General features: G+C 46.4%; 1 protein-coding gene across 1 annotated transcript; it reads right to left on the bottom strand.

Moving 5' to 3' along the window:
* Positions 1 to 6,692: 6,692 nt before the first annotated feature.
* On the bottom strand, positions 6,693 to 32,691 carry MEX3A (mex-3 RNA binding family member A). Its single transcript, XM_061606004.1, has 3 exons — positions 32,283 to 32,691; positions 32,102 to 32,213; positions 6,693 to 7,849 (listed from the first exon to the last, which is right to left on the bottom strand). Exons 1-3 carry the CDS (start codon positions 32,670 to 32,672, stop codon positions 6,744 to 6,746), a joined length of 1,608 nt encoding a protein of 535 aa, XP_061461988.1. The 5' UTR covers positions 32,673 to 32,691; the 3' UTR covers positions 6,693 to 6,743.
* Between the last annotated feature and the right edge of the window lie 21,843 nt (positions 32,692 to 54,534).

Below are 54,534 nucleotides of genomic sequence, written 5' to 3'. Positions count from 1 at the left end.
TATTTCTCTCCACCCTTTTACACAAACACACCAATACCTCAAACAATGGCTTCCAATCTCACCCGACTGGCATTTGTCTCCTCTGCCAGCCAATGCGGATGTTAACGATTAACCCCATTCAGGGAGAACTGAAAGGAACGATCTGCCGTGTCTCACACTGCCTAGAGTTGGCATTCCAATTTGAAACTCCAGAAAAATGGCTAAAGATTCAAATCCAAAAGGCAAAGAACAAAATTTCATGTCAAAACTAGCAAATCTTGATATCAAAGTTCAAACTACTTGTCAGCAATTTAAGGCTGCATCCTTTAGTTGATTAATTGGTTAAATCAATATCAACTAAATAGGTGCCCAAAATTAATTGTCTGTTTAGTTAAAATATTTTAAAATTAGTTGTAACACAAGTACTTATGAAAACTTGCAAGCACCATCTTCCGCTGTTATAGCTCAGTGGGAGAGATCTGCTTTGGTCATGTGCAAAATGTCACAGGTTCAATCCCTGGCATCGCCACACTGTGCTGGAAAATACTGCCTGTCTGAAACCCTGGAGAGACACTGCCAAGATTGAGCTAGATGGACCAATGTCCTGATAAAAGTATGACAGCTTTCTATTTTAACCAGCCCTTTATTCAAAACCATGTGGACTAGAACCTCACTTTATTTTGAGAGGAAGGACTATAGCTCAGTGGTGGAGCACTTGCTTTGCATGCAAAGGCTGCAAGTTCAATTCCCAGCCTGGAAGACTCCGTTTGAAATCTTGTTTGAGAGCCACTGAGCTAGGTAGAGCAAGGGTCTTAGTATGGGGCAGATTCTTATGTTCGTAAGAGGTACTACCTCCTGTATAGGGTTGCCAGGCTCAGGGCCTGAGACTGATCCTGTATCTTTAGGAGAAGAGAAAGTCAGCCAAGTGCAGGTGTTCTTGCAACATTATAATGAGAAAAACCACAAGGTGGAATTCTCCCTTCCCCCTGCACAACTTTTAAAGATACAAAAGACCTTTTGGTTTCCAGGCCTGGCCTCCAAGAGGTCTTCTGTATCTTTAAAAGTTGTGCAGGGGGAAGGGAGAATTCCACCTTGTGGTTTTTCCCATTACAGTGTTGCAAAAACACCTGCACTTGGCTGACTTTCTCTTCTCCTAAAGATGCAGGATCAGTCTCAGGCCCTGAGCCTGGCAACCCTACACCTGATGCAGTTTTTATTGGGTCCAAATGGCATGCTGTTGGTCAAAGTGTGGGGCTGTGGCTGGCCAGGAGCAAATTTTGGCTATGTGGCAGCATGGTTGGAGACATATGACAGTTGCTGGGTGCCTCTTGCAACAAGGAACACTTTTAAATGGTCTGCCTGCCCTATTCTGATCCAGCTCCACATTCTCAAGGTAGATCAAGGCCAACAACCTATATTGGGTTTATATCACAGCTCCCCAAAGAATCCTGGGAAGTCTAGCAGAAGTGCTGCTGTTCAAGCCTGACTCCAGTTCCATGACCCTGCAGGCACAAGTGTCTTAATTCCCAAATGCCCATTTTTTGTTCTCTAGGAGACAGGCGGAAAAAAAAGCAAGTGAAAGCAAACCTGATCCTGCTCCATTTACCCATTTGGTAAGAACAAAGTGGGATCCCTATCAATTGAGCAGCCAACCTGTGCCTGTTGGGAGTTTTCAAGACACACATTCTCTCTGCTACACGGCACTGGTGATATGAGAGTGGTGGAGCTTAGCAAAAAACTGAGCTGCTGCTCAGGGCAGCCCCATCTTATACTGGGATGCCTTCTACTGAGTCAGATCATTGGTCCACCTAGCCCAGTATTGTCAACTCTGACTGGCAGCTCTCCAGGGGCTCAGGCTGAGGGCTCCCCCCCCCAAGATCTGCTACAGAAGAACCTTTAATTGGAGATAGTGGGGACTGAACAAGAAGGACAAAAACACATACCATTGAGCTATGGCCCCACTCAACTTTACTTTGGGGGTGGGTTCCTGACAACATCAGCTGGGGGATTGGCAGTTTGGAATTTAAAAGCTCCCAAATGACCAACAGTTCATCTGATCGTATTGGAAGAGTTGCCTTTAAAGCAAGCAAACGCACCTATCATCAATTTTTGTTCCTTTTACTGCTGGTGAATCAGACCAACAACCATCCTTACATACCTATCAAGGAAGAGACATGTCAGAGCAAAAAATTAAGGTCGTGGGCATTTTTTCTTTTTTTCCTTTCGTTTAAGATTTATATATATACATATATTAAAAAAAAAAGTAATCACACAAATGTATACCCACCCACTTCCTGTAAGGGACCCTGGGGATTTCCATGTGTGTGGGCCTTACACGCCCCCCCTCCCCTCTCCCCCATCAACAGTATGCAACCCCCCCCTCAGACCAGAGGCAGCCGTGGGTTTGCAACTGAGGTGCTGCAATTGGGGCTCTTTTCTCTCTTTTTCCTTGCTACATTAAAAATAACAGGAAGGGCAAGTGGGCGGAAATATATATATATATATATTTATATATATTTTTTAAAAGATGGGAGTTAAAATACTGCTATTAAACTAGAGTTGCTACATCAGGCTTTCTTTTAATATATATGTATATGTATATATAGATTAGATAGATAGATAAAAGATTATTGGAACTAAAAAAAAAGATTTTTTTTTTCTCTTTAAAAAAATTAACTAAGAGTACCTGCCTGGATCATGAACAATATTTGTTCTAAGACAGGATACATACCCCTTCAATTTCTAATTAGCAAGTGTAGATAACTGGTTTGGGTTTTATAATCTTTTTTTTTTAAGGGGGAAATATTTTATGTTTTTCACCATGCGTGCATGTGTGTTTAGGGGCGGGGGAGAGTGTTTCAAATGTTCATCTTAATAATGAGAAGTCAATGGGGGAAAGGAGGGAAGGCGTTGATCCATGCGTCACCATCCCACCCTGGGTCACCATTCTTCTTCCCTACTCACCCCATAGGGCCAGAGCTAAAATGTGCCCCACACATTTCCTCCTGCTCCATTATCCTTTCTCCATTACCTGGCATAAAAGAATAAAAAACATTGACCAAAAACTTTCTCACATTAACTACGAAACAGACTTCACTCCGCCAAGAACAACGAAATCCAAAGAATATATCCAGCCCCCCGGGGGGCACAATGTTGTCAGAGGGAGCCCCGTCACACAGAGTGCCCTCACTCTTATCCCACCTTTCTTCCTTTACCACAAAGTTTGGGACACCCTCTTGCTCCTCCTCCCCCACCCCATTTTATCTACAATAGTGGGAGAAGGCCAGGCAGCCCCCTCCCACACCAGGAACAAATGGAATCAAGTCGGAATCCGTTCGTTTCCTTTCCTTGCTTGCTTTTCTTTCTTTCTCCTCCAAAAAAGAAAAACATGATTCTCTCTCCTGCCCTTGCTTCCTACTGGAAGTCGTACAGTCCTATTTGACAAAACTTTTCCGTATTTTTTTTTTAAGAAAAGGGGAGACTGTCAGAATTCATGATGTCAGTGAGGGGTTTGTTTTTTGAGAAGTGGGGGGGGGAGCTGATGAGACCAGTTATCAAGTTTTTAAAAGTCTTTGCAGGCTTTCAAAAGGAATGCATAGAAAGTTGTTTTGCTGGCATGCCAAGGGATGTGCCAAGGGCAGAAGAGGGCAATCCACATTATTTCCATGTGGTGTGGAAATCAAGCTGCTTTTCGGGCAACTCCAGATGAATTTTGATAGCAAAGACTTTGCCAACGTGGCACCCCCCCCCCAAGATGCTTTGGACAACAACTCCCATTAGGCCCAGCTATGCTGGCTGGGGTTGACAGGAGCTGTAGTCCAACACATCTGGAGGGCACTGTACTGGTGAAGGCTGACAATGATACTTTGCCAGCTCTGGGAACTGAGAGACTGAAGGCCACCCGAACCAGCCCCATATGGTCTCCTTGCAACCGTCCACATTTGCTCTCATGGAGAAAATTCATCTGGGTTTTCATGAGCAGATTTGGTGTGCTCAGATTGCCACTTCCCATGGTGGTTGGCCCAATCCAGTTCAAGATGTGGGACTGCCATCAACCCAACACCATTAACAGACAGCTGCATGTTGGAAATTGAAAGGAGAGTGGGCAATTTGTGTTGCCAAGCTCACTTGAATGTAAACAAATATACCAATCATTTTGATTAGGGGATTTTTTAAAAAACACCCAGACGCCAGCAAAAAACTGCAGTGCAGACTGAAGCAACTGCAGCTTCTAGGGAGGGTGGGAAGGCCCCAAGTTAAGCTGACAGTGTCCCCTTTAACAGCAGATTGTCTTTTGAATGTATCATTCAGAACCTAGGAGGAGATCATCTATCTCAACCCCTTGTTCTTTCAGTTCCTGGATAATACATATATTTTGTCATCATTTAAAGCAACATCCCCAGCTCTTTCCCATTGAACATGGATTGTAATCAGTGGTTACATTAAGCAGAATGCCGTTTGTGGTTTTGCCAAAACAGTAACAATAATCATGGCAGAGCTGGCAGGGCTGTGTGCACTCCGAAGGTTTCTGTGATCATATTGGAATCAAGTAACAGGATGGAATTTGGCATCATGAGAAATCAGGATGCAAACAGGCTTGACAATGAGGTCATATGGGAGGGAGTGTAGGTAGTAACAGCCCAACTTCCCCAGGCCAAGGGATGACGCTTTGGTGTCGCATATAGCTCACTGCTTCTTCCCAAGGCTAACAGCTATGTCAAATACTTTTTACAAGCTTGCAAAATCTGGGGCAGAATTTAAGAGATTGTATTTAGCACAAGAGCACACTCAGCTCTGTCAGCAGATGACTTGAGGGCCATCAAGGGCAAATCAACAGGATGATATTTGGGGTGGAGAAAAAGAGATTACTTCCATCAGGAAACGTTATGTGATGATGAAACTAATGTCTCCTGTAACGCATCATACAAGGATAAAAAAATCGGAAGCTCTTGTCTTCTAGAACCATCTCTAAGAAGCTGCAAAGTTCTTGCTTCCAAAGTTTCCTTCTAAATAAGGGTCCAAGAAGTGTAAGCAAATGTAAAAACGAGAATGGGATGGACAGCATATATATATTTGTGTGTGTGTGCATGTGTGTGTATATATACACACATACATACAACTAATATATATAGAACTTGGTAGTTTTAATCCACCTCTCTGAATCTTGGCAATTTGGCATCCAGCTAGCAAGTTGAACAAACCTGACTACATTATGTTGCTGGGGCGTGAATTGGCAGGGAGGTGAGCTTGAGGACTCATCTCTCCAATTCCCAACAGTTTGATAAAATATCCTGTGTAACAAAAGCTGGAGTCAAATGTCTTGAAATGATTAAGGATGTTCAACAAGGCAATTCAATATTATTTTTCTTTTTTTTTTTTGAGCATGTCTGTTTGCTTCGTTGTGAAAAAAATAGAATATATAAAACTAGGGCAACCTCAGGAAGATCCAGATGAGGACAGCGAAAAGAGGTTTTGGTCCATAAGGATATACTCTTTTTTTTCTCTCTTTACTTGATTTTGTGTAACAAAAGTTTTGGTCCATTTTAAAAAGACAACAAAATTATATATAAACATGTTAATTCGTATATATATATATTTTGCTTTCTGTTGGGTTGTGGGTTGGTTTTAAGTGGGCTTTGTTGCCAGTATTGCATGATCATCTTTCTTAGGTTTTGGTGTGAAACTGTCATTGTTGTTAAAATCAAAAGAGGGAAACAAAGGAAGGAAAAACAATGCCTGTCCAATGTGTGCATGTACATTTCAAATTGCATCGCTTGGCAAGTGTGAGGAGCGAAATGCAGAAACCTGGATGTCAACCCTCACCGATCCCCTTGAATGGGGAATTGGACGTGTTGATTTGTGTATGGGGTTTTGTTTTTGGAAATACCCTGTTAGTGACTCCTATTATTAGATGAATCCCTGCTCGAATAGGAAAAGAAAAATCAAAGTTCGAAAAACCTTTGTGGTGGCTCAGATGATTCAAAATGGAAAAAAAGAAAGTGGCCAGGAAGATTTTCCTCAGGGCTCTTCCAACACCCCGTTTCTCATTTCACTGGCTCTAAAATTATTTTTCATTTTAACTTTTTTTTTCCTAGGAAAAAAATAAGAGGAAAAAGAATATAGAGATCTTTAGCTGCTTCATTTTCTTTTTAAATGTTTTGAGGTAATACAGTTGTGCCCTCGTTTGATCAGGTTCCCAGAGGTTGATGGTTTCTCTCTCTTTATTCTTTCCTGTTTCCCTCCCTGATATGCTTCCTTTCTGAGCATTTTTGTCTGCCAGGCAAGTCGAAGGGCCCAGCGGCTTCAGACCAAGACCAAGGCTGGGCTTGCGGGATGAGAAGACGACCCCCTGACCTGTCCAGTAATGACTTCTCTCCGTTGCCAGCAGAAATTGTAGGCCCTGCCCAAATGCCACCACGTTGCACCTCTTGTGTTGCTTGAGAATCGTTTGCGTGCGTTAAAAAGTTTTCCGTTCAAAAACGACATATAGACTATCACGTAACAATTACCTGCCCAAATATTCCTGGCTTCTCCATTTTAATTTGATCACCATCACCATCATTTTCTTTAAAAATAACATACATTGCTGCTAAAATAATTTTTCTTCTCCTTTAAATTAATTTTGTTTTTTTCCTTCTAATTCATTCGTTCATTCTTCAAATTATTCTGTATCTGTGTTTTCTCTCTCTCTGCCATCCCCTTCCTCCCGTCCTAACACCCAATCCAGAGCCCTCAATGTTTATTCTCTCTCTCTCTTTCTGTTTTTAAGAAAATATTCTAATGGCCTGAGTGGCTGCTGCATGGCACACGGGGCATTCCGGGTCAGTCCGCTCACAGATCCGCACGGCACACTCCATGCAGAAGAGGTTGTGGCCACAGGGGACCAGAGCCGCTGTCACCTCACTTTCAAAGCACACCATGCACTCCCGGCTGCTGGAGATGGATGTCCGGGTGGCAGCGGAAGCACCCAGTTTGGAAAACCCTTGCAAAGGCTCCCCCTGAGACCTTCTAGGAAGCCCAGAGAGGGTAGGCTCTTGTATAGATGAGGATGGGGAGCGGTGTGAGTTGGGATGAATAGCGCCAGTATTGCTAGATCGTTGCTGCTTGGAGAAAAGGACTGAGACAGGGTTGGTGTTTTCCTGCCCGGCCCACAAAGGAGCACCAGATTCTGGCACCCCGTAATACAGATCTTGTTTGTTGACACCATAGTTAGGGAAGAGGTAACTGTAATTGAAATCATTTTGGTCGTTCAGCCGGGGTGTTTCATAGGCAGGGTCCACAGAGCAGTCGCCAATGCACCCAAGGCTGTTTTGACGGAAGGTAGAGAGAGGCTTGCAGCCAGGGGCGGGAGTATGAACACGCCAGGCCTCTGAGTAACGGTTCTCCATGCCAGAGTCGGGACTGCTGGACAGGAAGTCGTTCTCATTGTTGTATTCTAGGATCTTGCCTGTCCGGACGGCTATATGGGTTTCAATTTCCTCTCGGGCTCGTTCCACGTTGCCTGGGGCCCCTGTGATCTCAAAGACGGGGTCCCGGTCCCGGCTGGGTGTGATGATGTAGGTGTTGGTCTGCTGCTGGATCCGCTTGATGGTGGCTCCTTTGGGTCCCACCACTAAGCCCACCACGCGGTATGGGACCCGAACCCGGATGGTGACTTGTCCCGGCAAGGTGGGGGCACTGCCAAAGGCGGTGCCAGCCTTGTTACGAGAGGCCCGGATCATGGAGAAGTGCTCAGCGGCAGAAATTATTTCCCTCCTCGCCATGGCAACATCCTCCCTCCGCCCAGTCACCATGAAGACAGGCTCTTCACCACGTACTGGAGTCTTGATGTAAGTGTTGGTCTTTGCCCTCAGAGCTTTGATTTTGCAACCTTTAAAGAGAGGGAAGAAACAAAGGAGAAGGATTAGTGACCAGGCCCTATTCTGAAAGGCACTGAGTATGTGTGCAGCATACAGTTTGGAAAAGTTACTTTTTTGAACTACAACTCCCATCAGCCCCAGCCAGCATGGCGCTGGCTGGGGCTGATGGGAGTTGTAGTTCAAAAAAGTAACTTTTCCAAGCTCTGGAAAATCCTCAAAAAGGATATTGCAGAAAGTACAGAAAAGAGTAACCAATAAGATCACGGGAGTGGAGCAACTCCCTTAGAAGTAGTTACATACAATGTTTAGGGCTTTTTAGTTGAGCAAAAAAAGACAACTAATGGGGGACATGACAGAGGTTTATGAAATGATACTGTGTGGGGGGGAAATGGGAATGAGAGAAACATTTATTCTCCTCTCATAACACTAGAATGCAGCGTTGCCCCAAAGAAAATACTTCTTCAGACTGGCAAAAAGTGTGCTAATGACCACTAGTCTGGGTGGCCTTAAACTGAGATATAAGAAGGGCCTATATTGGGTCAGACCAAAGGTCTGTCTATTCCAGCCCATGGGAAGGAGGGCATGAAGGCATCAACCTCTCCCCAGCAAGTAGTATTCAGTGATAGACGGCTTCTGACTTTGGAGGTTCTACAGAGCTCTCATGGGGATGAGGCAAGTTTATGGAAGACAGATCTATCAGTCACCATTCACCATAATAGCTAAATCAGGGGAATGTTTGGCTCTCCAGATATTGCTGAAATGTATACTCCCATCATCCTTGGCCATTGGCTGTGCTGGCTGGGGCACACGTGAATTGTAGTTCAACAACATCTGGAGGGGCAAAGGTTCCACACCTGAGCTAAATCAAACCTCCATGTTCAGCGGCAGTTTGTCTCCAAACAGCAGTTGCTGGGGGAAAAACAGTGGCCTATCTGGTTGTTGTGGGGAACAGGATGCTGGACTAGATGGCCTTTTGGTCCGATCTAGCCAGGCAGTCCTTGGGACAGTGTGGGGTATGTTGGCTCTTTTTTTCTTTAGGTTGCATTTATATCTCCTTTTCTGTGCTAATATTCCATGATTTGTTCCCCCCCCCAATAAAAACCACACACACACTCCTAACAAGAATGATTCCCCCATTAAGTGTGGCCTGGTCGGCTGTCAAGTGCCACAGGGCTCAAAACCAAAAGCCCTGTGGATCAGTGCTAAGGGTGCTTCCACACGTCAGTTTATTGTGGACTCAGCACTGCTCGCAGATCCAAATTTTGTGACAGCATTCACATGAACACAGCGTCCTCATCCAAGTGCAACCCCATATTATTTCCCCATTAAATCCGGATTTACTGTTTCTGTGGAAAATCTGAGATGGAAAAAAAAAGGCAGAAAAAGACTCTGCAGAAACGGTAAATCTTGTTTAACTGGGGGGGAGGGGATACGGGATGGCATTTTGACGACGGTGATGTCATGTGAGTGCAAGCATAAGCAGCGCTTAATCCTCAACAAACTATTGCGCAGAAAGCATTCAAGAGGCAGCTGGACAGGCACCTGTTGGGGATGTGTTAAGTTGGATTCCTGCATTGAGCCGGGAGTTGGACTCAGTGGCCTTATAGGCCCCTCCCAACTCCACGATTCTATGATTCTAAGTCCCTATTTTTAACAAATGCATGGAGGATAACAATGGCTACTAGGGATGAGAGCTAAATAGCTATCCAGTATTGGAGGCAGCGTGTCTCTGCATAACAGTTGCTTGGAATCGCAAGTGGGGAGGGGGCTGCAATGCTAATCTCCTACTTGTGGGCTTCCCAGAAGAGGCATCCGGTTGGATGCTGTGAGAACAGGGTGCTCAGTTAGGTGGGCTTTTGGTCTGATCCAGCGGCCAGGCTCTTTTCCTGTTCTTACACACTTCCAGGAGCTGCTGGCTACAAAGGCAGGCACGGCAGGACCAAATTCCTCCTGAGCCTGCGATGCAGGTGAACCACACCATGGCCTGCTTCACAGATCAAAGGCCAGTGGCTGCCCACCCACAATCTGGGTAACTCGATTTCTGGGGAGCTACTCAGCTGCCTCTTGGGGGGGGGTGTCTCCAGCCTATACTACTGAAGACTGCTTTCTGCTCTTGCCTCCTGGCTGGCTTTTGTGTCCTCTCCGGCTTGTTGTCCCTGGACAGGTCACTCAATCTATGCTGAGCTTCCTGTTTGGGCTACAGCCTTTATCCCTTCCCACCTTTGGCCTCCAGCAGCCTGGCCAGATACTGAAAAGAGCCTTCCCAGAACAGGGGACTGAGTGGTTGCAAATGAGCAGCCCAGCTGTGTTTTTTATTGCATTTTATGATCGTTGTTTTATATCATTTTAATACTGTGTAAGCCACTCTGGGAACCCTATGGGACTGGAGAACAAATCTTTAGAAGCAAACAATTTCTTTGCTTTTGTATTTCACATGGGGCTCTCAGGACCACCCCACAATGGCTAGATTTCTGCTGAGGCATGCTTGGACTGACGGACGGGCCTCAGAGGTCTTTGGGTCAACTCTGTTACTAATGCAAGGTTGAGGAGACACCTCCATCTTGCTGAAGGAGCAGGGGTCCTTGACGGCAGAAAGAAGGCAGAATGATGAACAGAGAGGGATGTCCTGATGAAGAGGCAGCAAGCAGTGGATCCCCACCCTCATCCCCGAGCAAGGCAGGGGCAGCTGGAAATGTATGTGGCTGAAGAACCCCACATAATTGCCAGAGGACACCAGAGACCAGGGAAGATGGAGCTTTGTGGCTCTCCTTGATCAGAGAAAACCAACCCTATTTCCCAGTGGCTGAGGCCAAAAGGGGACTGAGGGCTGTGGCATCTCCTTCTTCATGCCAGGTAATTATTTTATTTCTGCCTCTCTAATCCAAACACTGGAGTCTGTGGCTCTCCAGATGTTGGTGGAATACCACTCCCATTATTCCAGACCATTAGCCGTGCTTGCTGGTGCTGATGGGAGATGGAAGGCCATGGGTTTCCCATCTCTGATGTAATTCCTGCCACAAAGCTCAGTGGGTGTTCCCGGGCTGGTCAGTGTTTCTCAACCTAACCTACCTCACAGGTTGTGAGGAGAATAGATGGGGGTATGAGGTTCTTGTAGAAGGCTGTGATAAAAATACATGTCACCATCATTGAGCCACAGCTCAGGGCAACTAATGAAAAGTTAATCAGTTTTGTAAATAAGTCTGTGAAAGTTTACTAGCCTCTCTGCCTATGCACACAGCATAGCTAAATGGATCTGCCTTCTTAACATTTTCTCTTTCTGGTGACCTGGGTGCAATTCTTAATTTGCCCCAAGTAAATGGCTGCTTCAAGCATGACTATATTTTATAAGAGGTCTGACGAATACTGGTGGAGCAAGTAAAACAAAACAAAGGAACATTATCCATTGGAAATTCAGCGTGACCCCAGAGCAAGAACAAGGAGCCTGCGGCCTTCCAGGCTACCACTTCCATCATGACCATTGGCCAAGCAAGCTGGGCGGATGGGAGATGGGAGTCCAGCAGCAGGATGGAGGGTCACAGCTTCCCCATTCCTGCCCTAGAGATTGAACGTCATCAGAGAAACGAACAAAAATGGGATGTTCCAAGATGAAACACCTTCTTTCTTTCCTCATCTAATTTCAGGGAACCTGCGATAAATCATGCATCCTAAGAAAGACATGAGGTGTGTTTTTAGAAATTCCAGACTAGATGGCAATTACTGGCAAAAAGCCAGTGAGCCCAACTTGCGGCCAGTTTGCACCTTCGATACAAACGCAGTACAGTATAGTTGGGGGGGAGGGGCGAATGCGGCCCCTAACAGACCGATCTCTCTCTCTCTCTCTCACCCACACACTCACTGCACCGAAAGGATCGATTTCATTGGGGCGGGAATCTGCATTGTGAAAACCTGCCGCCCGTCCAGGGCCCATTTAGGAGACAAAACAATGCTGTGACTCCCTGCACTTGCCTTCCTCCCAGATGTGTCCAGCTAAGACAGATAAGGAGGCCTCCCTGATTTAATGGATAGTAGTGGTGGAAGCAGCAGACGAACTAGAGGGAGGAGACGGAGCCTCATGTAAGAGGAAAGGTGAAACAAAGGGGCGATGGAGATGAAGAGACAAAGAAAGGGGGAAGCCCATGCTGGGCACAGATGGAAAGGAAACCGAGGCAAGTCAGAGGCTTTAATTGGGGACAAATGTTGCTGTAAGAGCCTCTCTGGGGAGGGAGCGATGGGGGAGAAAGGGATCTAGGCAGGGTAAAAAGGGGGTGGGGACGCTACAGACCGAAAGGCAAAAGGGACAAGGAGAGCGCAGAGGAGGAAAGGGGGAGGGGACCCAAGGAGCAGACAAAAGGAGTCAGGCAACGGTGAGGGAGCTCTGCGACTGGCCCAGAAACAGGACAAAGGGTGTTGCGGAGGCAAGCAGATGGAGGGAACCCTTGCCTTAAAGTGAGTGGGTGGGAATGCACTCTCACAGGCAGGAAAGAAGTGGCCATCACTGCAGAATCCATTTCGTTCTCCCACCCCCAGCAGGCACAATCTTGAGCAGAAACTGAAGATGAATTCATGTTAGACTCGTTGCACATGGAGAAGTCTAGACAAAGTTTTAACTTTTGCACTAGGGCTTTTTTTTTTTTTAAGCTGGTGGGGCTGGTCTTCTGAATGTCTGCCACCCTGTCATTCATGTGATTTTTGCCATGTCCCAGGAAATTATCTCAAAGTGGAATGAGCAAGGTGGGAAGCAGTCGATTCGACTTGATAGCATGCTTGCCAGAACAAGTTTGCTGTACTAAAAGCTCCCCCCCAGATTGAAAAATTAATCCTTTCCAAAGAATTGCACACTTGCAATGTGGCACATGGTACTAATATAACTGGATTTTTTGTAATGTAAGCATTTCAGAGCTTGTTTTACCCTGCTATGAATTTGGACTGAATTGATGGGATAGGTTTTGCCACCCATTATATCCATTACACACTCAGAATATATCTGCAGTACAGACTTGAACTGATGTAACAGTCATTTTCATGCTCTGAAGTTGAGAGCTTGGGATCTGTGACTTCTCACCAAACTACAATTCCCATAGTTCTTTGGGGTGGGAGGAAGCATGACAGTTGAACTGGTATAAAGCAAATATACGTAGGTGGTGTAGATGTTGTCTCAAGCTCAAGTGGAGCCCAGGGATCTTTCCCCATTTCTAAACAAGAACCTGTTAATTAAAGGCCTCTTCTCAACTCCAGGTACGCTTGAGAAAAACCACCCGTACAGCAAGGATCTCTGATTTCCAGGGTTGCAAAAAGAAAAAACAATTCCAGAGTCATGGAGCATAAAGTGAGAGAAAGTGTGTGTACATGTATGCTATTTGGCCTCCTGACATCTCAAACCACTGTTAAGACTTGGATGATTAGGCCTGGTTCTTGGGGCCAATGGTAAGAGTGCCATGTTAAACACTGGACTGCCGCTATTATGTATTGTGTGTGTGTGATTTTAAAAGCAAAGGGAGGTGAAGGGTGCCACACTTTCTTCCTTGTGTCCTTGCAGACCCTCTTCCCAGGCACTTTTCTGCCAGGGAGCCTAGAGAGAACACTTGTGAAAGGGCTACAGGGGGGGCACACCATAAGAGGGGGGGGTTAATCCTTCTTACATGTGTTCCCCCCTCAAATTTAGATCAGATTCCCTGCTTTCATGTGCTTCGGATAGTGCCAGGTTAGGACCTATGGAACAGCTGCCATCACGTCAAGTTTAGTCCTCACTGAGGTGGTCCAACCTGTGTCTGAGGCTGTACCACTTCAGGCTGCAGTCCATCTAACTTAATGCTCCTCTGGAAAAAAACAAACCTTCCTGCACATTGAAAACTAGCATGTCAGAGAGAAATTGAGGCTAAGTCCCTTCTACTTGAGATAATAGTATTTTTTTTTCTTAAATGCGCAGATGTTTCTTTATTGGCCTTTGGCCTGATTCATCCCGGTCCTTTCTGTATTCTTATCTACAATGTACTTAAGTACTGGGTGCTCCTTTTACACTCAGTCTGACATCAGATCCTCCACCTTTGAGAAGGGGCAGCATCCTGATGAAAGCTATATTCTACAGCAGGCAGGGGCCCTTCAGATGTTGCTGAACTACAACTCCCATCAGCCCCAACAAGCATGGCCAATGGCCAGGGGTGATGGAAACGGTAGTTCAGCAACATCTGGAGGGGCAAATGTTCCCCACAACTGTCTTACAGTATCAGAGGCAATATGATTTTGAATAATAGTTGCTAGGGAACTCAAGTGAGGAGAGTGCTGGTAGGCTTCCCAGAAGAGGCATCCATGATGCTGAACTTTGTTGATTCAGCAGCCAGGCTCTTATGTTCTTATGATCACAAGTCTGTGGATTTCTGGGTGGGCCTGTGGCTCTATGCCACAAGTAAGCCAAGCTTTGTAAATTCATGGGTAGCTTTGCCATAGGAAATATCTTTTAAAATAATCTCATAAGCTCCACACTGTCTCTATCCTGCCCTTTTTTTCATTTTAACTTTTTAATTTTCAAATAGAACAGAATTACAAATGATAAATCACATTAAGAAGATAATGTTGCATCAGTAGTTGCCTATATGACCTTAATCTTTACAGTATAACTCAAATATGAAAATCTGTCCTGCCTTTTAAGGAAGATGGTGGGTCTCTAGAAGTCAAGACTCTCTGTAGATGCATCTTAAGAAGTGCACATAAATGCACTGGTAAATGCACGCACATGAATACAAGCAGACAGTTAGTTATTTTATAACCAGATCAACTGTGAGATTACAAATTCTGATGAACATTCTCAAGTCTTTAAAAATAAAGCCATATGATCAATTTAACGTTCAGCAGGTAGAAATGTGAAATGGGGAGTGGGGCTCTAGTAGTTAGATAGCAAGGAGTGTTATAATTATGCAAGTATTTCCCTGTTTTAACGGGACATGTAGTCTAGACAAGATACAGTATTAAACATCATTGAAACACAGACACACACCAGCCAAAATCAAGATTACAAACTCAGCATCAATAGTAATTAGGGTTGCCAGGTTCATGGCCTGAGACTGATCCTGTATCTTTAGGAGAAGCGAAAGTCAGCCAAGTGCAGGTGTTCTTGCAACACTGTAATGAGAAAAGCCACAAGGTGGAATTCTCCTCCCTCTTCCACAACCTTTAAAGATACAGAGACCTCTTGGTTGCCCGGCCCGGCCTCCAAGAGGTCTTCTGTGTCTTTAAAAGCTGGGCAGGGGGAATTCTACCTTGTGTTTTTTCTCATTACAGTGTTGCAAGAACACCTGCACTTGGCTGACTTTCTCTTCTCCTAAAGATACAGGATCAGGATCAGGCCATGAACCTGGCAACCCTAATAGTAATAGCCAGGAAAGTTTTTTCACAAGATTGATGGAAGAACAAAGGAGATAGCCTACTGGATTTCCCCACGCCATAATGGGCAAGGCCCAGCTGCACACGCCAACCTTCTTTGCTTCTGAAAAGAAAGGAACACAGAACAAGTTCTGCCTGTCAGATCGGGGGGGGAATGGGGGGATACTGTGTGAGATGGAGGTACAAAGATGGAAAGAGGAGAACAAAATCAAACAGAGAGGAGAGAAACAGGGGGACTGCCAGCTTGACAGAGCAATACCTCAAGGTATTCTGCTTTGCGTGCAGAAGTTCTCAGTTCAACTCCCTGGCATCTTCCATTAAACAAATCTTAGGTAATTTGGAAGAGAAATATCTTCTCCTGTGATCTTGGACAGCCACTGCCTATTAGAGGAGTCAGCACTGGACTGGATGGTTCAGTGATCTGATTCCGCAATAGCATTCATATGTTCATAGAAATAAACAGTTTTTGTGTGTGTGGGAATTAGCAGTGGGATCCCACGTTGCAGGTTCGAGTTACAGACGTGTTTCATGACTAGAAAGGCTGAAGATGACTTCTAAAGATTTGATCATCAGTAGGTTCAAAGCAGTTTCTTTAAAATTACTAGCCAATACTGTTTTGTCAAGATGACTTCAATAAATCTCAGGGATATATCCAATCTATAAAATGTAATCAAGATCCTTTTCCTTGGCCAGACAGAAGTGGGTGTCTTGAAAATCTTAACCCTGGCCCGCAACACAGGCTGAATAAAAGTTAGAAAAATTGCTTTCTGAAATAAACAGATATCTAGGCAAGGGGTGGTGGTGGAATCCTATTGTAAAAAATAAAATTGCCAATGACTATGATGAGCTTTCATATATGAGCAGAGGAAGTTATATATACCTACTGTGCTGTTAATACAGTTTTTAAAAAAACAGCAAACTAAACAAAACCTGGAGATTTAAAAAAAGCAGAGAAAAGCATACACTACAGATCACCGGCCAACCACTGGGATATCTCTGACTCACTGCATTGGCAATGTAAACTGTTGTTACATTAAAAACGGCACTGCCAGCAGCAGCAGCAGCAGTGAAGCGCGGATCTTGAACAGATCACAATACGGGAGAAAGTGGGTGTGTCGCTCCCAGGATGGTTGTCTTGGACACGTTTCTGTGTGCTATCAGGAAGAGGAGGGAGAGACAACGGAAGGAGGCTCGGGCAGGTGCAAAAGATAAGGGGAGGGGTCCTGAGCCAAAACCATCCGGTTGTTGAGGGGGGCGGGCAGGGTGAAATTGAATTAACTTCATGACACAATTTCCTACTGCCCTAGATTTCCAGCCAGCTGATTGGCAGAAGCAAGATTTGTTTCAATTTCCTGGAAATTTTCCATGCTAATTTAATGGCTTCTCTTCCTCCCAGCCCCTCTACCCCACCCAGCCCCTTTCTCCATTCTTGCTTGCTGTGTGGTTTTGCTCACATTGCTAAGAGCCACTCAGGTTAGAAATCTATTTTGGCTCTGCTGAAAAACATCCAATGAGTTTGGGCACCTCAGCAGGGATTCCTTTATTTGGCTAACCTCAGTGAAAGTTCTGGAGCAAAGGATCTGATTACCTGGTGAACGTATTGGGGCTGTCTGGACACTGAGATTCTCTACAAGGGCAGCATAGAGTATTAGCTGCAGAATTCACCTTGCTAAGAATTTAAGCAATCTCCCTCTTTCTCTACATTTCTGACCCATTGGGTTATGAGTATTTGCTTCATAGAAAAACACAGAAGGCTGACAAATTGTTGATTAAGATTTTCAGCAGTCAGAGGTTAGGAGCCTTCAGTGTCCTCTATAGCTGCTTCCCATGAGAAGTAGAAGAAAAATGGTCAACAGTAAAACGGTGAAATAAATCATGCAAAATGAATCAAGCTCGTCACTCAGATTTGCATAATTTAGTCAGGATGCAGAATGCAGTTTTTCTTGGTACAGACCTGCAGTTACAGTGGTGCAGAATACATTAAGAAATCTCTCCTTGTGGAATAATCTCAGTGACTCCAAGAAGACTCACTGTTTGTACAACACTGACCAATTCACACGCTGAGCAGGAAAAAACAAAACCCAGGTCTGCCACTGAGTGTTATGTTCATCTGAGAAGTGCGGCAGATCCAGATCTCTGTTGGCTATATCTGTATGATAGCGGTGTTTTCAAACACTGCTTTGTTCCATTCATACTGTAACCCAGGATTGTCAATTTCAAATGTGTTGGGAGGTGAATTCAATCACTGAGCTCAGGTCTTCACACACACCCCCAAATTATCAGTCCCACCTCCCTTTGACCAGTTGCTGTAGTCCAGTTGACAGAAAAGCGACTAATGAGGCTGTTTCCCCCCACAATTTTTTTCTAAAGCTGTAAGGTGAATAGACACCTTTTGTTTTTATTTCTATCCTGCAAAAGAACTCATTTTGTGCTATACTCCACATCTTGTTGGCCTCTGCGCTATAGTGCCTGGACCTGTTCTGGGCTGTGCCCCAGCTTGATTTCAAGAGTTAATCATTCTAAGTTCATAAAACTCTGTAAAGTGAGTCGGGGAGGCAGACCCACGGCCAATTCTGGCATGTTATCTGGGTCCTTAATAGTTTATAGCATCAGTCTTCACCTGGTGGGTTGGGAGGACCCTCAAGTGGGTCACATCCCAGCCTCACATCCCACACCATTACACCACCATGGTTTTCTTTACACTTATTTACTTATTGGTATAAAGATGTTTTGTTTTTTAAGAGGAGGAAGACAATGTGCAAAGGAAAGAGAAGGGGAAAAAACCGCATGTGCACTCACACACAATTATAGACACATAGGGTAGGCACATTATGGCTACTTTTAGTACATCCCATTGAATGCAGTGGCACTCTACTTATTTATTTATTATTTGATTTATAGCCCGCCCTTCCTCCCAGCAGGAGCCCAGGGCAGCAAACAAAAGCACTAAAAACACTTTAAAACATCATAAAAACAGACCTTAAAATACATTTAAACTTGGTTACTTCCAAGTAACCATGCTCTGCCTAGAGTTGCACAGATAGGTCCGATGTGCTGACTCTGTTTTGTTTTCGGTAGGGCAGGCCCAAGAAATCCTGCTGTGTGAGATGAAGAACAAGATGGTGCCCCTTCCCATTCCATGTACAGAAGTAAGCTGGATTGGCAGTTGAATCTTACTTCTTACTGGTGATAGGATATTTATTTTTTTATTTATTGTACTTGTATATGGCCCCATAGCCGAAGCTGTCTGGGCGGTTTACAGCAACTAAAAACATCAAAAACAAATATACAAATTTAAAATATATCTTTTAAAAACAATTTAAAACACAATTTAAAAAATTCAAAACACTTTAAAACACATGCTAAAATGCCTGGGAGGAAAGTCTTGACCTGGCGCCAAAAAGATAACAGTGTTGGCGCCAGGCGCACATTGTCAGGGAGATCATTCCATAATTTGGGGGCCACCACTGAGAAGGCCCTCTCCCTTCTTGCCACCCTCCGAGCTTCCCTCGGAGTAGGCACCCGGAGGAGGGCCTTACATGTTGAGCGTAGTGTGTGGGCGGGTTAGTAACGGGAGAGGCGTTCCATCAGGTATTGTGGTCCCAAGCCATGTAAGCCTTTATGGGAGAGTGCCTTACACGATGCCCGAGGTAGCAGGGCAGATTAAAGGGCCCAGGACAGGCTGTGTGGCAACTGAGAAGTCAAGAAAAACAGCAATGGGCTGCTACTACCCAGCAGAATCTGTCACCTGAGGCAGTTGCCTCACTCTGCCTTATGGTGGGGCTGGTCCTGTTTTTGGCCTACGTTTAAAATATTGTATGCTGTTCACCTGTTAATGTTATGAACAACATGTGTTAAACATAGGCCAAAAACCAGAACCATTAATATAACTGACTGGTAATATTGATTTGACACGTCGTTGTTTTGTGCCTTCAAGTCGATTACAACTTATGGCGGCCTCCAAGAGCATCTGTCATGAACCACCCTGTTCAGATCCTGTGGCTTCCTTTATGGAATCAATCCATCTCTTGTTTGGTCTTCCTCTTTTTCTACTCCCTTCTGTTTTTCCCAGCATTATTGTCTTTTCTAGTGAATCAGGTCTTCTCGTTACGTGTCCAAAGTATAATAACCTCAGTTTCGTCATTTTAACTTCTAATAATAGTTCCGGTTTAATCTGTTCTAACACCCAATTATTAGTCTTTTTCATGGTATGTGCAAAGTTCTCCTCCAATACCAAATTTCAAATTAGTTGATTCTCACCCACTTTTTTCGCTGTCCAGCTTTCACATCCATACATAGAGACTGGGAGTAACATGGCCTGAATGACCCTGACTTTAGTGTTCAGTGATACATCTCTGCATTTGAGGATCTTTTCTAGTTCTCTCAGAGCTGCCCTCCCCAGTGGATATTGTACGGCATTCCTGTACTTTAGTTTTACATTGTTTTATTATGTTTTATTATTTTTGCTTTGGCTATTCTGTTTTATATGTGTGTTTTCAATACATTAATACATTAAACAAAACATTCCAGTTGTGAGTTGAAGGAGGCACCCAGGTCTGAAAAGATGAAAGGCTACTGCCTGTACCAGCCTCAGGAGCTGGCAACGTCTGACAGAGGCCAAGGTGACCCTGCCACCTTTAGTGACTTAGTGGCAGCAGTGGTGAAGAGCCACTGCAGTTGCCCTTGTTCACCTGCTCCAGGTCACTGCGTGGCACAGTGAGGACTGGAACTGCCAGTCTCAAATTTGGCCGCCAAGAAAGAAGGCAGAAAAACTGAACCTGGTTGACTCTGTCTATGCTGCCACCTGGAAGGAGAGACTGGGTGAGCAAACAGCTAACTGAACAGGTCTTACTTCCTCACTGCCGTCTTCGTGGCAAGTGAATCATCAGCTGCAACAAGACCCCAGTACCACCACTAATGGTGTTCTATTGGGCCCCTTCAAGAACCTGGAGCTAGCCTGACCTATTCATTTATAGCATTCTGCTTTCCCATAGTTTCCAGGCCGGAGGCTTGCCGCTCCTAAGCGCGATATGATTTTCTCTTGTCCTTTTTATGAACTTTAAAAAAAAAGGTGGGGCACGAGATGGTAAAGCAGAAAAATACGGGGGGCATGGAAAAAGGTAAAGAGAAGGTGTGAAAATGTAGAAGAGGGCTGCTTTAGAGCGCATGGTGGGGGGGAGGAGCAGGGAGACAAGAGACGCTGATGCTGGGGCATGCAGTTGCAATTGCTGGCCACTCTGCCTCTTTGCATCAGTTTCTTAGTGGGTTCAGTCATTTGAGTAGCATCTGGTAGCGCATGGATCCTAGTTTGGAGACCCTATGTCTGATACCTCTTCTATAACCCGGGGGAAGAGGAGAGCCCTTTTCATACGGCCAAAGTGTACCATTTTTGTGGGGCCTCTGCACTTATACCCAAGTGTACATAGGTTCCTGAATATGTGATCTGGAACCCTCCACTTTCCAGAGAACACGTGTAAAGGAGGCTACATGTGTTTGGGTCAGGGTTGCCAGGTTCATGGCCTGAGACTGATCCTGTATCTTTAGAAGAGAAAGTCAGCCAATCTTTAAAAGGTGTGTAGGGGGAAGGGAGAATTCCACCTTGTGGTTTTTCTCATTACAGTGTTGCAAGAACACTTGCACTTGGCTGACTTTCTCTTCTAAAGATACAGGATCAGTCTCAGGCCATGAACCTGGCAACCCTAGTTTGGGTGCACGTGCATTTTGTTGTTGTTATGTGCCTCCAAGTCGACTACGACTTATGGCGATCCTATGAATCAGCGACCTCCAAGAGCATCTGTCATGAACCACCCTGTTCAGATCTTGTATGTTCAGGTCTGCGGCTTCCTTTATGGAATCAATCCATCTCTTGTTTGGCCTTCCTCTTTTTCTACTCCCTTCTGTTTTCCCCAGCATTATTATCTTTTCTAATGAATCATGTCTTCTCATTATGTGTCCAAAGTATGATAACCTTAGTTTCATCATTTTAGCTTCTAGTGATAGTTCTGGTTTAATTTGTTCTAACACCCAATTATTTGTCTTTTTCACAGTCCATGGTATCTGCAAAGCTCTCCTCCAACACCACCTTTCAAAACACATGGGGAGGTTGGGGTCAGAACCCAAACTAGGGTGATTTCGGTGGCAGCACCTTGGCTATGGAACTCCCTCCCAAGGAAAATAAGGAAATCCTCCCCTTGCTTGCATTCAAGAAACATCTAATACGTCCAGGCTTTTGGCTAATATTATGAGATTTTCACACTAGTTTTAACGACTGTCTGAAGTATGTGCTGTTTTAAATTGTTCTTATGTAATTTTAATATTGTGAGCCGCCCTGGGCTCCCTTTGGGAAGGAAGGGCAGATTATTAATATGAAATATAAGTCCTGACAACCTCCCCCCATGTGTTAATTTGTGAACAAAGGAATGTATGAAAAGGGCCAAGCCCTCAAGGGAAGCTGGTTTGTCTCAACCTTTCTTATACAGACATGCAAGGAAGCCATTAATACCCAGCTCCCAGGAGAGGGTGCTTTGGCCCTTCAGAACTTTCTAGAAGGGACATTTGTGATCCAGCCTCTAATGCTGTGGTGCCTCCACTTGAGGTAAAAATAAAAATATAAGAGGGTCCCAGGACTCTTGTTCTCAAATCCTCTCAGGACACGACTTTATAAAGAACAGGAAGAGTCTTGAATAAAATGCGGGCACGAGGGGGTTGCGGAACTGACTCTGAAAGGGTCAGAGGCATGTATAAATGAAATGGTTTGAGAAAACCAGCTAATGAGGCAAAGGAAATTAAGGGTTGTATTCAATTAAGTTCTGCTCAGAGTAGACATATTGAAATTAATAAACATAAGTTAGTTCTATTAACTTTAATGGGTCTACTCTGAGCAGGATTAGCACTGAATATCACTCATAGTCCCATCCCATGATGGCAGAGACCTAGATGAAGCTGAGGAGGCTCACTAGTTCGCCCTCAGAATTCCCTGTCAGGATCTCCTCTTAGAGTTGATTCACACATTACAATCCTATGAGTTTATTTTTTGGGGTATGCTTTTCTGCCAAGGCAGTTTATACATTTCAACAATTAAAACACACATATGGTGCAAAATGCACAGCAACAGAGTACTCTGGCTGACTGATGGCACAAGCTCCCCGGCCTGGCCGGCATTCCTTATTTCCACCTTCCCTCAGGACACACAGGTCTTCGGTTGCCCCAGGGAAGGTGAAGGAAGGGCTGTCCCAACGGTCCTCTCAGGCCACTGATGGTCCTGTCTGAAGCTGACAGCATCTGCTCCCTAGCCTGGCCTTCTTCGTTTCTCCTGGCCCCACATGCGTTATTCACACGTTGCTTCGGGAGTGGGGCCACACTGTTAAGACCCACCTCCTACATGGACCTTTAGTGTGGCGGCACCTACCCTGTGGAATTCCCTCCCTTTGAATATTAGGCGGGCGCCATCTCTGCTATCTTTTCCGCGCCTTTTGAAGACTTTCCTCTTTCAACAAGCCTTTTAAGTGGAGACCTTATCCCAGTCTGCATCTGTGTCAGAATTGTTTAATATGGGTTTTTTTACCCTTTTTTAAAGTTGTTTTTTTAAAAAATGTTTTTAATGCTGTTTTGTTTTGATGTATTTTAAGATCTGTTTTTATGATGTTTTAAAGTGTTTTCGTGCTTTGCTTGCCGCCCTGGGCTCCTGCTGGGAGGAAAGGCGGGATACAAATAAAATAAAATAAATAAATAAACACACAGCACCTGTTTCTTGCAAGAACCACAGATTGCACTCAGTAAAGCAACCCCAACGGGTGAGCCCAGTCTGCACAACTGGAATGGCCACACAACTCCTAGGTTGTACATTGGGGGTGGGGCTAAAAGTGCAGCCCCCCTCCTGACTCAACATGCCATTGTCCTACATGCAAGTAACATGCGCATAGGGCTGTAGGTGGGTTGGAAGTGGCTCGATGTTATTCACACTTCCACCCCACTTAACACTTGTCTCCTATCAATGATATTTTAAGTCTGGGGTCCCCAATCTGGCGCCTTGTGGCCACGATACCCTCAGACAACCTCTTTGGTGCCCTCTCCCAATTTTATTTAAAAATTTAGTCTCTTTGGCTTCTTTGTTATGTGTGTGTACGGGGGGTTGCCTACTTTTTTGTTGATGTTATTTATTTTGTGGCGGGTGTCCGTCCTTTGGTGTAGGACTTCGGAGCATCCCCAGTTTTTCTTCTGTTAAATTGATATTTTGTGGTGCCCATGAGTTTCCAAATGTGTACCCAGACCCATAAAGGTTGGGCCCCCTATTTTAAATGTATGTACATTTGACAAACGTAAATTGTCCATGTGACAAACCCAGGTTTGCAAACCTAAGTGTCAGATACTTAGGCCTGCTTCACACATTCAGGTATATCACTCATACTTGATTAGTGAAAGCTTGAAGTCTGGCAGCTTAATGTGTAAAATCACAAGTATTCTTTGAAGATGGTGTGATGTGAAATGGAGGTGCTGCCTGTGACGACGCATTCAAACATGCATGCCATCAAGGTCACATGTGAACTGTCCCATATACTCATTCAGTAACTATAACTGGTGGCAGCTCTCTGTTGAATATACTTTCAATGGCAAGTTGGGAGTTGCTGCTTCATAATATGAACAGCCCTCCAGAATTCTCCTCAAGATGTGGAGAATGGGCCTCACAACTGGCTCTCAGGTGCGAATCAGAGAATATGGCAAAAATTTACATGTGAGGAAATCTTGGATGTTCACCTAAAAATAATAATGTCTGAAGTAGTCATAGGGAAACGTTTTGGCTCCAGGGACCACATCTTTGTCTGACCCCATCCTGTGGGCCAACTTTATTTATTTATTACATTTATACCCCACCTTTTTTTTTTCATGAAACTCAAGGTGGCTTTCCCAGGCGGTGGTTTCCAGGCGGTCTCCCATCCAGGCACTGACCAGACCTGACCCTGCTTAGCTTCAGCAGGGAGCTGGCTTTATGTGCCTTCAGACCACAGCCTGGGACCAACTTTGACAAGTGAATGGGGAAACTCACCTGTCAATCACATGTGGCCTTAAGATGCCACTTGATAAAATGCCTTGTATGTGTTTCCCAAGGTTGGGAACCACAGCGCAAAGGCATGTTGACAGCACTATGCTTTGCAAGCCACCCCTACTGATCCTTTCAACCTCCAACACTAGTGTTTGAAAACATCCGTGCAGGAAGGCTTGCAAAGCCCGCCTGAACAGCATGAAGGGAGAAGGAGTTTCATCAAATCGAAATTGCTTCCTCCTCCTTGAGCAAGGCACGTCCTGCTGCCCATCATGGTGGTTGGGAGCACACTTTGGTCCACCAAAGGAGCAACCAGGAGCCCACTTTTAGGTCATGGTTGTTCCTTTGAAGCCCCACCCCTACCTGTCCCATACCTGACATCATGTATGATGCCAAATGCAGGGCAGATGGGCATGGCTTCCTCCAAATGGCCTTGTGTGTCAGATGGGGAGGCCTGGTGGGCCACGTCTAGCCTGCAGAGCAGAGATTCTCCACCCCTGCCCCAGAGCTATCAGGTTATCTTGTCCAGTCCTTACCCTGATACTTGTGATCCCATATAGCAGCACTGGAGAACTCTTTTTGTAGCCTGAGAGCTGCATTCCTTTCTGGGGGCAATACACGAGTCAGTGGTGGGCAGGGTCAATGCCAAAGTGGGTGGAGCAACAAATGCAAACGAAAACACTAAGGAGGGTGTGATGCAAGGCCAGTGAGGTGTGTGGCCTGCAGATAGGGGGCGTGGGATGGGGATTGTGAATGGAGAGTCCTGAGAGCCCTAGGGGCCACACATGGCCCCAAGGCCTGAGTTTCTCCACCCCGTCATATACCTACAGAATCCTGAATTGAGGTTTGTCCAACCATTTCTCATGAACATTGCTTAAATTTTTAGAAAAATAGACCTTGGGGATTCACATTTGCCTGTAAACATCTCCCACTGATTTGGAAGACCCCCCTTCTCCCAATTCCTCATGCACAAGGACTCTGTGACTACTTGCTGTTGAAGGAAATGCATTCTGCACCTTCTCGATGCACTGGCATCAATTCTTATTACATGCATTCCAGACTTTTGGCACTGCAAAGAAAGCCATGTCTGAACCAAAGGCACAAAAGTAAGCCACATTTGTGAGCCTTTCTAGACAATGTCCTCCAGCACGGAAAGGTGAGGAAGATTACTAGAACTGGTTACTTTTTCTCTCCCACTCTCTACAGCAGCCTTCACCAAGCTGGTGCCCTCCAATTGTTTTGGAATTAAGACTAAAACTCCCATCAGCCTCAGTGCACCCCCCCCAAATAGCACCAGGGGAGTACCACTCAACTAGTTGTAAGAGTTGCTATATAGCCAAGAAAAGATACCTGAAACACTTTGCAAATACTAAGTATCATTCTAAAAGAAAACACATGATTGTGTTGTAATCATGAAATCTAGAAACATTGCTATTTGTTCAGCTCAGTTCTCTTTATGTTACTCAGAAGTAAGGCCCACTGTATTCAGTGGGGATTGTCCTGGGATGTCCTCTGGTTTTGTGCTAGACGGGAGCAAATTATGTGACTTGTGGCACAACACAGCTAAACTGTTATTTCAATGCCATACTACACAACTGCTGAATAGGTGGCTCCTGTTATACTTGGCCTGTGGCACATAAACCACTTGTAGGGTTACTGAGTATGACAAAAGGTAAGACCAAACCACAGTGACCTTGGCTAAAGTATCATCAGCAAACTGGCATGCTCCACCCATCATGCTATACAGAGAAAACAGGGTTTCTGCTCACAGTGGGGTGGGGTATAGTGCTACCCACCTTCACCCACAATGCTAAGGGGCACAACTGTATCAATCACAAGATTTCTGTCAAAAATGAGTGTAGCTATGGCTTCCCACATAGTTCCACCCACTTTGGCTGAAAAATTCTACCTATATTACGTGACACTATCATCGCATAATTAATCCCTTGGCTCTAACTAAAGGCCTCTTGCATTCCAAGTCAAACATCTCATGATGGCTCCAACAGTCCTTGCCTTTGAAAAAAAAGTGAAGTCCTTCTTTGCCTGTTCTTGAGGTACCTGATCTTATATAATGTTCAAGATGATCTATGCGTTCAGAAAGATCATGTGATAAAGTCCTAGGAGAGCTCTACTACTTCATAATGCAAGGGGAATTTCATGACTGAATGGTTGCACATATAAAGACAACCCTCCCTGTCTGTAGCAAAGCAGAATGTCAAGAAGAAGGCAGGGTCAAAACCTTTTTCCTTTATGTACTAGATTTCCACAGGGAGGAATGTTTACATGAAATCGCACTCGTGATTCACAACCTTCATTCTGAAGTGACACAGGGCTTTAGCACATGATTCTCCTAAGATGCTGTTCAGCCCTTAAAACGCCACCTTCAGTCTTACGTTTCATCACTAGTTTTAAGCCCAACCTATTGTATTGTGTACTGCCTTCAAGTCGATCCTGACTTATGGCGACCCTACGAATAGGGTTTTCATGGTAAGCGGTATTCAGAGGTGGTTTACCATTGCCTTCCTCTGAGGCTGAGAGGCAGTGACTGGCCCAAGGTCACCCAGTGAGCTTCATGGCTGTGTGGGGAATCAAACCCTAGTCTCCTAGGTCGTAGTCCAGCACCTTAACCGTTACACCACACTGGCTCTAAGCCCAACCTAGAGCCCCATTATCCATCCATCAAGTCCATGCAGACAACTATGGAATTGTTTTTTCTTTGGAGAATGCCTGAGCGTTTTCCCCAAAGCATTGTAAAGCCTTCTTGTTCAGAGGTCTGAACCTTCTCAATGGTAGTTGACTAGATATTTTGGTAAATTTAACCTGTTTCTACATAGATTTGCTTTTGGTATATTTTTTATTTCATTTTTTATCTTGCATAACATTTTTCTTATGTACTATTCCCTGCCCACGAACTGTTGAGATGGAGCAGGGTGGAGATCAAAACGTATAATTAAAGAATTAATAATTAAATAAAGTGCCCTTGGCAGATGCCTGCACTCAGGATATGAACTTATCTTGCGTCCTTTATAAAATCCTGTTACTTGAAGGGCCAGGTTGTTTTGCTCCACAACAATTAAGTCAAGAGCATACAAGCAGCTCTTTTTAAAACAGTTTCCATGGAGGGTGCATAGGCCTCAAGCGCAACTCTGTTTTGCATGGTGTTTTCTGCACAAAACCGGACCCTCGCTTGTGCACCTCTCCCAAAATACTGGAAGGGGGAATTGCAGTTTTGCACACTAAAAACTGCCACACTGATTTGAACTTGAATTTCATTTTTACATTTAGGGATGGAGGGCTCCTTGACTTTTATTCCTGTAGCCTAGGATGTGGGGATGGAAATCAACCCCATTGTCAATGTACTTTAAAGGGCATTAGGGAAGGTAAATCAGTGGGTATTTATGCTGCTGATGAGAAATGGTCTTTAACAATGTCACTGAGTTGTCGCCTTTAACATATATGACAAACCATCTAATCTAATAAACAAACAAGCAAACCCTCTCAATACTGGATCTTTTAACAATCTGTGCTTTGATTTATGAATAAAGCTACTTAAACCAAAGCAAACCCATGATTTATTTATTTATTTGATTTCTATCCCGCCCTTCCTCCCAGTAGGAGATTATACTTGACCTGTATTAAGGCAGGCCATTCATATTGAGCAAGCGGAATGTTTGTATTTTTATTCCCCAATGAATTTTTTTTAGAATAGCCCCCCATCTTCTGCCTGAACTTGGTCATGCCTCAATTCTGCTTTCTCCCCCACTCCCAGGTTCTTCTCAATCAAAGAGTCCAAGCCAGCAGCTGGAAATTGTCTGTTCTGTGGCAAAATTACTGTAATGCGCTCTACGTAGGGCTGCCCTTGAAGACAGTTCGGAAACTTCAGCTGGTGCAGAACGCAGCTGCCAGATTATTGACGAGGACCAGTCGGTCTTCGCATATAACACCTGTCCTGGCGCGTCTGCACTGGCTACCTATTTGCTTCCGGGCGAGATTCAAGGTGCTGGTTTTGACCTATAAAGCCTTACACGGCGTGGGACCTCAATACCTTGTGGAACGCCGCTCTCGCTATGAACCTACCCGCTCACTTCGTTCAGAATCTAAGGCCCTCCTCCGGGTACCAACCCATCGGGAAGCCCGGAGGGTGGTTACGAGATCTAGGGCCTTTTCTGTGGTGGCCCCTGAGTTGTGGAACAGCCTCCCCGAAGAGGTACGCCTGGCGCCTACACTTCCATCTTTTCGGCGCCAGGTAAAGACCTTTTTATGCTCCCAGGCATTTTAATCTTCTTAATCTTTTTTAATCTTTTAATCTGTATTTTTAATTTTTGTAGTATTTATTTTGTTTTTGCTGTGCTTTTTGTTGTTTGTTTGTATATATTTTTGTATTTTATTATGATATATTGTATTTTATTTTGTTTGTTCACCACCCTGAGAGCTATTTTGCTAAGGGCGGTATATAAATTGAAATAATAAATAAATAAATAAATAAAATGCAAAATGGAAGTGTTTCATGGTAGCAAAACAAGACACTGCTATTGTGTTCTCTGGGGTAACCCTGCTGACCCACACTCTGTAGGCGAAAGAGGTGTGTGTTATTGGGACTGTGTACAGCAGTGCGCTTGTGGTGTCTGCCTTTGGCAAAACTGATTGGTCAGATTTTCCAAAGATACCCAATCGCAGGCCCCATGAAGAACAATGGGGCTGGGAACCCCTTCTTTGTGAAGGGATGTGGCGGAGTCCTTTCCAGAGCCAGCCTTCAGGACCCAAGCCTTTAAGCAATGCAGACACCACAACTTCTATCCCAGGCCTTGTCAATTCCAAAAACAATCCCACTCCATGGGAAATAAATTAAACAAATCGATTTGAGTAGTACTGATGCATGGGGACTAAGGATCTGCCTTGTACATATTTATCAGGATTCTAAACCATGGGAGGAAATCTACCGCTCCTCTTGAGGAAAAGCCATTTGTTTCCACCAGCCTTTTCTCAGTGCGCTGCTATACACCATGAACATAACCCCTTTGCCTATAGAATGTGGGTCAGCAGGGTTACCTTGGGGAACACAATAGCATTATCTTGTTTTGCAGTTATGCAAGCATTCCGTTTTGGATGTGGATTAGAAGGCAATTTTATTTATTTTTTTAAAAAAAACAACCTCCCCCTTTCCACACACCCCTCCAAGAGCCCAGTGTAATTAAACAAAGAGAGGCCTGTCTTTCGCTGCAATGCACCTCGTGGGAGTTCTTTCCCTGCACCACCAGTGTGGAGCACCTGGGCAAAACAGGACTTGTGTTAGTCTGTCGATGTGGACAATACACAAGGTGGAAAAGAGGTAGTGGCACGCACACCCCCTTCATGTGCTGCTCCATGCAACCTTTTTTCCCCTCTTTGTGGAGGTTGTGAATGAACTCTAACTGACTTTGGGAACAGAGGAAAGGTTTTGTTCGGCTTTCTTTTTCTTTTTCCCAGGGGTTGGCAGTGATGGCTTTACAGCCAGGTCAATGCTGATGCATAGTCTCAGAAAGATGTTGCTCCCCTGGGTCTGTGGGGGTGCAGAGAGGGTAATCCCTATGCTGCAGGAGCACAGCTGGTGGGCCCCAAACCCCCTAACAGTTTGCTTCCGTTGCAGGAGGAAGACCTGCCATCGCCAGTCCCATTGTTCTAATAACATGCTTCTGATTTTCACGGTGAATCATCCTGATTTCACTCCTCTACCCTGATAGTCTTGCCCCCTCTGCCACATAATTCACAACTGGATCGTAGGATTTGAAACCCAGTTTCCTTTCTTCCCTCCCAAAAGGCACAATGAAACTCCCCCTTATGTGGTAACCTATGAATTGGGAGTTGCAACCACATCTCCAGGGGTGATAAGACACATGCATGGGGAGTGTTGCTGTTGCTGCTATTATTAACAACAACAACAACATGAACCACCCAATGTGGTAACCCTCTCATTTTTAATCAAGGCACACTTGTGTGGATGGAGAAAATTAGGGAGTGGGGACAGATAATTTCTTGGCCATCTTCCTCCTGGGATATGGAGAGGACTTAACTTATATGTGGGGTGTATTTAATTATTTTTAAGGCTCTCAGCTGTTGTCTATCATGCAGCAAGGACACCAAAGGATTTCGCTAAAAAAAGCCACAGGAAATAAAAGCATGCATAAATAAAGAGAAAAGGGGAATTTAAAAAGCCAAATTGTCATCTCCACCCACCCCCTGCCACCCCCTACCTCATGGTTTTATAACAAGTTCCACTTTAATTAATTGCGTTTTGTATCCTTTATAGGCTCCAAGCCCTCCCCTCCTTTCTGCGCACAAACACAGGCACGGCACGCACCCCCCTGCGCACTAGCCACTGTTACAGTCCAGAGGAGAACCACACCCCCTTTTGCTTCCAGAAATGCACCCAACAAAAGAGGGGATTTTCTCAGCCTTTCCTGCAATCACCCTAGCACCGGCCCATGGAAAAGAGTGAGTGCACCAAATCTTCAAGACTAAGGCTGTAATATTTGCAAGACCAGAGAAACACCATATAGATCTGGATGCAATTAAAAGTAACCAGCATGTTTCCACAGTCTTAGGGCACTTTAGAGTTTGCATTTCCATTTAATGAAATATACATGTATAAACAGAGAGGGTGAGAGAGAGCACACATATAGAGAGAGCAACTTTCTGCCATTTCCCGTCCTATAAAATTATTTTATTTATTTTTCAGCTTAGTGGGATTCTATCACTGATCCCTTTACTTCTACAGTGCATGGTGTGGCTACTAAAATGTGTGGATTTGTGACCTTTTCTTAAAAGATATGCACTGCCTTCCTGGTAGGGAATGATGCCTGATGGAGAAGGACGCCCCCCCCTCCCTATTTCCACCCCCTGCAGTAGCCATTATTCATCTTAAGTGTTGGATGAGAAATTTAGCAAGTGGCTCTGGAAGTGATTTATAAAACGGCAAAGGTAGCTACGAAATGTCTGTGGGTGTGTGCAGTGGGTGTGTGAAAGACTTTAACTTTGAATGCTGGCTTCATTCATGGGCCCTTCTTCCAATGCAGGTCAACTGTTAAGGATTTTTTAAAGCATTTCCGTGGAGGTTTTGTGAGGCTAGAAAAGAAGGCAAGCTGAACTTTTTTGTGGGGGGAGAGACAGATAGTGGGTGCAGGAAAGGAGGGAGAAAGGGCGATGCAAAGAAAGTCTGAAAGAAACAGGAGTAGGGGGAAGGAGATGGGGGTACAGCAGGAGAAGCTGCAGGGCCAGAGAGAAAGAAGAAAGGGGGCAGGGCAAAACACCAGCGCAGTGGGGGAGAGCCGGGGCAGAAGTGGGGTGCCGGGATGGAGGTTCTCAGAAAACAGGATTCTGGAAAGGGAGAATCGCTGGGAGAGACGGGGCGGGGGCCAGAAAAACAAGCGTAGCGACGGTGGCGACGACAGCAGAAGACTTATTAGAAGCACAAAGAAAAGGAGCGGGGAGGGGGCGAACATCAGCGGAGGGGGAGACCGGTGGGGCTTGGGACAAAGGAAGGAAGGAAGAAAGAAAGATGGAAGGAAGGAGAAAGGAAAGATAGATGGCCAGAGGGGGAAGAGTAGAGCGAGCGAGCGAAAGGAGAGGAGAGGGGGGGAGTGGCACTTGACAAAGGCTGAACAGCAGAGAGAGAGAGAGGGAAGGGATCCCCGCCCGGCATCGCGCCCGCCCTGCCAAGAAGCCAGCCGGCGGAGCGGCCGGCCGGGAAGCGGTGTGGGCGCGGAGCCGCGCGCCTCGGCGCAGACAATGGGCAGCGCGGGTCGGCCCCCACTGCAGTCCCGTCCGTCCGTGGGCGTGCGGGTGGGTGGTGGAGTCGCGCGGCGCTCACCTTGCCTGCCCACGATCTCGGCCACGTGCTCGGAGCTGGGCACCGGGACGCACTCGGTGGTGTTGGAGCTGCTCTTGAGGCGCAGCTCGGCTTCTTTGTACAGGACGCAGAGCTTGCCGGCCTCGGCGGCGCCGGTCGGAGGCGCGGGCGGCGGCGGGAGCGGCGGCGGCGGCGGGATCACGGCCGCCGCCGCGGAGCCTTTGGGAGCCGCCTGCGACGGGGGCGGCTGCTGCTGGGCTGAAGCTGGCGGCGGCGGCGGAGGAGGAGGCGGTGGTGGCGGCGGCGGCAGGGGCGCTTGCGGCGGCGGCGGCTGCGGCGGCGGGGGCTGCGCCGGCTGGTTGCTGCTGCTGTCCTCCGGCCCGCCGCCGCCGCCGCCCCCCAAGGCCGAGGCGGAGGGCGCGGCGGCGGCCGAGGGCTCCCCCAAGCCCAGCAGGCAGAGCTGGTCCAGGGCCAGCTGCAGCGCCCGGTCGTCCTCCAGCAGCGCCCTGTCTTTGCTGCTCCCCGGGAAGCAGCCCAGATCCCCGAAGCCCCCGTTCCTTTCCATTATCCCTGACACTACCAGGCTAGGCATGGCTAACAAAGGCTGGGGAGAGAGGGGGTGGGGGGGCGCGGCGGCGGCGGGATGGCGATGATGGGGCTTGCTGCTGCGGCTGCTTTTGCTGCTGCTGCTGCTGGGATGGGGAGGGGGCTGGTGGGTGGGAGAGAAGGAGGAAGGGGGGGAACAAAGAGCCTGCCGGAGAGGAGGGGGAGAGGCACAAAGAGGTGGGGGGAGGCGAGAGAGACAGAGACCCCCGCCCACCTCCCCTCTTTTCCCTGCTGGCCAAGCCCCCTTTCTCTCCCCCACCCCACCCCGTCCTCTCTTTTCGGTCTTGTCGATCTCTCTCTCGGTGCCTTTGCTGTAACCTGATCCTTCTGCCCAATGTGGATCTGGGCGCACAAAGATTCCCCCCCCCTTTCTTTTTAAATGCTCTGGCTCCTCTCGCAGACCCCGCCTGGCCGCCGAAGGGGGTGTGGAGATGGAGAGAAAGAACGAGGGGGAGAGAGACGGGGGGCGACGACCCCCCCCCAAAGCAGCAGCAGCAGCAAGAGAAGAAGGGAGAAAAGCACAGCCGGAGGGAAAAGCCCCAAGTCGCCCCCACAGCCAAGGCACGGAAAAGGGAGAGCCTGAGTCCCGGCGAGGGGCAGGAGGAGAGCCGGTCGCGGCGGCAGGAGGAGGGGGGCGGAGGGAGGGAGCGAAGTCTCTTTTGTTTTAAATTCCCTGGCTGCAGCGTGAAGCTGACACTCAGGCAGGCAGGCCCGGGGGCTGATGGGGGATGTAGTTTGGCGCGGGGAGGCGCGCACGCCCCCTTCTCGCGCTGCCGGCGGCGGACGGGGCGACAGAAAGAAGCGGGAGAAAGAGAGGCGGGGTGGAAGAGAAGAGAAAGAAAACCGGGAAGGAAACAAAGAAAAGGAAAAGCGACAGGAGAGGAAATAGGAAGGACGGGGGGAGAGCACAGCACATGGCTTTGCAGGCGGAAGCTTCGGGGTTCAGCCCCCGGCATCTCCTGGGAATGTCCCCCGGTCTGAAGCGCCTGGACAGTGCCGATGATACTGAACGGGCTGACGTCGAATAAGGCAGCTTCCTGTTTAAACAAGCCCATAACTCAGAATCATGTGGACTAGAGCCTTGCTGTATGGAAGGAGCACAGCTTGGGGGCCCAGCGTATGCCTTGCAAGCACAAGGCTCCAGTTTCAAGTCCTGGCATCTCCAGGTAGGGGTGAGAGAGAACGCTGCCTGAAACCCTTGAGCGCCGCTGCCAAATCAGAGTTGACAGCCTTAAGCTAAATGGACCAATGGCCTGACTTGATCAAAGGCAGTATTCCTGTGTTTCTAAGGTTGAACATGTACCACCAGCAAGAAGACGGTGCATCGCCCAGGTTGCCTCTTCAGTAGGAATCCCCAAGGACCCCCTGATGTGAGAAGGGGGCAGTGGGGCTGGTTGAGCCTGGGTAGCTCACCCTTTGGCCTTCAAATGGAATGGAGCGTAGCCCTTGTTTTGCTAGCCCAGGGAACATGCCCTGCCCCCTCCAGAACAAGGTTCCTCTTTGGTTGGAGAGACCCACCTGAGCTCTGGAAAATGTGAGTGGCACATGGCCCTCTTGACTTGCCAACCCAGATTTGATGGAGGAAAGTAGGGAACCCCTGGGAGTGCAGAAGCAACCTGTCAGTCGCCTGTGTTTGGGCAGGGGGTGCCGTTTTTTTCGGGGGGGGTTGCTTTGCATGGCCCTATCTCCAGTAATTGGCTCCGAAGTCTAAGAAGTGCTTTAAAAATTATTCCCACAAAAACACCATACATATCATTTTGCATCCTGCCTCAAAGCAATTCTTGTCATTTATTTATTTATTTATTTATTTTATTTTGTTCGATTTATATACCGCCCACAGCCCAAGGGCTCTCAGGGCGGTGCACAACATGGATAAAATACAATAAAATCACAAAAACAGTAAAATATACAGTATGAAACGAGTAAATAACCAAGATAGATTAAAAACACAAATAGGTTAAAATGCCTGGGAGAATAAAAAGGTTTTAACCTGGTGCCTATAAGATAAAAGAATGCTGATTTCTTGTTGTTGTTTTAAGGCACACCCCCAGTTTGCAGTGGAAAAGTGGGGGGGGGGTCCGGAGTGGTGAAGCAGATGTGTGGAATCTCCAGAATCAGTGGGAAATCTCTGAAGACGGGGTGACATAGGCATGTGTCACTGGCTTTACAAGGGTGGCTTCTGCATCCAAATCACACACATTGCCCAACCCCAGAGTCAGCTTGTGATTTAATGCAGCCCTTGCCAGCCTGGCACCCTCCAGATGTTTTGAGCTACAACAGCTGGCTGGGGCTGATGGGACCTGTAGCCCCAACACATTGGGAGGGTGCCAAGTCATTTAAGGCAACTGCCATGCTTTTGAAAATGATGCTGCTGATATGCCGCTGAGCGACCTCCCATGATTATGTATTTATGTATTTATTTGATTTATATCCTGCCCATTCTGTCCAGGAATGCCTTTGGCCTGTATGCTCCTTGTGATGAACCACTCTTAGAAAGAATGAAGAAGGGGAGTTATTTTAGTTCACCAGCGAGGCTTTGGTCCCTAGTGCAGCTATAAATGCTTTCTGGTCAGGCCTGGATAAGGGCTAGACTCAGGGCTTGCTTGAGCATCCTCCTTCCAGGTTTCTCTGGCTACCCCCTTCCCAGCCTCCTTTCTTGCGCTCCCACAGTCAGGCAGGGCAGCGGAGGTCTCGACAGTATTGGCCTCCTCCCTGGCTACTACGCCTGCTGGCTGGAGGTGGAACTGCAGGCATGTCTATTATTTATTTGATTTATTCGCCAGCTAATACAAAAATAGTCTTGCTTGTGCAAAGCTTACAGTGAGGTTAGACTATGCCCATTCTTTAATGAGCATTCCTTCTGACTTGTCTGCAGGCAGGTTATCCTGATTTGCTTGTGCTGTGTTTATACATCTTCCCATTACTCTTTCATTCATTTCACACTTTACAGGGCATTTTACATCACTTTCCTAACTCTGGAAAGCCAGGGTTTTTTTTGTTTTGGTTAAGTGGACTTGTGACACCAGGGCAACAGAGCACTTCAATCCATCGTAATTGTGCAAAATTAAATTTCTGGTATGCACCTCAATGACTCCCACAAAATAGCTCTTACAAACAGAATAAACATACAGAGAAACATAGCAACCATCAATGCACTAACAAACAACAGCCTCGAGAATTACACGGACATCATCAACTGAAAAAAAGCAACAGGAGTATACGGGCCATGCTAACACATCACACTTCACTGAATGGCTGGAAAAAGAGGAAAATCTGAACTTGGCGCTGATTATGGAGTGCTGTCCCTCCAGGGAAGCTCTCTTGGTGTCGACTGTCATCTTTTGGGTGCCAGGAAAAAACATTCTTATTTTCCTGGGCATTCTGATACTATTACCGGACCAGTTTTTAGTGGCTGTTTCTGATCTTAGAATCATAGAATCATAGAGTTGGAAGGGGCCTTGTAGGCCATCGAGTCCAACCCCCTGCTCACAGCAGGAAATCCACAGCTAGAGCATCTCCCGCAGATAGCTGTCCAGCCTCTTCATTCTTGCGTTAGGTGGGGGTGGATATTCCTGCTTTTGGTTATTTTGGATAAACACTTTTAGCATATTTTGATTGTTTTTGTGGATAATTTATTATGTAATTTTGTATTTTACCTTTCTTGCAAGTCACTTTGGGACTTTATTCCAATGTACGAAGGATAAATGAATTTAATAAACTAACACCTGACTAACTGGTGCCAAAAATATGGTTTAAGTTTGCTGGCTGGGGCTCATGGGAGTTGTAGTCCAAAACATCTGGTGGGCCCCAGGTTGGGGAACGCTGGAGTAGATGGCAGTGGGCCAAAACTGATCCACTGCAAGACAAAGATGAACAGGACAAGGATAGGTAAAGGAGAAGTAGAAGCAGGCCTGTAATGGCAGTTCTGGTGCAAGACCTTTTGGTGCTCAAGGCGGAACAGTTCAAGTGACGTATCCGCTCAGTAATGTAGGCCACACTCCGCTGGGAAGCTGCCCTCCCATTCATTCAAGGTAGCACCGTGCCAGAAATTTATCCTGAGTCTCCCCCCGCAACTATTAATGAGGGGAAAAACTGTTCGAAAATTATCAAAAGGGAAAGAAAATTTGAGTGAAATCCCTATGGGAGAGGCACAGGCTTTTTGATGTACTTACCACACTTAAAAAAAGAAATGGAAATGAATATAAAATTCCTTTATTTGCTTTTTCATATAATGCACAAACAAGACAAGACAAAATCACTTCACAACATTTGTAGTGGTGGATGTTTACCTTCCTTTTGAGGTGGCTGAGGGGTGCAAATGTCCTTTCTACAATTCATCTTGCCTGCAGTCTACGCTCTGCAGCCTCCCAGTTTCCTGTGCTTCACTCAAAGCCCGGAGGGGGGGACATCAGAACTCTCCCAATGGGGGGGGTCTCTTTGGATCAGGAAGCGCAGGCAGTGGAGGAGGCTGCAGAGTGCTGGAGAAACATTCCCAGTAAAGAAAAACACTCCACCCTTGGTCCCCTTGCAACGATAAAGGAAGCTCGAAGCCCTACCGAAATACTAGCGAGTGAGGCAGGAAAAAACAGAAGCCTCATCATTTTATTTCATTGATTTACATACTGCTTCGTATTTCAGGAGAAGTTGCTAAGCGGTTTACAAATCCCAACAAAAAGGAATCAATGTCCGAAATGCAATACAAATTTCACGTTCAAAACCAAACACTGCTGCAGCTAATCATAATCCCACATTTTAAGTGACATCGTTAAATAAATACCGTTCACAGGAGAAGGAAACGTCCGAGAAATTGGAGGACAGATTTCGGCAGAGCACTGACTGAAAGCATGTGCTCTTCCCGTTGAGTTTCTGGCCCTGCTAACCACTCGCTTCTATGCTGTGTCAGTCTAACTATATTTGCCTGCTCTTCTATATTAAATACTTACAGCAAGTGATGATCTGCAGTGGGTGCCAGCGCTAAGAGAAGATTCAGATTTCTTTCCGAGGAACTGGCTGGTGCTTGTGCCTACACTGACGGGTCCTGTCTTCAGCGCTCCTCCCCCTGTAAGCTCCTGCCTGTAAACCTTTTCGGGGTCTTTGAAAACTGTGAGCCCAGAAATGGTGTGTGTTTGTGTGGCACCGAAGTGCACTGCCTGATGGAGAACAATGCAGGCATGAAAGAGCCCCCCCCCTCCAACTCAGGCCGGCCGTGGCCCCCTCCCCCAGCTGCCCTTTTAATGTGAGCAAGAAAGACGGGGGGGTGAGGAGAGGAGCAGGGCTGGTTTGTGCCCCTTCCCAGATCCAGAGGTTTAGAAAGGGTGGGCTGGAGAGGGTGGAAGCGAAGCAGACACACTTTTTTCCCTTATTGAAATGAAGGGGTGACTCAGGGACGGGAGGGTCTTTGTTATTGTTGGTGGAAGTCTCCCCCTTCTGCTTCCCTTTCAGTTGAAACAGATGTCTCTCCTATGAAATGTATGAGCTCATGGAGGAGAGAGAGAGAGAAGGAAGCAAAGACACCCTCATCTCCTATTGAGATTCGGGGGGTGTGTGCCCCAGGTCTAGCTGGAGTCATCCCGACCTGCATCTCCCTCTAGAAAGGATGGAAGAGACGCTATTCATTTTTCTCTTCCTTGGCCTTCAGCAGCTTCCCTTCTGGCCGTGTCTTTGTTGATCCTGCACCCAAAGGTCTCCGCTTACCAAGGGGCTTAAGCAGCCACTCTTCTATTCTACAGGGCAAGGCATCGTTATAGCTCTCTCTCTCTCTCTGCAACTTTTTGCCTTGGGAAAGGAGAAAGGCGTCCACTTTTCCCAGCCAGCCTGGTCACCGATCCTTATGGGAAAGCTAGCAAGAGTCTTGTGGCACCTTTAAAGAACGATAAACAAGCAGAACAATCTGTGCTGTGTTTTTTTTGCTGCAACAGAGGAACACCGTTATCCCTCCAGAACAAGAAGCGAGGAGCCCAATGGACGGCGTGCAGCAGATCACTCTGAAAATCTGAAATCACTCGACAGGCACTCGTTGAGAGCGGAAGGACACAAAACGCTACTGCAGTCTGAGCACTACTGGAAAGCCATGGCTGTGGCATTCCCACAAATATTTCCAAAGGCAGCTTCACCCACTACAATTTTTTTTCTCTTCGCAATTTTGAGATAAGCGTTGGGAAGTTAAGGTAAGTATGCATGAATTATTATTTTTTTGCAAGCCAGTAAAACTATGAACACATGCAACTGCCAAACGTGTTTATGGGCCCATGTGTCATGCACGAAAGCCGGTATGATGTAATGGCTAGAGCAGGCTTCCCCAACCTGGTGCCTTCCAGATGTGTTGGACTGATGAGAGTCATGGTCCAAAACTTCTGGAGGGCACCAGGTTGGGACTGCCTCTGAGCTGGCTGAGTGTTGCACTGAGTGAGACCTCACCCCAAAGGCCCCTGCAACAGCTCAAGCGATTCTGTAGGACAATCTCGGGGCAGCCTTCACCAGGCTGACACCCTCCAGATATTTTGGGCTGCACTCCCATCAACCCAGCCAGCATAGCCAATGGTCACAGCTGATGGGTTCTGTCTGGAAGGCACCAGGTTGGCAAAGGCTGATCTCAGGGCAGGCACCCACTGCCACAGGGCTTGCTAAGCCCTCACTGCGAGGCAAGAAGATATTCTGAGATCCCCCGTGGGATGTTAACTTCTTTCACAGAGTTGTATCCATTGAAGTAGAGCAGACTCATTGAAAGTAATAGAACTAACACTGGATATGTCCTAAGATGTCCTCCCCTTCCTTCAGGACTGTAGGGAAACCCTCAAAGGTCCTGTTTCCCAACAAACTCCCAACAGCTGAAGTCACTCCTGCACCCCTTGCCACTCTGTCACTTGTTCATTGGGTCCAGCATCAGTCATCATTTATTATAACACTTGGGGAGATGGAGAACATCATGTTCTTTTTTAAAAATTTAAAAGACAACTATAACAAAGAAAAAGAAATAAATACATTATGTATATTAAAGCAATTCAAATATTATGTAAAATATCAGATGACAATGAGAGAGAAAAAGAAATAATGATTCAGTCTCATGTTTCCCCTCACACATCTTGCTGATCTTCACATCACTCCCAGTAATGTGTATGGGTTTATGTTTTCCTGTACCTTATTGGCCCAATACATTGTAAATAGGCTCAATTTTTCAATTAAACAATTATCCATTTGTTGGCCCTCTCAAATTCTTACAATATTGGTCAGCTTTACCATATTCCTGATATCCAATAGTTTTGTAAGCCATTCAATATTTGGAGGTTTTGTAGTTTTGTCCAGCTGGAGCATATAACTTATCTCACAGCTGTTAATAAGTGCTGACTTAGTTCATCGTAGAGTTGCCAGGTCAGAAGCATCCCAAGCCCTGAGATTTCAAGGGTGGACGCTAGTGATGTCATGGGGCGTGGCCATAGTGACATCACAGGGGTGGGTCCCTAGTGATGTCATTAAGCATGATATGTTAAGCATCAACCCAGTTGCTTGGAGCATACCACTCAAACATTTCTCTGACTGGAAATTAAGACAGTTTAGCTAAATGAGGGTGTTCCCGGGTCCAGCTGAAGTGACAGGATCATTCCTTCTCACCTACTTAGGCAGCCTGGGTAGGGAACATTTAATCCAGCCTACTTGCTTCTGGCAAGAAGGATTTAAGTGCCCTCAGGCCAGGCCAGTCAGCAGAAGGCCATTGTAGGAAGAAGGGAACCTAGTGTTGCGGAGATGTTAGATGGGATTACTCAGGAGTAAAGATGGATGCCCCTGAAGGCTGCAATTCTAAACACACTTACTAAGGGATTGTGCTCCATAGAACCCAATAGGACTTACTTCTGAGTATATATGGTTAGGATTGTGCTGGTTATATGGTTAGGGAAATGAGTAAGAGTTAAGAAGATTCTCTACCCTTTCCTGCCTATCCTGTGGGCTGTTATACACTCACTTTGACAGCCAACCCAATTCCAGTGAGTAGTAACACAGAGAGAAAACACACATGTTTGTGGTCTACATTTACAGGCAGTAGCTTGGGAACAACAGCAACTGAAGCCACACTTCCCAGATTGTTAATCCTCTTTTACCACTATTGGGCAAGAAACAAACCATCATGCAAACAACAAGGTTTAAGTGAGTTTATGGGGGTGAGCAGAGCACATGGAACCACTGTTACTGCTTTTATGGATATAAGGGAATGAGGTCAGAGGTAAATGAAATGCAAATAGAAAAGAAAAACAAAAGACAGTGATGATTCCCTAAATGTAATACCATACCAACCACAAGATTCCTATGAGTAAGGCAGAAAAGTCAGCATCAAGCAACCAGTTAGGATTCCTAACCAAAAACCCAAACTAAAAAAAACTTGGCAGCCAGTCAACCAAGGTCACAGAAATCCCCATGCAGTACAACCTGTCCCAGGGGCTGCAGTTAGTGCAGAATGCTGCAGCATGATTACTGACATGAATGAGATCTCTGCTCTGAAATCTGCACTGGTTGTTGATTTGCTACTAGGCCAACTTCAGGGTGTGCTTTCCATGTTACGGATTCCACATAGTATTTGTTCTGCTCTTGTAGAAAGTGTGGCAGCACCTACACTTTGAAACTCCTTGCCTATTGACGTTAGGCAGGTGACTTCATTGTACTCTTTTCAACACCTGCAAAAATATTTTTTGTTTAGGCAAACCTTCCCAGACATGTAAAAGCTATTATGCTTTTTATCTGCTTTTAACTCATTGCTGGTTTTATTATTTTGAATGTTTTAAAATACCTTTTTCACTGTTTTTGCAAAAAAAAAAATTGTTTTAATTCCTTCTGTAAGCCACTTTTTTTGCAATAAAGTGGTATATAAATGTAAGTAAAATAAATAAATAAATTTCAGAGTCACTGTGGCCCTTGGGTCTCTTTCCTCTTTTAGGAATAAAGGAATCTGCCTTATACTGACTCAGGCCATTTGCTACCATCTAGCGCAGTACTGATGACAAGGACTAGCATTGGCTCTTCAAGATTCCAGGCAATAGTCTTTTCCAGTAATTGAATTTTAGACTTTTGCATGCAAAGCATGTGCCCTACCACTGAACTACAGCCGTTTCCCTCTTTAAAAATTATCTTTTAAAATTGCTCTTTTCAGTTCTGTAATGAATGCACAACGTACCTAGGGCAGATCCACACCATGCATTTAAAGCACATTCAACATACATTTGAAGCACATGAATCCCACCACAGAATAATGGGAACTGTAGGTGGTGGGAACTATAACTGTGAGAGGGAAACTACACTTCCCAGGATTCTTTGGAGGAAATCATGCACTTTAAATGTATTATGTGGATCTGCATTACTTAATAAACGTTGCTTGCGTATAAATAACTTTAATTATTTTTTTTAAATGGAAATGAGCTATAAAGTATACTGAGTGACCATGGGCTACTCACCATCCCTCAGTCTAATCTGCCCCTCAGAGTAAAACAATGGAGGGGAACCATGACCACCCCAAGCAAGAAAGGCACACTTAAAATGTAGAGGAAATAATAATGTACAACCATAGTGTGAAATCAGATACATATTGAGACATAGTATGAAGAAATATTTATATAAGCATGCATGTCAAAGATGTTTATTATTTACATAATCTGTAAAGATATTTATAGTGCAATCCTATGTATATTTACTCAGAAGCAAGTCCCAATGTATTCAAGCAGGAAAGCATGGACAGGACTGTAACTTCCAATGATAAGGAACTTCACTCACCCAACCCAAAATTCAGAATCATTTGAAATTGTTTTATACTTGTTTTATGGTTATTGGATTTTAAATGGATTTATTTCTTGTTGTAAGCTGCCTTGGTTTCCAACCCTACCTCACAGGGTTGTTGGAAAGATTCCATATACACATATGCTGGAGATGTAAAAATACATACACTCTATATAATAGTTTATTGTCAAAACCAGTTGGCCATTGCAGAACCTTTTTTTTAAATCAGTATTAGTTTCCTGCCAAACAAAAGCATTGACCTTTGGGTGAAGGGCGGGTAATAAATTCTAATTCTAGTAATAATTCTAAGTAAGCCTCCCTGCCTAGTTGCTTTTTAAAAAAAGGATTGGAGGGGGAGAGAAAGATTTATAACACAACCCTTTACTATGTTCACTCAAAAGTCCCATTGATTTACAGCACAATCCTAATCATGTCTACTCAAACGTAAGCCCTACTGAATTCAGTGGGGTTTACTCCCAGGTATATGGGATTAGCATAGCAGCTTTACTCCCAGAAAAGTGGGCAATGGATTAAAATTTCATATTCGGAAGGTGTTCAAAATATGCTGTGAACTAGACAAACTACCCTCTGCAACAGTCCAGTAAAATTTAAACTTGTTTGACTCCTTGTAATTAGAAAAGTGTAACATATTATACACTCACTCAACTTCTGATGTGCAGACAAACAGGAAAAAAACTGTTCTCAAGATTTCCAATGGGTTCTAGCTGTTGTCTGGAGGTCAGCAAATCTCTTGTCAATCACAACCCTGACTTCACTTATTGGCTAAAAACCTGAAAGGGTGGGGATTAGAGCAACCGGCGTCTAACAGAAGTTGTGGGGTGTGTGTGATGTTTTGGTGTATATCTCTTGAACCAGACCACCTAGAACTGTAATTTTTTAAAAAATGAAAGCTGAGGGTCTGGAGATTAAGGTGACTCACCTGGAGACCTGGAGAGGACCCCCAAAAACCAGAGTCTCCTCGCAAAAACTGGAGACCTGGCAACCCTAGTTCATAGTCTTCAGACGGACGTGTTCCCTCACATACCCAAATAATAGAACTATTGAGCTCACAACCAGTTATCAACTGTATCGCTGCGGCTATCTCAAGGAGGCCAAGCACCAGCGGGCAACCAGGTCAATGACAGGTCAGAGGGCCCAGTAGTTCACAGAGGCCCACCACCGACCAACCCTGGGCCTGGCGCTCCTCCCTCCGCCTGTCTGTCATGGCCCCGTCAGAGAACTCATCAGATGAGGATGACTCGGGAGTAACAGCAGCAGACCCAGAAGCAGCAGACCCAGAAGGAGAAATGGAGGAAACTCCTGAGAACACAGCTCCTTCTCCCCCTCAGCTGCAGAGCACCCCAGACACAGCTGAAGCCCTTCAGCCAGATGCAGGCAGTGAATAGGATACTCCCCCCTCACCTGCAGAACGTAGGCAGCAGAAGGTCAGGCAGAAGAGGGGCAGGCCTGTCCACTTAAGGCCAAAACGCTGATGGCTCACACCTGCTGACAAACCTGCTCCTTAAAAGTCAAACCTTGGCTTCAGCTTGTTGCTGACTACAATGTCAGGTGTGGCTTTGTGTGTTTCTAGCTTCCCTGGATCTTATCTTGGACTGACCCCTTGGCAATTGAACCCGGACCTCTACTGACCCCGCTTCTGGACTTCTGGCTTGGCATGTAAGCTTAGGACGGGCCTTGCCCTTATCATGCTTCATCCTCGTTAGCCTGGCAGATTTACGACCAGACTGCCAGCTAAGGACTTTCCCGCCCTGATAACTACCCAGGAATTTCCAGCCCCCCCCCGGCATTGCTGTCTCAGTGCAGAGCTGACACTGTCTTTGTTGTTGCAGGGGTCTGCCCTTGCCACTACCACCTCCACCTCCTCTACTCACCCATCCCTTCAGTGACTACAGGCTCCGGGTGTTCCACCATGAGCCCTTCCACAGCCACCACCACGAGAAAAACATCAGGCCCCATCCCCTCAGAAACAGCTTCCATGGGACGGAAAACTTTGCCCCACAGACACCATAGCTGCCAGGCAAGGCACCACAGGAGAGTGGTGGAAGGAGTCGCGACAGAGCATCTGGCTCCTCCAGCTGCTGAAGTGGCAGGAGGAAGTGAGCTGGTGACCCCTTAGGGAAAGGGTCATGGGTCCACTGCACCCGAGGGCCCCCAGAAACTGGGAACTGGCCCTGATCTCAACCCAAAATTCTGTAATAATGGGGCAAGTCCAAAAGATATGAACCATCCCAGCATTAAGTGCTTGACGTCTCCAACATCTGTCACTTGCCATAGAATATGTATGACTCAGTTTCAATGGAGTCAAATACCAACTTCTTTAAATTGAAAGGTGTTTTCCTTGAGAGCAGGGCTGTGGAGTCGGAGTCGTGGAGTCGGAGTCGGGAGCAATTTTGGGTGGAGTCGGAGTCGGAGTCGGGAGCAATTTTGGGTGGAGTCGGAGTCGGTAGAAATGTACCGACTCTGACTTCCAAATAAATTTTGATTGACAAGAAGCAATTTTGGGTGGAGTTGGAGTTGGAGTCGGACAGTAGAAAAATAGAGGAGTCGGAGTTGAAGGTTTGGCGTACCGACTCCACAGCCCTGCTTGAGAGTGACACTTAGGGTCTGACATGGAATCCAGATCCATTTCCAATTGTCTATCATGATCTCTTGTCTCAGCTCTCTTTCCCACAACTGCTGGTATGTGTTTGGCCTGATATCTAAAGGTGAAATAAATTTATATATCTTACTTAGCGACTGCTTGCAATTCTCCCTTTCCATCAACTCCTCCAATTCTGTGAGATCTCTTATTTATCTGCAATTAGAATGCAACACATCAACAAGATTTCTAATTTGTAAGAACTGATAAAAAGGGGGATGATTTTGTTGCATATCTTGGATAACTTGTTGATTTGATTTTATAATGCCATCCTTATATACTTTCCTGATTTCATATTAACATTCCCCAGCAGTGATTCATCTGATATTTCTTCATTATACGTCAAAGACGTTAGAGGAGATAGACCCAGAGCTAGTTTCCTCTTGTGTTTTACTCCATATGTTAAACCTTTGAACATGGATTCATTTTTGCAATATCCTTATCAAAACTTGTGTAATGCCACAGTATGATGTTTTTTTATTTCAGCGGAGATATCACCACTTTCTAACGTTATTGCCTTACCTGGGAAAAACCAATAATTAATATTAATTAATATTGCTGTTTCTTAGTAAGTGTGAATTGATGGTAATGCTAGCGCTTGTTTTCCATAGATGTCGTAAGAGTTTTAGTGACCACTCTGGGTTTCTTCCTTTCCTAAATAAAAACAAGTATGGACCCTTGCCAATCATTATTTTTGTGAACCTCCAAGGGAACATTTAGAAACAAAAAAATAAAATCCTGGGAAGCACCATCATTTCCCCATCCAAGATATCTTAAGTAAGCTCCAAAACTGTAATTCATTTTTAACCTGGAGGAAAAGTTTGATGTGATCATACCTTACTATATGTATTATTTAAATTCACCCTGTAGGGAATACTCTCATGTAACCCTGTTCTTTGTTGTGTTGACTCAGATTCTGAGACACGTTGGATGCAGCTGATGGGCATTGTAGTCCAAAACATCTGGAGGGCACCAGCTTGGCAAAGGCTGTTTTAGGACTCCATTGCAAGACCCAGGCACAGACACCCCTCTGGCCAAGTCAGGAGTGGGTGACTAGAAGGAGGGAGCACTAGACTGCATGTCTGACACAGTTCCACAGAAGTGCTGAATTCTAAGCCCAGAATTCAGCTTCCTCTGAATTTCAGCTTTCATTAAAGGGGGGGGGAGACAGCAACTTTCTGTTTCTTTTTACTGGGAAGATCTTCAGATCCCCAGCAGTACCTTGTCCCAGCCAGGCAACCAAGGAGCTGCTGGGATCTGAAGGCACCCATTCTCCAGCTCCAAACTCTAACCATTGTTGCAAGTTATGATATCCACTTTATACATTTTTATAAACTGCACCTAAGACAAAAGCAAACAGAGGAGGATTCAGGTCGTCTGAAAGGCAATCAGTGAGGGTGAAAAGGATTGTCTGTTTGTTTGAAACTCTTTAAAATCACTTAAAACTCAGGGCCACAGCATACATTGCTCAACAGCCCACACAACCCCCAATGTGCAGACAAGAAACTTCCAAGTTTGTTAATGCATTTTAAAATCTCTTTTAATAAAAGCAAGACCAGGATGCAAGACCTGTTTGGAGATGTCCTTTGCTTTTGAGGTCAGCAACACTGAAAGGGAACCATCCATGGGGCATATGGCGGAGAAGCAAGAGCCGCTGCCTAGGTAGGCAGAGTGCCGCAGTCTCTCCCTGTGGCTTTCCGGCCACAGGGCATGGGATAGGGTGTGGCCTGTTGCCTCTGCCACAGGGGCAGTCAGTCCATGGGCCAGCCAGACACCCAGCAGCTGAGGAGGTCCGGCACTGAAGCACCAAAGCCAGCAGGAGAGCCAGTGCCACCTTGGTGATCCCCACGGATGCCACCCTTTTTGTATTGTCGGTAAATTCAGGTTGGTCTTGCAACGGGGTGGTGGTGTGTGCAGTCCTGTGATGGAAGAGTCTTGAAACAGAGTTTCTGTCAAGAAAGGCCCACCAAAAAGTATGGATGCCACCATGTGTGCGTTTGAGTCTGTGTGCCTCCTGTGCAGACTCCAGAATTTGGATTTTGGAAGGGTCTGTGGCTCAGTGGCAGGGCCTCTGCTTTGCATGCAGAAGATTCAATCCTTGATAGGGCTGGGACAGACTCCTGCCTGAAATCCTGAAGAGCTGCTGCCAGTCAGTGTCGACAGTGCTGAGATGGTCCCAATGGTGTGACTCAGTATAAGGCAGCTTCCTCTGATTCCTCTGACTTGTTCCCTCTGAACCCTCTTGGCTCACTCTATCACACTCACACGTTTGTATGTACACAGTCAACATGTGTGGCAGGGTGGGGGGCACAGAGGTTGTGTCTCTTTGCACTTGGTAACCTCTTGCCTGTCCCCTGCATGCCTTCGGCATAGCTTGTGCATGACATGTGTACACATGACCTTAGTGTATCAAATGGAGGGCTCCTGATTGCCTAAATGTTGCCCACATGCCACGAGTTCGCATGCAGAAAGTGAACCTGAATTTGGACAGGCAGAGCCCACGTGTGCAATTCCACTTACCCCTCTACACATAAGGTGTCTAAATAATGGGTTTTCTTCAACCCCTTCCATGGACAGAGATTGCAGGAAGCGAATATCCAAGAGGCCTCAGTGTACATGGCCATTTATGGCAGCAAGTCCCTGCCTGAAGGTGCTTACAGTACTGAAGCAGACAGTGGTCAAAGAATGGAGGGATTTGGGGGTGGGGGGTAGCGAAGGAAACCAGGTTGCTTTCAGCCGAGCTCTCAGATTCTAGAGAGGGGTAGGCCAGGTCATGGGCAGCAAGAGGGGGAGGGATTCTAGGAGAAGAAGGCTGGGAAAGGGAGTGGTCCTCATGATGCCCCAGGCAGCCTGCAGAGCTGGTAGGGCAGGAAGGGTAGTGGCATGTGGGCAACATTTAGGCAATCAGGAGCCCTCCATTTGATACACTAAGGTCATGTGTACACATGTCATGCACAAGCTATGCCAAAGGGTAGGCCAGTAAGAATGGGTAAATTGGCCCATTTTGGCTTCTGTCCACTTCTTGCGTCTCCATTCTGAAGTTTGGTTTGGCCTCATTGCAATTTTCATGTATGCCTCTCTTATCACATATTATATGCATTTCAAATGTTGCTTAGGAGAAGCATTTTTGCAAGCAATTCCTCCCTTAATGGAACTCTTACTAATGGACATGTTTCCTCGTACACATTCTTGGCCAGAGAACCGCACTGCAAAATTCAGAGCAGTATGCATATTCCAAGGAGAGCTGAGTTTTAGTTTGCATCCTGGTTCAGGAAATGTGAATTTGGGAGGCTCACACCGAAAGGCGAAGAAAAAGAATTTTCTGCCAATCTCTGAGGCAGGCAAGGCCAAGGCTGACTGTTGCCCAGCCTGTGCCTGGCTGTGGTATAGTCAGACCAGGTCATGGTTGTCTTATGGACAGGCTGAGTGGACAGAGCCTGGGAGGACATCAGAGTATTAGTTCCCCTCTATTCATCACTGGTTAGGCCTCATCTTGAATACTGCGTCCAGTTCTGGTCTCTGCACTTCAAGAAGGATGCAGACAAACTGGAACAGGTTCAGAGGAGGGCAACAAGGATGATCAGGGGACTAGAAACAAAGCCCTGTGAGGAGAGACTGAAAGAACTGGGTATGTTTAGCCTGGAGAAGAGAAGACTGAGGGGAGATATGATAGCACTCTTGAAGTACATGAAAGGTTGTCACACAGAGGAGGGCCAGGATCTCTTCTCAATCATACCAGAGTGCAGGATACGGAATAATGGGCTCAAGTTGCAGGAAGCCAGATTTCGACTGGACATCAGGAAAAACTTCCTAACTGTTAGAGCGGTACAACAATGGAATCAATTACCTAGAGAGGTAGTGGGCTCTCCAACACTGGAGGCATTCAAGAGGCAGCTGGACAGCCATCTGTCGGGAATGCTTTGATTTGGATTCCTGCATTGAGCAGGGGGTTGGACTGGATGGACTTATAGGCCCCTTCCAACTCTACTATTCTATGATTCTATGAGAGCCTGGAAAGTTCTCACTTAGGGGCTCTGCACTGCTCATAGCACACACTGATGCCGGGGACAGATCAGTCCCCATCTGGTCCAAAAGAACGAGTGCAAGAGGAGGACAAAGGCCAGAAAGAGGGAGGATGGAGAAAGGGCAGAGAGAAGAGGTGCCTGGTGCAGGGGGCGGCTACAGCAAGAAGAATGCTGTTATCCACATCCCCAATTTGCAATAACCAGCCACATATTTGGCTATGGGGGACTCTCGTTCTTGTTGATAATGTTAAGAATAAGTTAGCTCAGCCATCCACAATTTGGTGCCCTCCCATCAGCCCCGCCCAGAGCGTACATCTGGAGAGCACCAGGTTGTGGAAGGATAAACTAGCTTATTCCTCCACGCCATCACCTGATGGCTGTCATAAGGCTAGAGGTTCTCAGGAGCATCTTGCGTGCTCACAGACAGTGTGCGCCCTGCTGGGAGTCTGGATCAGAGACAGCTCTTGAAGAGACCGACATCCCCAGAGGAGCCCCAGAGGGATGCGTGATGCTGCCAGGGGCGGAACAGGAGCCGAGAAAACAAGTGGCAGGCGCCAGCTTTGTGCATGGGGGAGAGGGGGATTTGTTCTGGTTTATAGTGTTTACACCTGTTTCCCTCTCACTGCTGTTGTGAAAAGGGCAGAAACTGAGGACACCTTGTGGGCAGAGGTGGCGGCTCCTGTGCTAAACTCCACCTTCAGCAAATGGCCAGGGAGGGAGGGACAGGGACGGCCCTTCTGTTAGGCAAAGTGAGGCCACTGCCTCAGTGGCAGATGCTAAGGGGCGGCAGTGAGGAGTTGGAGGATGGTGCACCAGGCAGCCTGCCCTAAATGGAAATGTACTGCCTTCAAGTCGATCCCGACTTATGGTGACCCTATGAAGAGGGGGCTGAGAGGCAGTGACTGGCCCAAGGTCACCCAGGGAGCTTCATGGCTGTGTGGGGATTCGAACCCTGGTCTCCCAGGTCGTAGTCCAGCACCTTAACCACTACGCCACACTGGCCCTCCCGCAGCCTGCCCTACACTCCCTAAAGCTAGCCTGCTGCCGTCAAGTGCAGCGGAGTGTTGAAGGAAGATTTGCCTGCCAGTCCAGTCAGCTTCTGACATGGCATCAACTTGTCCTTTGCCCCAGGCAGCAACAGGTTTAGGCCAGCCCTGGGGAGGGAAGTGGCAGCTAGCATGTACATTATACACGGGATTCCTAGGATAGTTATTCACTAACAGGAAAAAACCCTTGCGGTTTTAAGAACATACCTATAGCCAACAGATATTTCTACCAAACTTTAAAAAGCAGGGAAATTGGGCAGCTATAGTGAATGCACCAGGGGAGCAGGAGACCTGACCTCCTGTCTGAGATATTGTACTGCCCTACAAATTTGTCAAAATGCAAACACAATTTGGGTTGGGCTTTCACAGTCGAATCCACTTCCTGTGTAGCTTGGAAGAATTTGGTAACGTGCCTTCTTAAGCAAGCATTTCTAAATTCAGGACTATAAGTTTTGTAAGGTTTTGTTTTGAAATGAGCTTATGGGAAGCATCAGAATGGCATGGGGGGTATTTTCGATTAACCATTCCATGCTCCAAATGTGCTAAAAGCTTTTGCTCCAATCTATAGTTTTGAGCAGGTTGGTTCCCACCAAGCTGTGCTTTATACTAACCATAGTTCAGACTCCAAATCATGATTTGTGCTTCAGCTGTTCAGGCAAACTATGGTTTATGTCGTTTCCTTCTTTCTCCACCTTCCTGGAGAACCCCAGATACTGTCCTAAAGCGCAGCCTCTGAGGGTAGAGCAAGGTGCCAAACCATAGCGTGTTCGACTGGCTGTAAAGCCAAGCCCCAGGATGGGTTTGCAAACCAGCTTCAAGCTGCATGTTCAGATTCTGGTTCAGCTGTTCATGTGGCTTGTCAGGTGATATTGGTTCAGACATTGTATCAAATCAGGCTTTGACAGCACAAGCCATGGTTTGATTTTACACCTGAACTACCTTTAAGACTCACAAGACTGTAAATCACAAATTCATTGGTTTCCGTGGGAACATCATTGCAACCTTAGATGAATTGGGACCACCAATATTTTAAAAGAAGGCTGGAGTCAGGCAAGTGGTGGGCGGCTCTCTCTGCCTATGTGCCTTTTCATCATTAGCAGCTAGATGCTTATTTTCACTCATGAGGGCAAAGAAATGCACACCAAATTGACACCCAACCTTCCTAACAATCTGAGCAACCACAGATTGATTTCAAAAGGCTGGCTTTGCAGATGTGATGATCTATCAAATTGGACTTTTGTGGATGCAGACGCTGCCCCTGTCCCCCAACAGCCCTTGTGACCTGCCAAGCTGAATGCAGGACAAAGTATGCTGGCCTGCTGGATACTTGGCTGATGGATCTGCCTTTGGTGTGGTGGGTCCCCAACAGAGGAGGCCTTAGCCTCGTTTGGATATTTGGCAGGCTCCTCCCTCCTCTCCAGCATGTGCCAGTTCCCTCCAAATGTGACTGTTGAATTGGGCAAACACTTAGCTCTGATCTCTGACCCATAGTTTGAAGCCACAGCTGGAAAGATCAGTGCTGACCATCCCCTGATTCAGAGTTGTTGTATGGGGTTGGTGGCGCACGGTAGCCTCTTGATCCTCTGTGTTTCATGAGGACCAGAGCTTAAAGTAGCTGAAGGTGGAGGGGGGCTTGAGTCTCCCCGTGAACCTTTCCCTCCTTCCCGGTTGTGATCTGTACAGTATTCCACTTCTTCCTCATGGTACATGGCTGTTGTGGCTGGGTTTGCAGCCTGGGATTTCTGGGCAATATTTCTACCTCCACTGGGAGGGAGGGGATGTGTGTGCGTGCGTGCATGCGTGGTGTTGGTATTAAGTACGTGCAGCAGCTGCGTTAGTGGCCGTGCCCAGCCGATGGATACTCCACAGTGACCTCGGGGAAATTGCTGCCGTCTGGATGCAAAGGGCTGAAGCCTGCCTCCATTTACCCTGATACAAGTTGGGTCATCATTTTTTTCTCTCTTTAAAAGTGTTGTTCTGTCCTTCCCAACTCTGTTGTCTGGAAATGGTGCATAACTGGGCAGGGTGGGGGGTGGGCGCTTCCAGCCAGGGCTGGAGAAGAGGTGGAAGAGGCAAGGCCCTTTGTTCTAAAGCTGCTGAACTGGGGGTGGGTGGCTGGGTGGAATGGTTCAACCTTCCTGCCCCCACCCCTCTCTGTGTAGGATTAATCTGATCCCCATGGCATTTCAGGTCCAGCTGCTAGGAGGCTGGGTGTGCTAAGGACAGGGTGTTGAGGAACAAAGAGATGTGTGTGCAAATGAACACACACACACACACACACACTGCAAAACAGGAGATTTGTTCCTCCCCTTCTGCTTTTGTGCCCCCCTCCCTCTGGTTATACAAAGGGAAGAAAGGTGTATGCAATTATTGTCTAGACAGGGCTCCTCGTGGGGAAGCCTTGGCGGGCCGATGCTCCCGGGAGGGACCCAGCCTGCCTCCTTGCAGCGCCAAAGGGAGCCCTCTACTCTCTCATCTGCCAAGAAGCACAACGGAGGAAATGTTGGTGGGTCTGGGGGGGGGCACCTAGAGTAGAGTGGGGGGGGGAGAGAAGGACTCCTCTTTCCTGCCTTGGGCTTCCTCACCGACTAATCTTGGCTCCATTAGAAGTGTGTTTTCGGGTGTCTTGGAGAGAGGGGGGGCTTTAGAGTCACTAACATGGGCCTAGATGAGTTTGATTTTGCTAAATAACCACAGAGCCTGTTTGAATTATGAACTTTTTTGCATCATTTTGAGAGTCAAAGCCTGGCGATAAGGGGCACATTTTGACAGCCAAGGCTCTGGGGCGACAATAATGTTCCCTCCAACATTTCTCAGCAGAAAATAGGGTGGGGCCTGCTGGTAATTGTAGCATCCTAATCCTCATATCAAACATCACGTTCACCAGCGTCACCTCCTCTCCTGTGGCACATTACTGGAGTCCCTTTGCTGTCAGGGTTAAGCTCTGTTCATTTATTCTGCAAATAGCCTGTCCGCCATTGATTCAAGCGCCAGGACTGTGTTTGTTCTATGGGGTAAAGACGCCCTAAAATCTGTCATCATCAGTTCAAAACATGCCTCAGCAGTTGCAGTGGAGGGTGTGTGCTGCATGGCACCTTAGATTTCATGCGTGCGCATTGATGTGCATGCATTGTGCGCTAGAGGCAAGATGCATCTGTCTGCTGCACACAGTACTTCTAGAACAGTCATTCCCAACCTGGTGCCCTCTGTGCTGGCCGGGATAGATGGGAGTTGTAGTCCAGCAATGTTTGGAGGGCACCAGATTGGGGGAAGGTTGTTCTTGAAACTCTGAGGATGGAGGTGAGCCCCTGATTATACTTGCAGCTCAACTTACTGGCTTTTACATGTTTATTTACCTATTACATTTCTGTACCACCTTTTCCTCCCAGGAGCTCAAGGTGGTATACATGGTTCTCCTCTCCCCATTTTATCGTAACAACACCCTTGTGAAGTAGGTTAGGCTAAAAGACAGTGACTGTCCCAAGGCCACCCAGTAAGCTTCACGGCTGAGTCGAGATTTGAACTCTGGTCTCCCAGATCATAGTCCAACATTCTAACTATTACACCACACAAGCTGTGGTGTCCCCCAAAGGCAAAATCAGGGCAAAAATAACGCCAGTGATTTACCACCAGAAAATACAGGTTTTCCCTGGCTAACATGGGCAGATGGAGTGGGGGGGGGAAGGGGAGAATGTGTGCTCTTGAGGGCATGGAGTCAAGGTACATTGTTGAGGTGCTTCCAGATGTAAGCCTTTGGGGACATTGGCTATCCTAGCACCCACACTCCACAGTATTGTGGATCCAATGCTCTTAATTCTGCTTTTTTTTCTCCTTTTAAATAAAAAGAAGTTAAGAACTGCATGGCTGGATGCTACTGTGTCCTGGATTCTGTCCCATAAAAGAGGTGGCCACCCAGTGTTCTTTGTCCACAACATCTGGTATTTGGAGATATACTGCACTTGCTCTTGGAAGTTTCTTTTGGGTTAATAACTGGTTGGCAGATCTCCATGAATTTGCCTCTCTCTTTTTTTAAGCCCTCTAAGATGGTGGCCATCACCACAAGCCAGCACCCCAGGGCCCAATTTGGGTGCTGGACTAAGTTGAACAAGACATCTAGGGTTTAGTCACACCTAGAATCCCACGGCAGGTGTGAGGAACCTTTGGCCCTCCAGATGCTGCTGAACTACAACTCCCATCATCCCAGGCCACTGGCCATGCTTGCTGGGGCTGTTGGGAGTTGTAGTTCAGCAACATCTGGAGGGCCAAACATTACCCACGCCTGTTATATGGGCTCCATTTCCAACACCAGGACTGGATCCTGGAGCATGTGAAGTAACATTAAAGTGCTTCTGAGCATAGGCG

The sequence above is a fragment of the Rhineura floridana genome, chromosome 22, assembly GCF_030035675.1.
Source record: "Rhineura floridana isolate rRhiFlo1 chromosome 22, rRhiFlo1.hap2, whole genome shotgun sequence".
Taxonomy (NCBI): domain Eukaryota; kingdom Metazoa; phylum Chordata; class Lepidosauria; order Squamata; family Rhineuridae; genus Rhineura; species Rhineura floridana.
The sequence above is the reverse complement of the archived record's forward strand: the minus strand, read 5'-3'. Positions and strand labels throughout refer to the sequence as shown.

Excerpts from the sequence above, each read along its gene's own strand:
- MEX3A (XM_061606004.1), bottom strand. The coding sequence starts at position 32,672 with ATGCCTAGCCTGGTAGTGTCAGGGATAATGGAAAGGAACGGGGGCTTC. Across the intron at positions 32,214-32,282 it reads AAGGCTCCGCGGCGGCGGCC|CTCTGCGTCCTGTACAAAGA; the intron begins GTGATCCCGCCG and ends GAGGCCGGCAAG. Across the intron at positions 7,850-32,101 it reads CGAGATCGTGGGCAGGCAAG|GTTGCAAAATCAAAGCTCTG; the intron begins GTGAGCGCCGCG and ends CTCTCTTTAAAG.